This window comes from Rattus norvegicus, chromosome 15, assembly GCF_036323735.1.
Source record: "Rattus norvegicus strain BN/NHsdMcwi chromosome 15, GRCr8, whole genome shotgun sequence".
Lineage (NCBI taxonomy): Eukaryota > Metazoa > Chordata > Mammalia > Rodentia > Muridae > Rattus > Rattus norvegicus.
Genome location: NC_086033.1, coordinates 60,056,857 through 60,128,945, shown reverse-complemented (window position 1 = coordinate 60,128,945; position 72,089 = coordinate 60,056,857). Strand labels below are relative to the sequence as shown.

General features: G+C 44.3%; 1 protein-coding gene across 1 annotated transcript; it reads left to right on the top strand.

Moving 5' to 3' along the window:
• Positions 1–14,466: 14,466 nt before the first annotated feature.
• On the top strand, positions 14,467–45,938 carry Tnfsf11 (TNF superfamily member 11). Its single transcript, NM_057149.2, has 5 exons — positions 14,467–14,842; positions 23,045–23,212; positions 38,765–38,810; positions 38,890–38,988; positions 44,377–45,938. The coding sequence occupies exons 1-5, from the start codon at positions 14,621–14,623 to the stop codon at positions 44,796–44,798; spliced, it is 957 nt and encodes a 318-aa protein (NP_476490.2). The 5' UTR covers positions 14,467–14,620; the 3' UTR covers positions 44,799–45,938.
• The last annotated feature ends 26,151 nt before the right edge of the window (positions 45,939–72,089 follow it).

The following is a 72,089-nucleotide window of genomic DNA, read 5'->3' as shown; positions in this document are numbered from 1 at the left end:
GGGGTGGGGGAGGACTGCCTCTGGATAGAGCGGGGCAGAGAGCAGGCAGCAGCAGCAAGTGGTTTTCTTTCTCCCCAGGAATGGAGTTTCTAAGAAGAAGGGGGTGGGGTTGTGCTAGGGTGAGCTGGCAAGTCCCTATTTGACATGGTAGCCACGGTAGCCAAATAATGGATTTTGGTTTCAGGGCCTGGTGTTTTGAATGCTGGATGTTGGTGACCAGTCTCAGGAATGAGTCAATAGCCAAAAAGGGGAATGGCCCTTGGGGGCTTGTTTTAGTAATACAATCTAAAGGTTAATCAAAGGCGAAAGAAGCAGGGTGGGCACGACCTGATAGTGCTATGTTTGCCATGCTCGGGCCTGTCAGCCCCTCAATAACATGTATGACAAATTGGCCCCAGAGTTAATTCCTAACACTTAGTATCTATCAGGCCAGGGCTCAACAATTTCCCTCCACAGAAGAAAGATGGACAAAGTCATCCAGCAAACATCGCCATGCACACTAGGGCCCAAGTGAGCCTACTCAGTTGCAGCCAGCTCAGACCTGCTCTCCTAAATGGAAGAGAAAGCAAAGTCCTGGGTAAGTCTAGACAGGCTGACACTATGAAGCTGGGCAGTTTGGCTGTGGTGGAGCCATTAATTATAGTGTGTCCTGATCATGTTTATTTGTTTAAACTCTTCTCGGTGTTACACAAACACCCCCGTTGGACACTAAACACCCAAATGTGAGCCTTCTTGCAGCTACACCCATCTTACCATTACTGTGGTTACAGGTCTATGGCGAGGACACTCAGCCAGATAAACAGGAAGATAGGGGGAGGCGTGCCATGTCTCAATGGGAAGGGACCCTGAAAGATGTGGGCTCAGCTAGGTCCCATAGAAAGTGACCTTCCTGACACAGGAATAAGTTATTGGGATAAGTTGACTGGTCCCCAGGACAAGCTGCCATCTCTTGTATGATCAGTCAGACATTTTACAGGTTAAACTGATGAACTGGCAGAGAAAGATGAATGCTAAAGAGGTAGATGCACTCTCAGCTCATTCCTGACGATCTTTAGTCCTGGCCCTGGACTGTGCTGAAGTAGAGGAGAGAGGGCCTTGTTTGTTTAAGACATTGACTAACCTCTGAGCTCATGTGTGAGCTGGTTCATAAAGTTCTTAAACTTGGATTATCCTAGCATTTCTGGCCCAGCAGAAATGAACTACGAAGCCTGCAGTGTTTTTAAAAAGAAGCAAATGGGATTGCTTCCTCTCAACGTTGCCAAGAACTCTACTCTTTTCTGTTTTCCTCCATAGTCACTGGGTCATACTGAGCCTCAGTGAATTTCAACATAGTGTTTTTATAGGCAAAATGCTAGTGAAGGGGAAGAGAGCTGACATTTTTTAAAGATTTATTTTTATTTAAAATTTTGTGTCTATGTGTATATCTCTGTGTGGGTATGTGCATCTGTGAGTGTAGGTAACTGTGGGATCCACAAGAGGGCAGCAGATCCTCTGGACCTGAAGTTAAAGGAAGTTGTGCACTGCCTGATGTGAGTGTTGGGTAGGGATCAAACTCAGGTCCTCAGCAAGAGAGAGCAGTGGAAACTCTTTTTTTTTTTTTTTTTTTTTTTTGAGCTGGGGACCGAACCCAGGGCCTTGTGCTTCCTAGGCAAGCGCTCTACCACTGAGCTAAATCCCCAACCCCTAGTAGAAACTCTTAACAGCTGAGCAATCACTCCTGTCCCATAAGTGAAAGGTTTAGGTCTATGTGATCCATGTGGTAGCCGCAAGCTCAGGGGCTAGTGAGGGAGTGAGGGAATTCAGTTCTTTAGTTTTAATAGGCAAGGGCCCAATATTCTTTAATCACAATGTTTCCAACCAGCTGTGTCTAATGACTCTCATGTTGAGTGGCACTTATTCAGAGCTTCTTGTCATTTTGGAATGTCCCACTAGAAATATAAACAATTCAGTATGAATATTTTCAGAACATTTCCATATCAAGACATTTCACAGGGGCTAAAGAGATGGCTCATTTGGTAAAGTGATTGGTCTGCAACATGAGAACCTGGGTCTGGGTCCAGGTCCCCAGAACTTAAAACCTTAGGTGCAATAGTTGCATTTCTATAACTCCAGTGCTAGAGCGAGGAGAAGACAGACAGGTTTCTGGAGCTCATTGGCTGATCAATCTAGTTGAGTTGACGAGCTCCAGGTTCACTGAGAGAATTTGTCACAAAGAAGTAAGACGGAGAGACAGGAAGATGAGCAATGTTGGCCTCAGTCTTCTACATGCATGTACACATGTGCACATGCACCTCTACTCGCATGCACACCCATGTGAACACAAACATGCAACACACACACATACACACACACACACACACACAAACACACATACTTATTTGTAGTCTAAGTGTCAATGAAGACTCTTAGTTTATATAGCAGACCGGACACAACATGTTAGATTACATAAACTACCATCTGAGCATTAATTTACTCCATAATGCAATCTTCCTAGTCTGTCTGTGGTGAGTTCCACAATTCTAACAATGGAAATTACCTTCTATAACAGGGGCTTTTATCAACCAACTTCCTATGGTCCTAAATGGCTGGAATAATTTGGTATGCAGACTGTAGAAATGCTAATTTTACTTTGCAAATATGAAAGAATTCTATACACACAAATGCCTTTATAGGTGAGTCACACAATTTCCATCAAAATGTTGAAGAGAAAGAATAAATGCCAAATGTGAACCCAAATGTCAGAAGGCAAGGCTCCCCGCTGTCTGCCCACTTGTCCCCCAGTTTCCTTGTGTGTGCCACTGATAATGAAAATGTTTGCATCTAGTAGCATGGCCAAACAGACGGCTTCTTACTAATGACAGTCTTACAGATTTCTCAATGACTTTATTTTTCTCAAAAAATACTTTAACATTGGAGGGACAACAAGATGGTTTTCAGGATAAGGGCACTTGCCACTAACCTGATGACCTGATTTGATCTCTGAAACCCACACGTAGAAGAAGAAAACCAAAATTCAAATTGTTTTCTGACCTCTTGACTTCCACACTCAAGCCACTGCATTTATGTTCCTATCTCTCCCCCACTTCTCCCTCCCCTCCCCCACCTCTTTCTCTCCTCTCTCCTCTCTTTTTGTGTCTCATTCTCTCTGTCTCACACACAATCTCAATTCTTTTTCAGTTTTGCAATTGAAAATGAAATGAATTTTCCAAATAAAAACTTAAGCCTGACTTTTATAACTCTTGTAACAGATGCCAGAAATATTCCCACAGATTGTCTGCTCAAGTAATGTCTGCCATTGACAGCCCCATCAACCGTATCAGAACATGGTGGTGCCAAGCTGTGCTAGATTGTGACCTCAGAAACCCTCCACGTGCTTCACATGTTCCTAATGATCTCCACCTCAGCCAGCCCCTGCCATTTCTTTTGTGGGCCGACCTTTGCTATAGGAGAGCTCTTCCATAGCTCTCCGTCTTATCTCTTCTTGTGCGCCCAAGTTTGCTTTTGAAGACAGAAACTTGAGTAAGTAATCATTCTACTAAGGCTTGAGATCCTGTCACTAGATGAAGCATACTGACTTTTACTCGTAAGGCTTACAGTTTTTGAGTTGAGGGTCTGTCTCACTGGGTGGACCAATCTGGCCTGAAGTGTTTGAACTTGGACCCCCCCTTGCCTTGTTCTACCTACTGCAGGGTTTGGAGCGCCACCGAGGCAGGAGCGAAGTACATAGATCCTGGTGCTCTTTTGTACCTCCAGTGCTGACAATAGTAACGGAAATCCATCTGAAGCTGTGCATAGGGACCAGAAGCAGGATGTCCCGGGAGCTCAGGAATTCCAGGATATACTAAGAAGCCTAAAGAGATTCAATTTCAAAAATAATATCTGAGGGGTTGAGTAAGGACGCTGTGACATGGTCGTAGTGAGTATAGTAACAACATGAAGAGTGGTTGGAACACATATGTTAAGCAATGTTAACTGGGGTGTCACATACGTCCACTCACACTGAACTCAAAAGATCTCATCAATGCTAAACCAGTCCTCTCACCACTCAGATATGCAGGCGCCGTGGCCCTGCAGCCATCCTAGAGTGTATTTTACCTTAGCTCTTCAAAGGATGAAACCCAGACCCAGAAATAGAGGTCACCTCTTCTGTAAGTGGTGCAGCTTGTATTTAATCCCAGGATGTGAGGCCACAGAGTCCCCATTTTTAACTGCTTGGTTTTGGGGCAGACTCCTAACACTTTCACTCTGATACAGAGCATGAATAGATTCATGGTTAGACCAGTCCCTTCTACTTTGAAGTTTCCAAGGGGACCTTTTCTAAAACCCGCATCTTCTTTGATGGTTGAGAGCTGTGACTACAGAAAGAACGAAAGGTCTATAACTAGACAGCACTGATGGGACATTTGCTCAGGCATTTGGTACATTCTGTGTTAAACCAAGTCCCATCTGAATAACTCACTTCTCTCTCTTTCCCAGGCTGGAAGAGCTTTGTTACTATGGTGCAGTGACCCACATGTTTGCTGCGGTGGTGACAGATGCCACACCTGTTACTTCTGAAACACGCCTGCTTAGAAATACCTCATCACAAGCATTTCTCTCTGTGTTGCTATTATAAAGGTTTAAAATTCAGGAGGCCCCGCTCTATCCAAGAAGCGCCAGTCTGCCGTGTTGTCAGGATTTGGCTACGGGATGGTGGGGGGTGGCATATACATAATAAATAAGCAGACTCCACATCTTCGAGCTCTTGAGAAGACGACACATAAATGATTGGAGTCAGTGTATGAAGAAAATGAGAGTAAAGGGAGGGAGGGGCAAAGCAAAAGGGTTCCTCAGTTAAATCTAAGTGTGTTTGGGAAGCGGGAAGGGGTTATGAGTTGAGCAGGGACTGCTGAATAGGCGTCACCTTAGCAATGAAGCAGGGAAGATGTCTCAGTCTCCTCCAACCTGTAGGTGGGACCTGGAGAGCCCATGGATCCTCCTGGGTGCTCTTCTTAGTGATGTCACCTTGGGTGACATCTTGGTTCTTTGGTCTTCCTCATCTTCCCACAACCAAACCCAATGGCCTCTTTACGTAAATGGCTCTGAGGATCCTACTTCCACCATACTTCTGCCATGTGTTGCTGGTCCTTGCCTGGATTTGGCAGCAGCCATACAACTGACTTCTCCTCCAGGCTCACTCTGCCCTTCACCTGTGAGATTCCTCTTCTAACCTGTCCCCTACATTGCAGCCTGAACTCCTTCTGAACCACACAACAAAACATGAAGAGAGAATATTTTGAAGACTTTGCATGGCCTCGGAAGAAAATCCAACTTTTTATCTGAAGAGACAAAGACTTGTTTTTCCAGCATCCGGTTCTATCATTCCATCCTAACTCTGTGACACTAACCTTTCAGTTCCTTGAATACATCCTGTTTTGTTTCTTGGCCCCTATATTTTCCCACTTTGCTTAAATAACTATTACTCATCCCACAAGTCTTGTTTAAATATGGCTTCCTTCAACAAGTCTTTTATGGCCAAGGTTAAAACTTCTCTTATGTGCTCCCAAGACATTTTGCTAATTATACTATATGGTAAGTGGCTGTCTGCTTGTGAGACAGTATGTTAAAGTAGGAAGGAAAGGGGGAGGGGGAGGGAAAGGGAGAAGGAGAGGGAAAGGGAGAGAGAATTTCAAATAATTCAACAGCACAAAAGGGCTGGGTAAGCAAAGCAAACCTGACCTAATGGACAAATTGCTTGAGAAGTGTTTTTGGAAAAACAGCTGAGGAGGGTGATATTTGTTGAAGTGCAGAGAGTGTAATTTTAATCCTTTTCTAAGAAATCTAAAAGTTAGAAGCCAGGGTAGCGGCCGTCTGTCCAGTGGCAGAGCTGAGACAAAGTGGCACACTGTGAAAACATAGTTTGTTTTCACTGACAACAGGACCAAGTGTATCCCACGGACAAGTCTTACCCATGACCAGAGAGGAGACAGTCTGAGGACAAACGTCAAAGGGACCTGATCCAAGAAGCCACCTCATGAGGCAGGCTGGCCAAAAGACAGAGAATGGGATGTACCAGGAGCTGCAGAAGCTGATTGGTGGGGGAAGTGCTTTAAGTACTCACCTGGGGAAAGGCATTTCAGTCATAAGTTTCTGGAGAGAAGCCATCAAGGAGTCATTAAAATACCCCATGAAGTAATTAGCCCTGAACATTTTTTTTTCTTTTCTTTTTTTCGGAGCTGGGGACCGAACCCAGGGTCTTGCGCTTGCTAGGGAAGTGCTCTACCACTGAGCCAAATCCCCAACCCCAGCCCTGAACATTTTTAAGGAACACAGAGACCATCTACCTAGATCTTAACTTCAATAGTAAAATCAGAGCTCTTCCTGTTCTTTATCCTTCCTTACTTACCCATCCTCTACCACTTCCTTTCATGGTTCTCCCCATTATATAACATTTCTGATAGCATTGGGCAAGGAAGGGAAGTCATCTAAGTGAAAAACATTTAAGCAAAGAAAGTAGGTAAAAGACTAGCCCGACATCTCTAGCAATGAAGAAAAGAAAAACTGGATAGTTACTCATTGGTTTTTGGATGTTGGCAACTTAATTGTGGTAAGTATAGTATGGAGTCTTTGAAATTTTCTGACCTTTGAATCTGAGTCAAAGTCTACAATTGGTTTGGAAATTTCTCACGGCAATTTAGATGATTCTTATCCAACCTCCTTTCTTCTAGAGCTCCAATTATACATGTATTAGACCATCTGGTTGCATTCCATACATTCCTTGTGTTCTATTTTTATTTTCTCATGTTCTGGTTCTACTTTCTAATGGCATTTTCTCTGTTTCTCACATTTGAAGGTTTTTTTAAATTGAATTGGCTTTAAGTTAGCAGTATCAGAGATGTAACTGGTGCTCCGGAAATACTTGCTGAGTAAGCAAAGGTCAGAAGAACAAAGACTCAAAGGGTTGACAAAAATAGTACAGAGTATGAAGACATTATAAATTCTTTATGTTGCCAAACTAGAATTTTCAATGCAGGGTATAACGTGATAAAAGACAAGGCTAACGACACATTGAATATTGAAGAAGCAAGGAGCTGAGGCCTCAAATATTACGAAGGTAACACAGCAAGTTGCACATGATCAATAGATGAGCCGGGAGGATGGGTTCAATGGGGGAAAGCAGAGTATCAAGAAAATTATTTTTACACTACAGATACAAAAGGGCAAGAGAATTTAGAGGAAGAGGGGGAACTCGGAGTTCTGCGAAAGTGTCAACACAGGTGATTTCTTTTCATATCTGCTTGCCTCTGTCTCAAATAGGACAGAAAATATACGATTATGGATACTTGCCTATAGCTTCCATAGCTGATGAGACAACATAGACTCAGAAGAGCACAGACTGACTCCTAGACAAAACTTGTTTGCAACCATGGGTGGGCCTACGTGTGAACAGACCATGCAGAACAAAGATGATGACTCAGCATGAAAGTGCGCTTGTCACCAATCCTGTCAATCCCATTTGATGTCCAGAACTTATGTGGTGGAAATAGAGAACCAACTCCTGAGAAGCAGTCCTCTGAGACACATACATGCTCTATGTCATGCAAACACACAGATAAAGAATAAACTCTATAAAGCCTGAAAAGAGAAGCAATCCCATATTTTACTGAGAGTTGCTGCCATATATCTTAAGAGATGTGTGGAATCTATTGGAAGTACCCAGCACTGGCAGAAACTCATTGGCTTGCCTTAAGTTGCTCTCTTGTGGAAGACACACCTTCCTTGTTCATAAGTGCCTATAGTGGCCCAAGATGTGTCCAGTCACCAGACATAATCAGGTACAATAAACATTCACACTAGTGAACATTGGTAAAGCCATCTCCAGCAAGAGTGAGGTGGAGACATGTCTAAATCCCAAAACTCTTATCCTGAAACTGGCAGTGGGTAGGACTGTTTCCTCCCTGCTCTGGGCCTGCATATTCTGGTGCATTTAGCCTTGCAACCCCATGGTGGTCAGGTTACAGGTTAAACTTCCTCTCTTCTTATAAGGATGTGTCCAGCAAGCACCTGGAATTCCTCTCATGCAAATGAAGCAGCCCCAGCCAATGCTGTCCTCTCACTCAGACAACCCCTTCCCCATTCCCCAAGGTTTGTATAGCCCTTGTTCTCCCCAATAAGGAGAGATGTTTCACTGAAAACTTTCTTCAGAGAAGGCTGTTTCTCCCACACTCACAACAACAGAGATCTTACCTAACCCACCCACCTGGATAAGCTTCACTCCCTCCAGTTCAGTGTGGTGTCTAATGTGCCTGGATACTCTAAGGGAAAAGCAGCCCAGGGGTGGCTTTGTGTAAAAAGAAAAGGTTAATGTCGTTTTCATGTCTAGCACCTTGTTTTTGAAAGTTTAAGTCAACACACAAGCTTTCCTTTTCAGTTTTATTTTTTTAGAAAGTTGGTTAGGAGAAGTGGAGTCATGGCTGTGACTAAACTGGACCATGTACAGATCAGAGTCTTCCGAAATAGTTTTTGAGAGGGTTAGGAAATTTTCAAAGAAACTGGCCTGAGAAAGTCGAAAGTGCCATTAGTGGAACTGAATGGGAAACTAGGGTAGGAGTTCAAAAGACTAGAACATCGGCAGAAATATAGATAACAGAGATTGTGATTATTAGGTTTCAGGTAGAAATGAAGATGCTATTGTGGGTTGAATTCATGGATACTCAAGTTATTTTGTGACAAAGTCCTTGTCTATATTTTGTCTCTGCTTTGAGAGTCTGTGGTAAACGATGTAAGTTTCAAGATCTCTGGAAGATAAAGTTCCAAGGCAGCCCAAGATGGAGCATTGTCATTGCTGGCTTCTTTTAGCCATCTTTACAGTAAAAACTGGGGACAAAAGCAGAGCGTAGACACTCGAAACCATTATGTGGGTCAGTAGGAAAAGAAGTGTATGAAAGTTGTAGACAAGGATAACGTAATTATTAAGGAAACACTCTCAATTAAAAGGAAAGGAAAACCATTCTCTTTGGGCAACAAGAAAGAATTTATGAATACAAAAGGCTAACTACACATCACACCAAGTCTTATCAAGAAAAGGCTGGTAAACCTGAGAAACGTAATTGAAGACTTTGAAGGGCTATAGTCAGGTAAGCGGATTAATAATAAATAATTGTGACTCCAGGAGCAAAGATGGATCTTTCCTATACTGCAAGAGACAGATTCATGCTTTCCATGAAATAACCCATATCCTAAATCCTAGATTAACTAGTGAATACCCTATCTTAAAGGGCACAGAGGAACAATAATATAAGTGATATCTATCTATCTATCTATCTATCTATCTATCTATCTATCTATTATCTATCATCTATCTATTAACCTAATCTAATATGTTTTAAAGCTAATGATCTTAAGATCAGGGTATAAAGCCAAATTATCTGAGAGGGTGCAGTGTTAGCAAAAGGTTCTTTATAAGAGGGAGACTGATGGGTGGAAGTCAGAAAGAATATGCAAGGATAGAAACAGAGGTCAGAGGTTGGACTGATGAGTTGTGATGATGATGAGGGGGCCTGTGTGTGGAGGAATGTAGATGGCAGCTGGAAGCTGAAAAACGCAAGGGAAGGTGCTTCTCCTCTAGAGATGCTGGTAAAACAAAACAAGCCTCACAAACCCTATGAAGAAATACTTCAGACAGCTGCAAGATAATATATTTCTCCATTATTTTCACCTACCAAATGCCTTATTTCTGCAATAAGAGATGAATAGGTGCTCCTATTGTGGCCCCAAGGGATAAGGAAAGACAGGGGTGTTGCACAAAATTCTCTGTTGGATGTAGTCAGGAGGGCCACAGAGCCTCCCATCAGCCTCCATGATCATTTCAGTCAGAGCCCCAGAACAGCAGATTTTCCATTCCTCTCTCACCTGTTCCTTACTGCACACCAGATAACCCATCGGCACCAAACATTTCCAAATGGTGCAATGAAAAGATAGATGAAATGCTTATGAATGTGAAGAAGTGTATGAACTCTACATGTAGAATACAATAAGAGAGCATTAGAGATGGTGAGTTGTGTGATTTTTGCATGACTCTGTCCTATGGCATCACCAAACCTTCCCATCATCTTTTCTTTGATTTATGGTCTCAACCAATCTCTGGAGCCAGAAACCTGCCAGTCTCTCCCCTGCTGCTGTTCTCATGCACCCATCACCAAATAATAATAACTGTCATACTAAGCACTGCCTAGATCAATTAAGTTGGGTCTTCCCATAATTCTATGATGCCGATAATCCCAACTCCATGCCTGCCTTGAAAAGGAGTGTTCAGAAAACGAAATTGCTCTTGTTGGACAAATAGGAAGAAAGGTAGCTATCTTTTGAAGCTGGACAAGCTATAACCAGTCAGTATGTTTATCATTGTGTTTGAATGCTTTTTCTTAGGTCACATGGACCTTGTCAAAGTTCTTTGCTCTCTGCTCTTCTGTTGATGGTGGAGGCCAGGTACTGTGTAAAGAGGAGAGAGTCAGCTGAGCATTAGTACTTATCTCTCTCACTGTGCCTTGACTCTATGTATACAGTACACCCAGCCGCCTCAAACTCCACTATGCCTTCCCTGCCCCGACGGACTGCCTCCTCAAACCAAGAGCTACACCTCAGACAGATGCCTGTATATCCTTCTCCCGTGTCATCTGTCTATGGTCTGTCATCTCTCAAGTCCAGCATCAAATCAGCCCGTGTGCCTCACGCTTAGGTTCCTCACCCAACAGAACGTTCATATTTAAGACCAGTGCTTTCTTACTCTAAACATGTTGCTTTGGGTGTTGCTGAAGAGAGTATACACAGTTGAGCACGTACTAACTTTGGTCACAGCAACTTTTCTTCAGCTTAATAGGGAGTGTGTTATATCAAGGATGGAACCGGTTGTCTCAGACTGCAGCAGGAATGTGAAATTAGACTCTATCCTTGTGGTGTTCTGATGGTTCAAGAAGAGGCCCTGGTGAGTTTGGCTGTGTAGACTTGGATGTAGGAAATGTTTACGAAACCTGGGTCCCTATACCAATTAACTGGGAAAAGCAATCGCCAGGGTCTGGAATAATGACTGACATTCCTAGTTGCTAAGATACATGGAGGTGGGCACAGTTCCCAAGAGTGGCCCATTGTTTAGGGTTTCTCGGTTCTAAGATCCTCACTTGTGCCTGACTCATTTCCTTCTCCTGGATGACACGTTTTTCTCTCTTGCCTTAGAATCCCCAAGTGATGCTTCCTACCTTCAAAACTTCTTTTGATCAAGTACTTACCATATGTACTAAAACCAACTATACTGTGCATGGCTTTCCAAAAGAAGTTTTCATCAAAGACAATGGTCCTCAACCTTCCTATGGTGCAATCCTTTAATACAGGTCCTCATGTTATGGGGACTCCCCAACCATAAGATTATTTTGTTGTTACTTCATAACTCTAACTTTCTACTGTTGTGAATCACAAAGTAATTATCTGATATGCAGGATATCTGATATGTGACTCTCAAGGGAGTCACAACCTACAGACTAAGAACAGTTAGTCCAAGAAAGCAATGTTTCTCTAAGGCTACTCCTCACACCAATCTTTATAGTATAGTAGACCCGTGATATGGTCTTATTTATTTATATACTCACTCAGTTTTTACTGTGTAGACATTAGCAGTGACACACAGAATGATCCAGCCATATCGCAGAGCGAGGGGAGCCAGGATAAAACCTGTACAATAAAAACAAGAAACCATTTTTCACTTAAGAACGTCCTTTGACTAAGGCTGCAGAGATGGCCCTCAGTTATGACTGTTAGCATTCTGTCTAAGCTCCACCCCCACAGTTACCTGTCAACAGCCAGGTGTGCCTGCCACTATAAAAGGGGCTGCTTGACCCCCTCCTCAATCTTTTGCTTTCTTGCTTTTACCCTCTTCCCCCTTTGTCCCCTGTCTCCCCATTCCCTTCCCCCTTTCTCTCCATGTGCTCATGGTCAGTCTCTATTCTTCTATTTCTCTCTCTCTCTCTCTCTCTCTCTCTCTCTCTCTCTCTCTCTCTCTCTCTCCTACCCTCTGAACTCCCCTCACCATGTCCTGAATAAACTCTATTCTATACTATATTGTCCTGTGGCTGGTCCCTCAGGGGGAAGGGATGTCTTAGCGTGAGCCCCCTGAGGCACTCCCTTTCCCCATGCCTCCCACACCTCCATAGAACATAATCCCCCCCCCCTTTATCTTTTTATAAACACAACATTGGTGCTGAAACCCAGGGCATATCCTCTCTTTATCTTTTCATAAACACATCAATGACCACTTGTTGCTCTTGTAGAAGACCTAGGTTCCCTTTCCAGGTCCCACATGGTGGTTCACCAGCATCTGTAACCTTATTTCCAGGGTATCTGATGCCCTCTTGTGACCTAGAGGGCAGCAGGCATGCATGTGACACACATACACAAGTAGCTGGTAACTAATGCACACAAAATAAATTAAGTAATCCTAAAAACAAAAGAACGGCCCTGATAGGTCCGTAAAAGTCACTGTGCTTATAGTGTGACACATAGCTACAGAGTTTTTAAAACTGTGTCCTGTGGGAAAGCGGGAAGTATGCATTTGAACCTTTCTGCTACAGAATGAGGTGGTAGTTTTGCAGAAGCGCTGATACCTGGGTTGCAAGCTGATCACAAGACAGGTAAACTTGACTGTTCTGGAAAACAAAAAAAGACACACTTGTCCATTTAAGGAGAACAACTGGCAGCGTTTATAGCTAATGATACAATTCAAGTTCTCGAGGGGAAAAGAATCATAGCCTTGAGGAACTTCTGTCACAATGATGAGCTTTCCCAAACACTAAAGATTCTCATGATTAACAAAAAAGTGGCATAGATGATTTAGACTCTTGCTATTGAGACATGCAATGTGTCAGCACTGGGAGCTCCATGGAGCCCAGTGGATCAATACTTTCCAAATGATTGATGCCTTGTGTTCAAAGTTGTCCCTGGATAAGAGATTTGTTAAAGGAATAAGGCGAGCATTGGATCTCACGGTAACACAGCAAGGAAGTACCACAGAGACAGGTCACCAGTGACACATGACCCCGCGGGAGTGTCTGTCGGAGAACTAGGCTGAGGTAAATGCCCAAGAAAAGGGCTACTGAAAAAGACTAGTTACAGCTCAAGGTTTATAGGTGTTATAAGGGACAGCACCTCACCTTTGAAGATGTATCAGACACTGTGAACATGTATCAGAATTTGTAAGAGCCAATATTTCTCTTCCCAAAGTATAATTCTGATTCAAGACATTAAAAAAAAACTTTAAAACTAATTTTTAAAAACATACATTTATTCTAGTTGTGTGGTATATTGCCAACAGCACTCAGGAGGCAGAGAGGTAGAGAGGCAGAGAGAGGGGGAGGGGCAGGTATAGAGGCAGAGGCAGAGGCAGAGGAAGGGGCAGGGGCAGGGGCAGGGGCAGGGGCAGGGGCAGGGGCAGGGGCAAGGGCAGGGGCAGGGGCAGAAATGAGTGGATCTCCTACCTCTTTGAGGTCAGCCTGGTCCATATAGCAAGTTCCATACCAGCCTAGTGTACATACAGAGAACTTGTCTCAAACAAGCAAACAAAACCAAAAATAGACAACAAAACAAAAATAAAAATATTTATTATTTATTTGTGCACGTGTGTGTGTGTGTGTGTGTGTGTGTGTGTGTGTGTGTGTGTGTGTGTGTGTGCGCGTGTGAGGATGAGGATTCTTTGGGTCAAATTCAGGTCCTTCACTGGCTGAGCTATTTCATTGGCCCTCAACGAAAGGATTTCTTAAGCCGTGAAGCTTAACTCTGCCATTAGCTAGGTTAACACCATTGGCTAGATTAACAGCTCTTTTCTGACCGGCCATCCCCACCCTGGGAAGCCTGCTTGCAGTATTGTACCCCTTTACCCCCTTTACCCATCCCTTTGTGTAGTTCTTCCTGGCTCCCCCACCTCTCTCTTTTCCTACGTTTCCCTTCTCTTACAGGAGTCTATAGTCTCATCGGGGCATCTGCCCTATTTAAAGTCACTTTTAAGATGAAGATAGATGGGAGAGAGTTCTAGAATTTCCCCAAGTCTTCTCGATAGCCCATGAAGTTATATTTGGAGGCATAACTGAGGCCAAACCTCAGGATCCGATCCTTGAAGATGGTCTCAGTTAAAGTTTTGAGAGTTCACTAGAGCTTTTTAAATCTTACAGAGGAAACTGAGGCCCAGAGATGCAAACAAAGAATGGGGGCAAAGCTGAGAGAGCCAGGAACCAACCACTGGACCCAACCCACAGCCCCCACCTCAGTGGGCCCTGATGGGGAGGGAGGAGGCGGGTTGGTGAGAGTGAGGAAGAGGGGGAGGGCGAAGGAAGGGAAGGAGGGCTGAAGTGGGACTGAAAGAGGCACGCTCCTGGAGGCTGATTGGCTCCGGAGGCCAGCCCTCTCCACGAGGTTTATAAGAGTTAGGGCTGCCTGGGGTAGCCTGCCATCTCTCCTGAGTCCCAGAGAGTCACTGTCTGGACCTCGGTGAACCGGTCGGGGCGGGGGCCGCCTGGCCGGGAGTCTGCTCGGCGGCGGGAAGCCGAGGAAGGGAGAGAGCGATCGCGGAGCAGGGCGCCCGAACTCCGGGCGCCGCGCCATGCGCCGGGCCAGCCGAGACTACGGCAAGTACCTGCGCGGCTCGGAGGAGATGGGCAGTTGCCCTGGCGTCCCACACGAGGGTCCGCTGCATCCCGCGCCTTCAGCACCGGCTCCAGCGCCGCCCCCCGCCGCCTCCCGCTTCATGTTCCTGGCGCTCCTGGGGCTGGGACTGGGTCAGGTGGTCTGCAGCATCGCTCTGTTCCTGTACTTTCGAGCGCAGGTGAGTGGCTGACTTCCATGCCCGATTCTCTGCCGGGGAAACTGAGTCTGGCCCTAGGACTGGGCTCCTCCAACCCCTCCGGATCTCGCTTATTCTGGAGGGAAAGAGATCCTTTAAGAAAGGGAACTTGGGGGCCTCCAGCCACGCTCATCTGCGCCTTCTCCCCTCAGTGAAGCGTGCAGAAGCTGAGCTCCTCTGGTTCTGGCTGAGGATGGGTTTGAATTTCCCCCCGAGACGCAGCATTGGCCGCTCCTCTCCTGTGCCTCAAGTGATCTCACGCTTTCTCCCCACCTTGAATTTCTCACTTGGAGTTAAGAACCAGCTTTAGCTCGTTTAGGGAAAGTAGAGAAAGTGAGAACTTCTACTTGGGCATCTAAACTTTCCACAGCCACTGACTAACCTGTGGCTGCCTTACTTTCCTGGCACTCTGGGACCACAATGAGAGGGTGTCAGAAGTCTTTGGAACAACTAAGGATGACACTCGTGCCTCTAGAGTCACAGAGCGACAGCGCTATCAGATGTGCCTAGTCTCAGGGCTGGGGCTCTTTTTTGTCCTCTGGAGCTCAGGTTCTGAAGGGTGAAGGGACAGCCCCACTGTGCCTGCCTTTGAGGTGGGCGGAGGAAGGAAGGTGCCTCTGTGTGTGTGTGTGTGTGTGTGTGTGTGTGTGTGTGTGTGTGTGTGTTAGTAGAGCCTGACTACAGTAGATTGTAATCAGCCAGTAACCAAGCTTTAAAGAGAGGAGGAAGTTCCCTGCTAAAGACTCAGAACCATGGGGAGATAGCAGAGAGAGGAAGGGGTAAATTTGTAATATTATGCTTTCTGGTGGTTTGTGCTCTTGTGTTTTCTTGGAAATTACAGTGCAGTTGGTTGGATTCATTCAAACACTCTTGTCTGTTGCTATGAATTCTTTCTCAGAGGAAGTGGGGGGCTGACTGTGCATATTTTTATGGGAAAAGAAAGTTGGGTTTGGACTTCGTTTGTTTCCAGAATCAAAGGTGATTACTAAACCAAACTGGGTACTTTAAAATGTGTCCTTGCTCGGACTGCATAGGGTTTGATGTGTGCCAAAGTCTTGAACTGTACTTTGGATCACAGGCGTTGCTAAGCCTTCAGATCTACTGGTTTGCACTTTATACCACTGCTGTGGTTACCCACTAATGCAAAAAATAGACAGACCATAACCCGGTGCTTTTGAAAACCAGTGTCTCCGTATTCATAATCACACACAGTACCTGTTGAGATTTTCTTCCTTAGACAAGGTTTGAGTGGTTTGCTTATGATATGAATCACACACATGGACACGAGTAAACATCCCCCCTTCATTGGGGGTACATAAGAACCAACAAAGAATGGCTTATCTGTTGTCTTCTGCCATTTGACATTTAATGCGTGTGTCCGGAAAGCCTGCATAGTCCACTATTAAATGCTATGGGATTGACTTAAGAATCACTCTATATGTAGTCCCCATGTCGTTATGTGTGCGTTGCCAGGGGATAGCATAGCTTCCAAAGAAAGGCTGTTATAATTCTTTGCAAAGAGACTTTAGACCAGAAGATATGTAGTAGTAGTTACCTGTGTCTTTTTGTTTTTGTTTTTTTTTTTTAACTTGTTAGGGTCATAGCATCTTTTGCCAGCAGTAATGGTGGTGTGAGCATTGAGCTTGGGAAGAAGTATGGAGTGAGTGTGCTCTAGGGGCTCTTAGCTTACCAGGAATCCCGGGACTTGGCGTGGCTGTGGAGGAATGAGTCATCAGCTGGGTTCTTGTTCAGTTTTCCTGAAGGAATTCTATGGTGGTAGGGTGGCATGAGATGTCTGTCACCCTAAGAACGTGGTCACCTTCTATCACACTACAGTGTTGATGGCATAAGAATTATGCAAAACAGGGAAGAGAGAGGCAAAGATTAAAACAGAGACTGAAGTAACACCCATTCAGAGCCTGCCCCACATGTGGCCCATACATATACAGCCACCCAATTAGACAAGATGGATGAAGCAAAGAAGTGCAGACCGACAGGAGCCGGATGTAGATTGCTCCTGAGAGACACAGCCAGAATACAGCAAATACAGAGGCGAATGCCAGCAGCAAACCACTGAACTGAGAATAGAACCCCCGTTGAAGGAATCAGAGAAAGAACTGGAAGAGCTTGAAGGGGCTCGAGACCCCATATGTACAACAATGCCAAGCAACCAGAGCTTCCAGGGACTAAGCCACTACCTAAAGACTATACATGGACTGACCCTGGACTCTGACCTCATAGGTAGCAATGAATATCTTAGTAAGAGCACCAGTGGAAGGGGAAGCCCTGGGTCCTGCTAAGACTGAACCCCCAGTGAACTAGACTGTTGGGGGGAGGGCGGCAATGGGGGGAGGGTTGCGAGGGGAATACCCATAAGGAAGGGGAGGGGGGAGGGGGGAGGGGGATTTTTGCCCGGAAACCGGGAAAGGGAATAACACTCGAAATGTATATAAGAAATACTCAAGTTAATAAAAAAAAAAGAATTATGCAAAACAATAATTCTTTGGACAATTTAATGTCATCAGAATTCTGGATCCGAGGTTTCCCCCTCCCTCCGTCCCTTCTCCCCCTCCCCCATCTCTTTCTTCCAAGCTAGGGTCTCATGTAGCCCAGGCTGACCTCAACTTTGTCATATAGCCAAGGATATTACACCTCCAAGACTAGGGTTTCGGACACGCATCACTATGCCCCATTGATGTGGTGTGCTGCTTGGGGTGGAGCGCATGGAGTTCTGTATGTGTTAGGCAAACACGACCAAGTGCACTGATTACTACACCTCCAGTCCCCAGTCAAGGATGGAGTCTCTGCTAGACTTACTGAAATGATGTTACTCATTATTCTCAACCCAGGCTGCTACATTTTAAAAAGGTTGTCTCCATCACTAGAGAAGTACTAGAAAAAATGTTTATTTGGGTGTTCTGACTGCATCTCATGGAGTGTGATATCCACATTTGACACCTAAGGGAATCCTAATCCCTTAGAGATGTCTCCAGAAACCCTTGTCCATAATGTCTGGAAAATGTTCCAAAATGACTGACTGTGTGCAGGCGTTGGGAGTTCATAACTTGTGAATGAGGCGAGGTTTCTTGCCATTGGTGAATAGCTGTTGAGGATAGGTTTTGGGTACACGAGGGTTTGATCTACAATTCTTTTCACTTTTATATATTATGGAAACCTTCTTTTGTACTTTAGGTATTGGTGTTGAATAGTTTTTTTCAAATTGTATTAAGTTTTTAAGTTCTGGATGAAATATTTGGGATTTCTGAGTGCATTTAAGTGAAAATGAAATCCTCCACTATCAGAGAACACGTTTACACTTTAAGATAAAGCAAACCAGATTTATTATAGTTTAAAGGTACGGAACAGGGATATATGAATTATTGAGTATGGGTATTGAGTATGGGTCTCTCTCTCTCTCTCTCTCTCTCTCTCACACACACACACACACACCATACAAACACCATACACACCACATGCATCTTCATATACATACACATCACACACCCCAAAAAGCCACATATACAACAAGCATATGTGGAGCAGAAGGATTGAAAATTCCAGGCCAGCCTGGATCAAAAGAGACAAAACAAACAACAAACAAAAACAAAATTAAAACCAAAACCAATGCAAAATCATCCTGAGTGTTTCAGATTGCCTATGTCTACATTTAAAATTAAAGCCAAGATCCAGTGTAGATTGTTTTTTTTCCCACCAGGCCTGCCAAAGGGTTGCCTTGTGGTTTGTGCTATGTATTTACTACATAGTATTCATACTATGGTTTCCAAAGACAAAAAGAGGAAGGAGAAGGAGGAGAGAGAAGGAGGAGAAGGAGGAGAGAGAAGGAGGAGGAGGAGGAGGAGAAGGAGGAGGAGGAGGAGGGGGAGGGGGAGAAGGAAGAGAAGAAGAAGAAGAAGAAGAAGAAGAAGAAGAAGAAGAAGAAGAAGAAGAAGAAGAAGAAGAAGAAGAAGAAGAAGAAGAAACCGCCTTCCTAAAATGTTGTTTGTAAAGTTGTATGTATGTGTGTGCTTGCATATTTGTGTGTGTGTGTGTGTGTGTGTGTGAGAGAGAGAGAGAGAGAGAGACAGAGAGAGAGAGAGAGAGAGACAGAGACAGAGAGAGACAGAGACAGAGACAGAGACAGAGAGAGACCCATTCTCAAGTTTCAAGTTTCAAGTTTAGGTAAGGGGTAAGGTAAGCCTCAGAGAGCTAGGACTTTTTCTGCCTTTGAACACCTGTCTCACTCTCCCGGCTGTTTTTCACCCAGGACTTCAGTCACTGCTGCAAATCTGATGTTGAGGTGGGCAGGCAGCTTGTTCAAAAAACTGATAAGGAAGCAGCCCAAATGTCAGGCATCCTGTCTCATTTAACCCTATGAATGATCGGTTGCAAGGAAGTTCACACACACACACACACACACACACACACACACACACACACACACACACACACACACACACACACACCCCTCTGTGTATTTGTGTGTGTGGACTGGGGATGGAACCCAGGGTCTCCAGGACGGTGGACAAATGCTTTCCCAGCCCTCACCTTCCTTTTACAATCAGATAACAGAGCACACGTGTTTGCAGGCACACATGTAGGTGCGACTCATTGGAACTCAGTTTGCTATGCTCTTTTGTGGAATACGAGTGGATATGTCTTCCAGGAAGACAGGGACCGCTTGTTTGTTTAGTCTTCCCCTCCACCCCACCCCCCAAACCCTCAGCGTCTAACAGAATACCTGACATACTTAATCGACTGACAGGGCCTTTTGAAGGACTTGCCACCCTACACATCTTTCCATTCTATTTATTATTATGCAAAGTAAGTGTCTGGTAGCTAACGTGGCACAGGCTTTGAACCGTGAAAGTCTATCTAGACCGCCTTGGACCCCAGAGTATGCTGCTGGGCGGGAGCTATGTGCATTTGGTCACTGAACACTCAGTAAGTTTTCCCCACCACCCTTATCCCTTGCCCTGCCTTCCTTCCACAGACTGTCCTCAGTTGTCTGAGCATTTGCTCCTGTATCTCTCAGACCTCCTTCTTTCCTGGGCACTGGAAGGAGAAAACACATCCGGTTACACATGCAAAGTGGATTTCTAACATGTGATACTTAGGAAAACAAATAAGTGGACAAAGTTAGTTTTTACTGAGTAATCGTTATTTCTTTTCTCACAGTAATTGATGAGGTCTTAAGCATTATGGACATATGAATAGTGGCTCTCAAGTATATTTTTTAAGTATTTGAAGAAAGAGTCAACGATTGAATTAACCTAGGCATGTAATAAAATTGACCGAGGGGTCCAAACTAGAGCTGGTCAGTGCCATTTTTATTTTACGTTTTTATTTAAGAGAGAGAAGACAAAAGTGCATTCCACCTTTTTTTTTATTTGTTCCAAGGTGTGAACTGTTATTAGGTGATGCAATATTGCGAATTATTAGTGAATCTCGGTGCCGGGTGGAGGGGATCTGCAGTTATGTTAATAACAGAATAGCTATATGCTTTTGTTGATTTGGCACTTTGAAGCATTATTTCTCAGAGCTTAATACAGAGTACCTGACCTTGGATCTAGTTAAAATGCAGCTCCCCAGGAGCCTATGCTGAGCACCGTGAATACTGACAGTGCGCAGCCGGCTGCTTCTGCTGGACGGCTTCTTCTGTTTGTAGGATGCAAGTCAAAGAACCTTGATTAGGGTCTCTAGATCTCTTCAGCTCAGCTCTTGTCTGGTAGTAAGCTATCATAGAATTCTGCTTTCCTGAGGTCTGAACCCACTGTATACCATGAAGCCTTGACTGAAAAGGTAATAAATGAATGAATGAATGAATGAATGAATGGATAAATAAATAAATAAATAAATATCCATCGCAAGTGATTTCATTTCATGGTGCGACCTCACCTATGCTTACAGAGCATCCTTATATATTTTAGAGGTCTAATATTTGTTTTTTATTTACCTGTGTGTGTGTGTCTATGTGTATATGTGCATGTGTGTGGACACCTTCAGAGAGACCACACTAGAGGTCAGATCTCTTGGAGCCGGAGTTCTGCTCAGCTGTAAGTTGCCTGATTTCAGTGCTGGGAACCAAACTCTGGTTCTCTAGAAGAGCAGCAAGCTCTCCCCACCTTTTCTCTCTCTCTCTCTCTCTCTCTCTCTCTCTCTCTCTCTCTCTCTCTCTGTGTGTGTGTTTGTGTGCGTGCATGTGCATACACATATGTGTGTGTCTGAAAATGTAAAAAATTAAATATATTTATTTTATTTATGTGCAGTGATGTTTGCCTGCATGTATGTGTGAGGATGTCAGACTCCTTGGAACTGGAGGTAAACAGTTTGCACTGCCCTGTGAATGCTAGGAACAGAAAGAATAGTCAGTGCTTTTAACTGCCTAGCCATCTCTCCAGGCTTAGACATGACTAGAATAATAAAACACGTGTCTGTGTGTATAGTTTGTTCCTGAGGATTGGTTAATAATGGCATACATCTTTCTTAGTATTTTAATTAAATTAGGGAAAGTGATAGTTTATTTCTAACCGAGCTTTGGTTATTATAAACTTCGTGTTTGATCAAGATTTATCTACTGATACCTAGGCTCTCATGAAATACTTTGACCTTTGGAAGGAAGAGGACAAGTGAAGCTGTTAAAACAATCAAGTTCAGCTGGGTGGTCGTGGCCCAGACTTTCAGTCCCAGCATTCGGCAGAGGCAGGCAGATCTCTGAGTTCGAGGCCAGTCTGGTTTATATAAAGCCAGTCCCAGAACAGCAAAGGCCATGCAGAGAAACCCTGTCTCGCAAAACAACACAAAAACCAGCAAGAACAATCAAACTCCCTTTTCTATGGTGATCGAAGCCACTGAAAAGTCTTGAGGGAGCTTTGGAAATAGAAGACAAGCTTCTAGAACAGCACGCACGGGAATGCTGGGCTGGGCATCTATTTTAAGCCGGTGTCCAGCTTGTGACACATCCATGGGGATGTGTCGGGCAAGACAATGCTTTTAGTTTAGCATTTCCTAGCACCTAGCCATGTAGTCTGCAGGAATATCCTCTCCACCTCAGTGTGACGACCGATGCCACTCTTACACACGTGTAGGACCCAGTTGAGGAGTGGCGGTACATAGTATTCATCAGAAAGGGAAGATGGATTCCTCACTCCCTTCTTTCACTCATCTAAATACTCATGGATTAAGGTCAGTGGGAGCAGAGCTAAAGATCATGTTCATTGGCTGATGTTTGCAGGCTCCGTCCTCTGGTTCTTCACATGGGCTTCATCTCCATGTGGTTTCGTCTAGCATGCTGCATGCGTCTTATTGTTTATGAGGTGGAGCCTTACACGGTAGCCAAGGCTTGCCTGGAAACCACCATGCAGCCCAGGCTGTCTTCGTACAGAGATCCTTCCTTCTGCTTTAGCTTCTCAAGTAGATGATAACCATGAACCACCACAATGGGTCGTCTCCTGCCTGCTCGGACCACATTTGATACCTGTGCTACCTCTTCCGTCCATGAAGAAGTCCATTCCCTGTAAACTGCACACATGCGTTTTTGTTGATGAGAATCCATGGTATCATGTACCCTGGGTGATTGTCCGATATTCATCAAAATGAATTAGAAGTCAGTGTGTTCAGGGCAGGGGAGACGGATCGGTCAATAAAGTACTTGCTACTCAGATCCTTGTGATGGAGACGGGAGGTTCCTGAGGTCTTGCTGGCCAGACAGTCTGGCCAATAGGAGGTGAGCTCCATGTTCAGTGAAATACCCCGTGTCAAAAAGTTACAGTGGAGTGTGGAAGATGCTTCTGTGTACCACATGTGCATGTACAGGTGATCATACCTGTTCACACATGTATACATACATATTTACACACACCAAAAAGATGGTTTAATATATATTAAAATAAAATTTTATATAATATGTATATATATAATGTTTTTTCAAGACAGTGTTTCTCTATGTGATCACTCTAGCTGCCCTAGAACTCACTTTGTAGACCAGGCTGGCTTCTAACTCACAGAGACCTGCCTGCTTCTGCCTTCTGAATGCTGGGATTAAAGGTGTGTACCACCATGCCTGGCTGGAGGGTAATTTTATTAATTATCAACCACTGGGGGATAGAAAACTCTTAAACATGACCCTTTTATTGTCCAGTCGCACTTCGTTAACTATAACCCCTTTAACATCCTTTCCCCTCTTAGATGGATCCTAACAGAATATCAGAAGACAGCACGCGCTGCTTCTACAGAATTCTGAGACTCCGTGAAAATACAGGTTTGCAGGACTCGACTCTGGAGAGCGAAGACACAGAAGCACTACCTGACTCATGCAGGAGAATGAAACAAGCCTTTCAAGGGGCCGTGCAAAGGGTACGTCCACACTGATGGCATAAAGTCAAGGGTCTTGCTGACTCTTGCTGACTGTACAGTAACTAAATGTTAAGGTTTGTGAAGTGCTGTTAACACTGTGTTTCTTGTAAAAGAGCTGATGAGGCTATCTTAAGGACAGTTCTTTCAAAGTTGGTGGTGGTTGATTTCTTTCCTTGCTTTTAAGAGCAGGGATTTGATAGCATATCTGCAAGGAGAAGGGGAGTGACTACCGTTAGTAGGCGATCACGTAGTTAGTTTGAATCCTTGATCTAAAAACTATGTTCTCGGTTCCCAGAACTTTCTGGTAGCTCTTTTCTCATTTGCTTCTGTAGGACTCCCTGTTGCACACCTGTGGCCTGGGCTCCCACAAGGAGCGGGGTATTATAATTGGTCTTTTGCTGTCAGGTGTGGTGTAGCGGTGAATTTGGCTCCTGGCGGTTCATTCTCAAACTGCACCCGCCCAAAAGGTCTCTGGATTCATGCATGAAAGACACACACACACATGCCAGCTAATTCTGATATGCCTTGACTAGCTCAATGGCTGAGCACTTCTAAACCTCCCTGCTAGCAGACACTCTCCTCCCGCATTCCTGAATCTTTTAGGATCTGTATTTCATCTCTGCCACCACAAACCCAATCTGTCGGGTTTTCCCGAGCCTCCTGGAAATTCTGCTGCCCCAGAAGTAATGTACTTACTGACTCTATGAAAACTCGGTAGGAGTTCAGTGCTCAGTGCCCTGTGTCTGCATGTGAACGCCCATGCGCTCGCCCTCCCAGTATCCAGATGGCTACCCCATGTGTTGCCTCATCCTCTCCAAGTAAACCCTGGCCTTCTCAAAGTCACTGGGCCTTGGACTTGTTCAGACTTACTAACTGACTAGCACAACCTGTTCTAGCTTAGCTCCTCGGAGGGATAGCACAGCTCTAAGTGTCAGCTGAAAGGACAGGTGGAAAGACTAACGTGTCAAACTTTTAAGGTAAATGTAACATTTCGAAGGTGAGGCTTGTTAGAGTTTATTAACTTTAAGATACCACAGCTTTTCAGCTTACTTCTTTGGGTCACATCGCCGAGACAATAAAAAATTCAATGTGATCACCACAGAGTCTACTTGCATTTCAACTTCAGAGATGATTTACTAAGTGTCGTAGAACCGGTAAAATAGATGTTACTATAGCAAGTATAAGAAGCGTGTTGCTTAGGGCAGCTGCTTATCTGCCTGTGTGAATATAAATATATTACATATTTATATATAATATATAAATATTATAAATTTTTATACATATAAATTTAATATAGTATAAAATTATTTTTTTTCGGAGCTGAGGATCGAACCCAGGGCCTTGTACTTGCTAGGCAAGTGCTCTAACACTGAGCTAAATCCCCAACCCCAAAATTATTTTAAATAAGTGAACACAGTTTGGATTAGGAAAAAAAAAAGAATTTTAGCAGATTTTAAAAAGTTATGGCCCTTTTTGGTCCGGGTATAAACATTAGTCATGAAATGTGTGTTTATTGTGGGTGAGGCTCTGGGTTCAAATTCAGAACCTAGCAAACTGGGACCAAGTGTCTATAATCCCAAACTGAGGCAGAGGGATTGTGAGTTTGAGATTAGCATAAGCTACATAATGAAACACTGCCTTTGAGAGGAAGAGAGGAAGAGAGGAAGAGAGGGAGGGAGGAGGGACAGAGGGGGGGGGTCTTTTATAGTAACAGATAATTATGGTTCTCAAGAGGAATTGGACTGTATTGAATTAATTTCATACTTGTTTTTGCTAGGCTGTGGGAGTTTACATTTTTAAAAAATGGGCAACTTATAAAATCCTTTTAAGAGCTCAATGAACAATCGCAACAGTATATATCGGTATAATATGCACATTGTAATATGCCAGTGTGTTCAAAAGGTAGAGGATGCCGTTTCTTCCTAGGCCTGGTCTTTAGGAAGAAGATGAGTGTTACCCAAACCTTATCGTCACAGTTAGCCGACGTCCATAGGGTGCGCATGTGGACAGAGGCACTTTGCCAGACCTTCTTCTTATACCCTAGAATGTTCCCTTTTATCCCAGTCAAATGAACGGTTTACCAAATGTATTATCCTTTGATGGAAACCGTTGGCTAATGTGACGCCGAGTAATTTGCCACAGCAATCAGATTTCTAATTTGTCTTGGCAATGCTAAAAATAGGATGGGTGTGGTAAGCATTCTGGAAGGAGGTTTGCATCTTATCTTTAGTTCTAAGAGATACTGAGTGAACCCAAAGGACAATTCCGTGTAGCTGCAACCAGTATGGAGAGATCAGCCCATGCAGCGGTGACACATGCCAGACTTGAGTGCAATATCACAGTACAGGCAGAAAGTGGTGTTTACCCAGCTCATTGTGGTCAGACAAGCAATCTTGTTTTTCCCTCCCCCTTTTTCTTCTTTTTGTTTGTGGCTGGGTTTTCTTGGCTTTATTTTCCCTTTAGCACAGAACTCTGAAAGCCCTCCTACTGGTCCAGCTCTACCAACCGCAATTTATAAAGTCTATCAAAACAGTCTATGCCAATAAAACAAACACTAGTACGAACGTGGTGTCTGATCTGTAAAGCGATGCCTGGTTTCAATTTTGGCAGCCTTCCTGGGCTCTGCCCAGCCGGCTGGGCTTGGCAGAGCAGTGAGTTCAGGACCGCCTTCCATCGCAGAGAGGACGCTCTCCCTAGACTGTGCGTTTGGACTCAGTGGAGAGACATGTTATTTGTCAAGTAGAGGTGCTGGGCCCTGGGGGCTGTGACTCCACCTGCCTTTAGTGTGCCGGGTTGTTGGTCCCATTCTAGGACCTTTGGGTAGAAAAACTATGGAATTTGCCTGTAAATGTATTTACAGGTTTTATATCAAAGATAGAGATTTCTAAGTGTCATCTTGCTGTCACAAGGAGACACCCTGTGCCTTGAGGGGGAAGAAGCAAAGGGCTTATGGTTGCCTTGTTTGTTTGTTTATTTAATTTATATAAGTGTTTTGCCTTCATGTGTGTCTGTGTACCACGTGTGTGTCTGGAGTCCTCAGAGGCCAGAGGAAGGAGCGAGAGCCCCTGGAACTGGACTTATGAGCAGCCGTGTAGGTGCTGGGAATTGAACTGGCGTCCTCAGAACAGTCAGTGTCCTGAACTGTTGAGCCATCTCTCCAGCCCCTGCACTTGTTTTTCCTATTCGCTCTTAAAAACCAGACTTTAAACTGTGAACTGTGTGCATGTGCGTGCCTGTGAGCACACGCACATGAGCACATGGGTGTGTGTCTATGTACACTTGCCCCTGCTTGTATGTACAGAGGCAGGGGGATGATGTAAGTTATCTTCCTCTTTCTTTTTTTGATTAATCATTTTATTTATTTACATTTCAAATGATATCCCCCTTTCAGGTTTCCCCTCCACCAACCACCCCATTGCTCCCCCCTTTGCCTCTACCCATTCACCCACTCCCGCCTCACCCCTCTAGCATCCCCCTACCCTGGGGATCAAGCCTCCCTCTTTTCCCATTGATCTCACGTAAGGCCATCTCTGCTACATATGTATCTAGAGTCATGGCTCCCTCCATGTATGCTATTTGGTTGGTGGTTTAGTCCCTGGGAGCTCTGGGTGGTCCAGTTAGTTGATATTGTTCTTCCTGTGGGGTTGCAAACCACTTCAACTCCTTCAGTCCTTCCTCTAGCTCTTCCATTGGGCTCCCTGGGCTCAGCCCGATGGTTGGCTGTGAGTATCTATATCTGTATTGGCCAAGGGCTGGCTTCAGTTCACAGCACTTACATTTTGGCTTCCAACCATCTGTAAGAGCCAATGTCCTCTTCTGACCTCTGTGGGCACTGCACACATTCATGTGGCAAAGACTCACATACATCAGATAAATACATTTAAAAGCAACCCGATGATGGTTCTTAGCAGACCTCTGGTCCTCCAGTGCCTCACTGGAGAAATGGAGTAAGAAAGTCATCTTTACTGGAGCAATCCTCATTCTGATCCTGAGACAGTCAGTATATGTATAATATATGTACATGCGCACTACATCCTAACAGTAAACCCAACATTTCTGGTGCTTTGATCTGCAATGAAATTGTCACCCTTCCTTGTTATCATCTTGACTGGAAGAATCTTATCAAGGGCTGTTTTTTTTCTTGTTTTTGTTTTGTTTTGTTTGTTTGCTCCCCCCCACCACCCCAAATTGTACTCCTAAGATGAGCTATCCAGATCTGGCTTCTCCTTTAAGAGGTCCCTATCCTCCCTGTGTCCAGGGTGGCCTCTTGTGCTGTCATGTCTAGATAGGGAAAGGGTAATAGGAAAAGGGAAGGCTGTATGTGGGAGTGATATCTCTGTACTAAGAATCCTGTTGGCTGGTAGGACTTAGAAGACCATACCTGCCAAGAGGGAGGCTAGACATCTGTCTTCCAGCTGAGCTGCCATTTGCCTGTGATGCTTGAGGAGGAGGCTGCCCAAAACCAACAAGGACAGGACATCAGCTCTGGACAAGTGGGAAAGTGGACTCACTATATACAACACCTATGCACCCTCCCACGCCCACCCACACATATGCACACATATACAGATCAACAGTTGACACAAGCCTGAAAGGTTTGAGTGGTCAGGATTTTATTTTCTAAACTTAACATGTAGGTAACTAGAGACAGCATGGGGGGGGGAGGCTGAAAAGTGGGTTTAAGAGGAGGTGTCATGGATGTTGATGGCAGCTTGCTGTTTTCAGCTAGATTTCATAGATTCAGAAACATTTGCTCAAAGCCAGAATATTCGTTGTTTTGAATGGTTATTTTCTTTTTTCCTCATGCAACTTTTCCCTCATAATTCTTTAGAATTCTAATGTTTGATTATTAGAAAAAAGCCCAGTTAGGTTTGTACACACCTTTAATCCTAGTACTCAGGAGGCAGAGGCAGGCGGATCTCTGTAAGTCAGAGGGCAGCCTGGTCTATATAGTGAGTTCCAGGATAGTCAGAGCTATGTCTCAAGTAAAAAGATGGATAGATGGATAGATAGATACATAGATAGATACTTAGATAGATGATAGATAGAATACAGTAAATGAGCCTCTCCCCCAAATTTCAACTGGAGTAAACTAGAAATCACTGGAAATTTAAAACAGGTTATATCTGCCTGGAGACTTTGGAGTTGTTCCGTGGGTGTTACTTCTCATAGGATTCTTAGTTACAAAAGAAGAATCAAGGAGGAGGTTTAAATTCCATTGACTGTCTCTTTCTTTGCCTTTGTGCTCAAGAATATGTATCCTAAGAGAGTTTCTCATAAACCCAGAAGGAAACTTGAGTTTGGGTCACTGGCATTCTCAAATCGAGATGTGTTAGTCATGTAGTGGTTTCCCAGTAGGATTCCATCTCCCTTTGCCATCGTGGTTTTGGGAATTGCAATCAACCCCCAATCATATTTAGTGTGTATAAAAGTGATCTTTATGGGAAATCTGAAGTAAGATCCACAGAGTTCCTCCAGAGCCAAAGCTTTGCAGTTAATTTTCTGTTGCTATGATAAAACATGACCAAGGCAACTTACAGAAGACAGGGTTTGTTTGGGCTTATGGATCCCGAGAGGTAGGCATTCATGATGGGCTGACTTACGGCAGGGAAACTCGGCAGCATGTAGCAGGCGTGGTAGCATGTAGTAGGTGGGGTAGCATGTACCGGATGCTAAGAGCTCACATTGTGAGTCATACACACCACACACACACACACACACACACACACACACACACACACACACACACATACACACACGGAATGGCAGGAATCTTTGAACCCTCAAGGATCATCTCCAGTGAAGTACTTCCTCTGGCTAGGTTGTTCCTTCCAGACCTCTACAAACAGTGCCACCAAGTGTTCAAATACAGGAGACTGTCGGGGGTCATTCTTATTTAAATCACAACGCCCTCACTGTCATTCACTCAAAGGCTGATGGTCAGGGAACCCCAGGGGAGGGGGCAGAGTCTGGGGGATTGCAATCCAGAACTAACCAGTCAGAGATGCCAGAGGAGGGCTTTGATGTGTGCTGTGAGTACCCCCCAGGATGGAAGAAAAGATTCTGGCTGGACATCTTGAAAGAAACAGAGATAGAAGCAGCCACCCAAGAGGAGAGGCGAACGGCAGACATTTAATAGAGCTTGTGTTGCTAAGGTGTGGGTTTGCTTGTGTGTGTGAGGAGAATGGCAGCCTGTGGAGTGGCTGGGAAAATGTGTCTTGTTTTACACACTAGCTGCATCTTCAGCCACCTCTGTCCCTTACTTGTTTGCTTTATTAAGAGCTCCCAGTGCCTTGGCCAGAGGTTCTGACTTGATAGGCAGAAGGAGGAACCCTGTGACTTCTTCAAGCCAGCCTAAGAGCCACTGATGGACAGGACAGCCTTTGTTTTGTTTAGTGAATTAAATGTGATAAAGAGAATGGAGTTGGTTGGTGGAAAAGGTGGCGTTAGAAGCTGGAGAGAATTGTCTATATCAGAGACGAACCGATGTCTAGTGCCTCTCAAACCTGAAGTTCAAGGCCTCGTGGAGGTCCATTCTAGGAAGCATCCTGGTCATCCAGATGCTGCTCTGGTTCTTGGTGTTGGCCTTTTGAGTGTACCAAGTGGGGATCACAGCAATAGCTCTGGTAAAAAACAAAACAAACAAACAAACAAAAAACAAAACAGCGATTTAAAACGCTGAGGCTCAAACTTCCAGAACGCAGACTCCTCTCCTTCTGCCCATTCCGGCCAAGCCTCTGGCTGACTCTCCCGAGTGGACAGCTTAGTCATTACATCAACGAGCTCGGAGCTTGAGGATGGCCTTACCCTTTTACCCACCGGCTCTTCTGATGTGGATTCCGCCTCCTCGAAAAACACTCGAGTAGGACTCTACCTGATGGATGAATGAGTTAGGGTTCTGTGTGTTCTTGTCTTATGTCAGGCCCATTTTGTCTAGCTTTTCTAGTTGTCTCTCAAAACGAAGTGCAGGCATTTCTCAAAACGGGCTCCCACGAAGGCTTGCCCACCTGCCCGTGTAATTAGGAGGCTGTCTCAAATACACATGGAGTTTATTATCTGTACACTAGCTATGTGCATCCAGGGGCTAGCTCACCCTAGGTGAGCCTCTCAAGGACCTGTGACTTTCATTTATGTCCCCAGTGGCAGGCATGCAGTAGTACAACTTAAAGTACAAAGTTAATGCGTGAATATTCCATATCCACCTTGGATTACGTGTCGCGTTGTGTCTTGTCAGGTTTATCATCACTGTTGAGACACCATGATCAAAAGCAAGTTGGGGAGGAGAGAGTTTGCTTGGCTTACACATCAGTGTTCATCATTGAAGGGAGTCAGGGCAGGAAATCAGACAGGACAAGAACCTCAAGCAGGAGCTGGTACAGAGAACACAGCGGAGTGCTGCTTACTGGCATGCTCCCCATGGCTTGCTCAACCTGTCTTCTATAGAACCCAGGACCACCAGCCAGGGGTGGCATCAGCCCAGGGGTGGCACCACCCACACTGGGCTGGGCCTTCCCCCATTTATCACTAATTAAGAAAATGCCCTACAGGTTTGCCCATAGCTCGATCTTAGGAGGCATTTTTCTCAACTGAGGTTCCCATGTCTCAGATGACTCTAGCCTGTGTCAAGTTGACATAAAACTGGTCAGCACGTGTGGCTAGTCACTTGTCAGAAGCAAGCCGTGCTGTTCACATGGCTTTTTCGGATTTGTTAGGGCTGTAGGTCTCAAGTTTCCAGAGGGCAGCTTTCTGTCTGTGGCCAGGAGCCTGTTAGGGGCCTTTCTGTGGTGGCCTGCATCTTCCTCTTGTCATCCTCAATATCGCAGCTGCAGGTCTGACATCTTGGCTGCCCTGCGACTCCTATTCCTAGGGTATCAAGATCAGGGCTGGGAGACTTCGGAGGCCATCTTTTTTTGAGGGGCGGGGTTTAGTGAGGTAAAAGTACTGCTAGCATAAGGCCGGCTGGCATTCTTGTTGCTGTGGGCAGAGCGGGGCAGAGGCACGCCACACTCCTCCATTGAGCACCTACATACCCCCCTCTTAAAAAAATCCAAAAAAACCAAAAAAAAAAAAAAACCCAAAAAACCCTGAGTACCATCGTAGAAGACACTTTAAAGTTGGGCTTTTACGAAGACTAATACTGCTGTCATAAGACATTTTTTAAATCAAAGCCCAAGGAGACCTTTAACCACAACAGAAGCTTCCTCATTTAAACCATGAAGGTTAAACAATAAAAACTAATTTCCTATTCCCAGAATGCTCATTGCCCTTCCAGGAAAAGCATCACTCTTCTTTATGAAAACAAGGACACGTAGCTCCTCGCGCTCTTGGTATGGAAAGTCCATTAGCAGCTGTAGAGCTTCTCTCCCCTCACTCCTGGGAGAAATGGGACCCATGTGGCCATCGTAGCCGAGCTCTTCACCCGGAGCTTTCAAAGACATCCCTGTCAGATGCTCAAGGAGCAGGAGGCGGTCTGATCGGAGGATCAGTGGGGTTAGGAACCCCTTCTGCCTATGCCCTCCCTACTTCTTGCTGAGCTACTGGATCCCCTTTTGTACTTCCACCCCTCATGGGCATGGTGAGGAGTTGCGTCCATTCTGAGAGCTCTCCCATGGTGGAGGGCTCTGCCTGAGGAAGCCGGTCTGAGCCATTATGCACCTGCTCAGACAGAAGATTGCCCTAAAGTTCTTAACTTTGGGGACTCAATGATTCCCCCTGAAGACCTGTGCCATCATAGGACAAATAATCCTACCTCTCTCTGGGTGTGAGCTTTAGGGTCAGGGAAAGCTGAAATAAGGATTCTAAGTCCTGCTCCAGCAGGGTGGTCGTTGCTCTTTCAGTTCTCTGAAGCAACTGTGCGTAGAGATGATCCACTCCAGGAACCACTGTGGGGTTCCAGCTAAGTGCGGGACCCAAACAGGGCTGATGTACCTTGCAGGTTAAGAGTTCTGTTTGCATTTAAGACAGTAAAAGTAAGTTCCTGTTTGTCCTGTGTTAAGCCCTTGCAAACTAAAGTCTCTATTTGTAATTAAGAATAAGTTTCTGTTGGTAAATTATCTCTCCGCTGGTGAAACGAGCCAGCTCGAGTCCCATCAGATTGTATTAAAGGCAGGTCTATTGGGAAGCTGCTCTTGGGCGAGTTCTCTGGCCCCAGGGAAGGAAGCCTAGGAAGTTGCCATTGGAACAGAGAGAGGAGAGGGGGGAGCCAAAGTGAGAAAGTGTGCATGCAGAGAGGAGAGAGAGAGAAGGAGAGAGGGAGGAGACCAAAATGTCTGGAACATATAGGGAAGAGCCTAGCCTCTAGGGGAAGGGCTGGAAACTTCTCCGTTGGGGACAGGTATGCCTGGTAGGGACTGAGGGATGCTGGGAGAACCTGAAGGGCAGGTCTGCTTTGGTATGTGGGATGTGCACTTCAGTCCCTTGATGTACGTATGTGATGTATACTTTACCCTTGTTCCGTCCCTCTCGTTCTATCTCATTCTATCTTTCTAACAGTATATAACAGCCAACCTCACCCCTGTAAACGCCTTATCTCTTCAAAAAGGAACTTCAAGAGGCCAGCAGGGCTGCTCTCTCAAATCCGCCTTAGGGCGAGGCGGCTGGCTGGCCAGTTCAGGTGCATCCCCAGCTACAGCTTTCCCTGGACAATCATGGGCTTGGTCTTTTCTCCTCGAGAGTCTCAGGTTTAGCAGAAGGAGCAGTAGGTACCAAAGGTATCCACGAATGAGAAGCCAGGTTCTGGCACCTGGCACCCTCGGAAGCAGCTCCACAGGGCCTACCCACAGGGCCGCCAGCATCCTTGAGGGAGGAGGTGGCCCACAGGGGAGGAAGAGCTATGAAGCCACTGCTTTCTCTACACCCAAAGACTTCACAGCAAGTGACAGTTTCTAAGTCTTAAGAGGTGGAAGGACAACAGGACACCTTGCAAAACTCCAATCTCCTAATCATGTACTCGGTTGCTCTGGCAACCAGCTCCCATCCCTTGAGTGATCTCATTAGCATAAATAGGCCTGGTTGAAAAAGGTTTATGAATAACAGAAGATGCTTCCTTTGTGTGTGTGTGTGTGTGTGTGAGTGTGTGTGTGTATGTGTAAGTGTGTGTGTGAGTGTGAGTGTATGTGTGTGTATGTGTAAGTGTGTGTGAGTGTGTGTGTATGTGTAAGTGTGTGTGTGTGTGTGTGTGTGTGTGTGTGTGTGTGTGTATTGCAATATCACAGGGCCTCATAAACCTTAGGACTGTACTTGTTCCTGAAGTCACCAGGTGATGTCAAGAAGAGGAGGGACAAGCTCCCCTTGCACTTAAGATGCTCTCTCCAGCCACCGTGCATGTGTCCTTTGAGGCACCAAGACTAAGGTGGGGAGGGAAGAGGCAATTGTCTTCCTGAGGATTGATGGGAGCTTGAAGGCTGTGGCCCGGGCCTGGGAGGAGGAGATGGGATTTCTGAGGTATTTACCAAGTAGAAGTCCGCAGGACTTCCCTGCAGGAACGGGAAATGGGCTATTCGTTTTCAGAAACAGCTGGGAGTGTGGCATTCATGTGCTAACCGGCTGATGAATGCACTATTCTTGTAACTAGGTTGGAGAAGAATTACACGAAGGGTATCATTAAGATGTTAAAATGAATGCATTACATATGTTAACAAGTGTATGAACCCTGTATTATATCTGGCAAGCGGGGTGTTAAATCCTTGTTCAACCAGCCAGATGTCCCTGCAGCTGCTGTGGTATTGCAGAGGGAGGCAGCCACCTGAGACCCTTGCTGCTGGCTGGCGCCATAGTGTCTGGAGCATCTGGCTGGACAAATTGCTTCTCCGGTGACTTGATTGACAGGTGCCACTGGATCACATGATTCATATCAGGAAGCACAAGTTGGGATTTCAGACTAATAAACCCAGACTCCAGGAAGTTGACCCTTTTGGTTATTTAGAAGGATAGCAGCCAGGTTGCTGTCAAACAAACCTAAGACTAATTTAATGGAATCTTGTTCCTCACACTATTTAGCAGTTTGTAGAGGTGGCTTAGAAGTTGGGTGGAAGTGTGTAAGTCCCCCTATCTAGCCAAGGACTTTAAAGTACGACTCAGAGTTTGTCTTTATTCTTACCAGTGTGGCCTCCCATAAGTGGGCCCAACTTCTCAAGACGAGCAGTTGTTTTTTGAGTTTGGGAAAGAAAAAAACAAAAAACAAAACAAAACAAACAAACAAACAAAAACCAAAAAACCTCCTAAATCATTTAAAGGATCTGAAGGGAACTGGATCCTAGTAGACTGGATGTTTTCCCTATCACACTCCTGGGAACCACACTTTTTGGATGTCCTGTTTAACAAAAGTCGCAGAAAGGCCACAATGAAGACCACAGTTACACAACTGATCTTTTGTATGCTGTGCTCCCTGGAGGAGAGATTGAGAAATTCCAGCATTTTTTCCCTGTGAGTTAAACTACAGTTGAAATAAGGAAAAAAAAATCAAACCAGTCGTCTTCATGTCTCTGCAGATGTACTCTGACAGCAAAGATGAAAAATTAATGCAATCTAATTTGACAGATAGAGCACTCAGTATTGAAACTTCCCCATTGCCTATTGGAAAATCTGTGGCAGTCCAAGGGGCGTCAATTTGAGGCAATGTCCACTAGGTGGCACTGTGTCCGAACATTTCTTTTATCCTTGACTTGGCTGCAATTTTTGGGGGGTGTCTACCTAATTCATTTTTTCTCTTTTCCTTCTGTTTTGTTCCCTTTCCTTGTTCTGTTAAAGGAAGCTATTATAGCTTAGGCCTAAATTATGCTTGTCTAAAAATGAATATATCTTTTTGAAAAGACTACTTGCTACAGTTTGGCCATAAATTAGTTCATTTATTCATGGTGTTTCTTATTAGCTCTCATAAGATTAAAGATTCTGTTGTCCTGAGTAGTTTATACAAATCAAGGGGTGTGTGTGTGTGTGTGTGTGTGTGTGTGTGTGTGCGTGTGCACGTGCTTGAGCATGTGGATGTGTCACAGGTAGCTGATGGTTGACCTTCTAAGTTAGGGAGGTCAGGTAGAAAATTGGGTTCTCCTGAACAAAACTTGATCATGGGTCTTAAGCAAGGGAGGGTGTTAGGGAGGGCTCTCTGCTCCGTTCCACACTGTACAGACTGTCTAGGTTTCTGGGGCTTTTGTTATATGCTTCTCATATAATTCTAAATGATACTACAAGAGAAAACTTGGTTGGCTGAAGACATAAGGAGTTATTATGTTTCAATCTGTGCGATAGAAATGTTAACAGTGAGATTAGTCCTTTGAGTGAACACAGGTGCTTCCAAACAAAGACCCAGGGAGTCACTCACTTAGCAATCCTGTTTCTCAATGCCTGATGCACGTTAGAATCCACCTTGCAGCATCTTTGGGAAATACCAAGGCGATTTGAGACCAGTGGCTGAGACTTGGACCAGGTCAACCCCGAGGTTTCCTCCAAATTGCAGCTGTGTTCCCCACTGGGATGCATCAAATTCTATTTATAAGAAATTTATGTGTGTGTGTGTGTGCAAGTGCATGTGAAAGGGTGCACTGGTGTATCACTGCATGTGCACGTGTGGAAGCCAGAGGTTATTGGGGTATTCCTCAGAAGCCACCCACATTAGTTTATTAGGACAGGGTCCCTCACTGGCTCAAAGAGTGATGATTAGCTTAGGTTGGCTGTCCAGAGAGCTCCAAATATGAGCTTGAGAGTGCTGTGGTTACTTATGTATTGAGTGTTGAGATGACCTACTGAGTGCTGGGATTACCCACTGAGTGCTAGGGCTACCTACAGAGTGCTGAGGTTATCTACTGTGTGCTGGGATGACCCACAGAGTGCTGGGATGACCTACTGAGTACTGGGGTCACCCACTGAATGCTGGGGTTACCCACTGAGAGCTGGGGTGACCTAATGAGAATGAGGATTACCAGGGCACACCAATGTCTAATATTCCTGTTTTGTTTTGTTTTTAAATCAAACAAGCAAATCCCCACTGGTTCTGAGATCTAACGCAGACCTTCTTGGTTATACTTTGCCAATTGAGCTATCTTTCAGCTAAGTTTATTTTTTAATCGTCTCAAAGCCCAAAGACAGTTTAAAATTATAGAGTTAGTAGAATGATACGTTTATGATTGCAATTACTTTGGGGCTCAAAAGATTGGGGTGGAAACACACACACACATAATATGTGACGTGAAGTCACAGAATCATCATAAGATCCCTTTTTGGTATTGAAACTTACTTTCTGAATGTCTGAGAAGAATTGCAATTCTTGGCTACTCTAGAGAAATAACACAAAGGCATTACCTCCTGGGTCTCTAACGAGAGCTCTAATTCATCCTGGGACATGAACCCTTTCTTCCCCTGACAGCAGGCATTGAAAGTGCTTCTGAGAGGTGCTATTTATTGAATTTTCTTGTAACTAAATGGGTCTGTGGCAGTGCTGACCTAGAAGCCACTGATTAAATGGATAAGGAAAGTGCATTCCCAGTAGAGAAGGAGAAAAGCGTCCCCGCCCATTAGTCAGGGGCTTCAGCCTGCCGCTTCGGCCTGGGTCTCAAGCTTTAAGATAATTTCCTCATTTGCCCAGGTAGAAATCCTTGCAAAGGGGATTTGTCCATCTCAGCTCAGTCTGCTGCAGCAGCTACTAGTGTGTTAGAAATTCAAGTCAGAGACCCCAGCCTGGGCCTCCTGGATCTCAGACTGCCTGATCTTGCAGTTGGCACCGGCCTGCCCTCCTGGAGGTCGGCGTGCACCACCCTCAGTTTTGAGCATCGCTGCACTGGCCACAGGGACATTTTTCTTGATTGTGAGGCTGAGTGTGTAGAAAATCAAGGAACAAATTTGTAGGAATGTACCATGCTTCTCTCCTGACAATGGAGCAGTCAGAGCTAGGGGGAAATGAGGCAGGAGCTTCCAGCCTCAAAAAAGCTCTGTCTCCAAGATGGCTTCTAATCAGGTAAATATACAGTATGTACATGTGTTATCTATGTGTAGATATGCATGAAAGATATAAGAAACTGTACATATAAATATGTAAAGTTATATACAACGTAAAAGGATGTACTCTACATGTATAAATGCATAAGAATATATAGTTATAAAATAATCCATGTATATATGTACATCTCTCTGTCTCTCTCTGTCTCTCGCTGTCTCTGTCTGTCTCTGTCTCTCTCTCTCTACACACACACACACACACACACACACACACACACACACACACACACACATATATATATATGCAAGGGTCCACCATCTACTTAAAATTCCCTACAGTGGGCTTCAGGCTATACAGGGACCCAGGTGTAGGCCAGGGCAGAGGTTGATGGTATGTGACCTCTATGGTGTCTCTAAGAATTATGGAGAACAGAATAGAATCTTATCTCCTTTGGGGGTGTCTGAAGGCAGAGAGAAGAATGAAGAAGAATAAATGTTATCTCTCACTGACAAGAATTGAATTTGTGTCGTTTTATCTACCCATTTATTGGTCCCACTATAAGGCCGAAAGCCTTTCTGTCTACATAGGGAAAGCTCTTGCTACCTGGTCCATTCTTCAGACAGTGTGGGGTGGTGTTTGTCCTATTAAGTGGGAACTGGGACCCTATCTCGTCTCATGTTGGTAGCTGCAGGTACCTGGATTTACTGGGCCCTCAGCTGGGTGCTCCCCTATCTCACCTCATCCAACCATCCTGGCTGATCTGCTCTTTAAGCCGTGATCTGAACCAAGGCAAAAGTTAAAGCTTCAACCCACTCTGCCTTGGGGGACATTTTACGTTAGCTAACGTCTGAACTGGGTGGGCACGTAGAGACTTCCTTTCGGGAGCTCAGGTTAAATATGCCATCATGCACTCATACCTTCTTATGTTTACTCTTTGCCTGGCCAGTGCATCTAGGTTTGTTTCCAGCAGTAATTTAATTATTGGCATTCCAAACACTTTTAGAACTTCGTATAGTACTTTAAACTCACTGACTTTAAAAAAAATTAACTACTGGGAGCCAGGTATCGTTCTCTTACTTGTGGGCCAAGCCTCTGCGTTATAACAGAATTCACTCCTGAATTCCATAGAAAGAGGCCCAGTGAAGACTGAAGAGAATTATACATTTTGTATACACGTCTTTCCCATTTGCATACCTGTTACATATTAATTATGCCCAATAGTCTTGTCTTTTACTGCCTTGAAGGTTTTATTTGGTGGTGGTGATGGTGGTGGTGATGGTGGTGGTGGTGGTGGTGGTGGTGGTGGTGGTGGTGGTGGTGGTGGTGTGTGTGTGTGTGTGTGTGTGTGCTGGACTTTTTAAGCATTCTGGGAGCTGAGCTGCTAGGAATATGAGATCCAGGAATTTTGCTGCCTCTGAGCTTCTGGTTTTATTTTAAAGCATTTTAGCTGATTTCACATCTGATAGTCATATATATGTATAATTTATATAGAAATATATAATATATAAATATATAATATACAAATTGCATCATTATAATATATAATAATTATATTATTTATTATATATAGTAATGCTTTATAGAAAGAATGAATTTATGAATAAAATTCTCCTTCATTTCAGGAATTACAACACATTGTGGGGCCACAGCGCTTCTCAGGAGTTCCAGGTAATTATGAGTTTGAACGAGTGTTTGAAGTCCTGTAGGGGTGGTGGTCTCTAAGCTCACCTGGTTCTGTCTTTTTCAGCTATGATGGAAGGTTCGTGGCTCGATGTGGCCCGGCGGGGCAAGCCTGAGGCTCAGCCGTTTGCTCACCTCACCATCAATGCTGCCAACATCCCATCGGGTGCGTTATATTTGCATTCAGTCTGAAAACATTTTTCGATTTTTCATTCATCAGCACATGGACATCCTCAAACCTTCTAAACCGAGAGGAGAAGGCAAACCCTTCCGTGGAGCCCTACCTTGCCAATCATGTCACATAGTTTGATGTTAAATGGATCCCCACTGCCTACTTCCTTGGTGGATGATGGCATTCAAGAAGCCAGAGATTTTCCCTTCTAGGAAGGCTGTGTGGGGCTAGCAGGTGACAGCAGTACTCTAGAAGCTGAGACATTATCACTCTTTCTTTCTCTTTCTTTCTTTCTTTCTTTCTTTTTTTCTTTCTTTCTTCCTTCCTTCCTTCCTTCCTTCCTTCCTTTCTTCTTCCCTCCCTCCCTCCCTCCCTCCCTCCTTCCCTCTCTCCCTTTCTCTCTCTCTCTCTCTTTCTTTCTTTCTTTCAGGTTTATTTATTATATATACAGCATTCTGCCTGCATGTCCACCTATACACCAGAAGAGGGCGCAAGATCTCATACTGATGGTTATGAGCCACCATGTAGTTGCTGGGAATTGAACTCAGGACCTCTAGGAGAGCAGACAGTGCTTTTAATGTCTGGGCCATCTCTCTAGCCCATCACTTTTTCTTATGCTTATCTTCCCACTCTCTGGTAAATATTTAGCTTATTAGACCAGAGACCTGAATACTTTTGAGGTTGAGGACCCAGAGCTGTGTGCCTGTAGCTACCTCAGCGGGCTTAGTCATCACAGAGCCCCTCTGGCTACTCACCACGAGCTAAGCAAAGACAAGGACGGCAGGGAGCATTGTGGGAGAGTGATACCTGAGCATCCGTGTCAGTAGGACTGTGGCCTGCATGCCACACACGTCTAGTGGCTGAGGTGTTTTGCTGTGCGTTCACTACCTCTCACCCTCACTGCAAGGTAGCAGTTAATCGTTCAGACTGTTCAGACAATACCACAGTGCTTCATATGGTGTGCCCTTTGCTTGAGGTCCCTGTGGCAACAGGAGTAGAAATTGACACTCCTGCGCTCTACTTAATTCCTAGATTCATTCTGTGCGTTCTCCTAGAAGCAGGCTGCAGGGTACTTATGCTAGGTTGGCTTTGGCAGAAGGGGGTACTCCAAGGGTCATGGTATTTTTGCATGCAGTAGATTAGTTTGGAATCCAGTGACAGGGCTCTAATGTGTGCCTGGGCCCATGACCTTGTATGAAGTACGCGCAATCTCAGCTGCACTAACCATGAAAACACTGTCCGCCTTATAGGTGGCCACACATACTATGCTTGGGGTGGGGAGGGGCATATCTCATTCAGTAGGTGTGATTTAAAATTACTGTTTGTACATAATTAAGTCGTTGTGTAAATTCCACTTAGTTTTACAAATGGCTTAAGGCAGGATTTTTCTCCCTTTTTTTTGAGGTTAAACTTTCTGAGTCTTTTAAATAACAAAATCTATCTTTTAATGCATAGCTTCGAGCCATTGCTATAGCACAGGGCATAGGGAATTTTTATTTTTTCTGATTGAAGTTACAGAAGGGGAGAAATCAACTCTTGAGCTGTCAGGAGATTCTCTAGGCTGGCTCTTCTGATCCTATACATAGTCACTTCCATAAACAGGTTTTCTGTCTGGGTGTGCCTGGTGGTGGAGCCACACTAATTTTCTCTGAGAGGGGAAACTAGTTTGCATGTTCACAAAGGCAATCAAATTAATACCGATGTGCGGGCTGTGTGTGCTGCGACTGTACCCCGCATTTATCTTTTCAGCTCACTTTAAATGGCACAGGATAAATATTGCCTGTAAGCCTGTGCCAAAGTCGACTTGGCAACAGCAAGCACGTTTTAGTTATAAAGCTCCCTCTGCAGGCACCTAGAATCTAATCAGTGCCAAACTCTAGGCAAAACTCCTGGTTCTGCTCCGACAGCTATTTGGTTTAGGGTACAGGGAAACGAGCTACTCTATGCTTCTGTTTAAGAAAATAGAGTTAGTTGTTCTGGTTGGCCCAACAGCCCCTCTAACCCGTTTTCTCTCAATGCCACCAGTCCTGAATGATTCAGGGGAAGCTGGCTTTGACTAGCTATTTTTATTTTGGAGCGCTGTTATATATTTATTTACACACGAGGAGACAGAATCCACCGTGTGTGGACTGTTACCTTAGGTGGCTTCAAAGTTTTTAGAGTAAAATGCACTAGGAAATACTTGGGGGGGGGGTAGGGTCAGAAGATATAATTTTTCTTAGGAAGCTGTGTGGGCTAAATGTTTGCTGAGGTCTCCTTTCCAACATGGAGCAGCTGGGAGCCCAGCAGAGAGCTGGGGAGGTCAGCCAGACTGGGCGAAGAGGTCCTCAGCATGTCTCATTAGCAATAGAAATCCTGGCGGCCAGAGCAGCCCTCCGCCCTTCTGTGTTCTCATCTTTCCGTCCACTGTTATCTTTGGAGAGCCCTTTTATTCCCACTGTCTAACTTTCTAGCCTTTCTCCTGTGGGCTTCGTGACGCCCCACTGTTCTAATAGTGTTTCTCTCGCCAACAACATGCTCCCTCGTGTTGACCCATTCTGGACCCCAAGCTTCCTAGTTTTCTAGCTTTTCTGTCTCCTCCCCAAGCTCTGCTCTGCTGGGCATCAGGAGTCTCTTCAGCTTTTGTTGGGCAGTTCTTTGTCACTGATGTCAACCCTGTTCTTGACAGCACACAGCACCGGACAGGCCATATTTCGTATGCTCCCTCTCCTTCCTGTCAGTGGGAAGCCTCCTGAGGTCCACTACTTGGAAAAAGTCTTCATTAGCGACAGAGAGAGTTCTTTTGCATTGCAGGTGGAGTGGGTGTCCAGAGAAAGTGCCACATTAGGTGTCCTCCTGTCAGATGAATTAAGGCTGGTACCAGGTATGGAGAAAGCCGAGAGGCATATCATGGCATAGCAGTTTCCACTGGAATCGTTGATCTTTGGTTGGACTCATTGACCTCTGGGAGTGGCACTCAATCAGGATTCCTACTGTGAATTCCTTTTTTGCCTTCCTTAGCCAGCTCACTCCACCATGAGTTAGCCAATCCCATAGAAGGAAGGCACATCTTGTCTCCATTAAGAGACACATAAAGAGTAATTGAATGGAATATAGTACAGAAAGAAGCTACACAGTATGGGATAACGAGATGGGAATATCTTGAATCTCATGAGATTTGCCCATGGGTTAGGTGGCTATCTACCAGGTTGGAGGAGTTACAATGCCAGCGCTTATGATGATATAGTGCGTATGTAGGGAGCAAGCCTTTATAGTCTCGTGTTGACTCACTTGGGAGCCTAGAGTGATGTTTGCATTTGGAACATTCGACTACAGGGAGAGCTGGGATAAGACTTAACAATGGGAAGGATGGTTGCTGTCCGTGTCTGGAGGCTGCTGACCAATGCAGTCCTGCTGTAAAGTCTGAGGACACTCCTGTCCTCTTTGAGAACTAGAACTGTTGTTTTCTTGGCCATTTGATGATGGGTTGTCCCAAGCAGATAGAGTTCTGCCTCTTCTCCCCCTCCCACTTTTTCTGTTACCTGCTCAGTTTCTGCTTGCTGTAGCTTAATTTGTAGGTCCTCAGACCACATCCAAGAGACCATAGACCATTCTCTGGTTCATCCTCTGACTCTCTAGGGAAGGATACGAGTGTTCAAGTCTTCCCAGGACCAGGCTATGGTGGGAAGGCAGTATTCCTTTCCATAAACTGTAGTGTAGGTGATATGATTGCTGCTGCTGCTGTGGTCATTATTGTCATTGTTATTGTTGTTATTTTTTTTACAAGGATCTCCTCAGATCCGCCGAACCAGAGACTTGTCAACTTTTATGACCTGGAATCTAGTTCCTGGGGTGTGGTTTCAATATCAGTCTCTGGACTCATTTCTTTTTTCTTATGAAATTATTTATGTATGTTGTTGTATAAAGCAATAGGTTTCATAGTGACATGTTTGTTTATGTGTTTCGTGTCTTTTGATCTTATTTCCTTCTACTCACACTCCATCACAAATACTGCCCCTTCTGTTTGTATGGTTGGGGTGTGAGTGTGTCCTAGTTTCCATACATGAGCAAGAACTTGTAATCCTTGTCTTCTCTTGGTCTCCCTGACTGACTTCTGTCATTTACCATCATCTCAAGTCTAACAAGTTGAAGATAACATGACACCTAGCAATGTTTTTATGCTGCAGAAACAAATTACCCCCTGCTCCCGTGGTCTGAGACCTGACTGTGTTTTGTCTTGGTGGCATCAGAGGGATGGCAATGTCAGCTTGGTGTAACACTTCATAAGAATCCTGGAGAAAAGATGTGGCTTTGAGCCTTTCCACAGTTCTGTAAACTCTCACCCTACCAGTTATCACTCTTGCCAGTAGAATGATAAATGTTCACATTAGTATACACATGGGATAGTTTGATTTATTATAGTGGTATCACCACTTTTTAAAGACCCAGTAACACACATCAAAGACCTGGACTATGAAAACCATTGGGCACATAGCTGATTTAGAATGTTCTGTAGAACGTCGAGTTCTCCAAAATCAGTAGCGTGAAAGTCCCTCATCATTTCATTTCATGATGACCAGAAGGGGTTGTCAGAGAACTTGAACTGTGAGAGTGACTTTACAATGTGTGAATTCAATTGCATGAAGTTGAGAAGCTTGGAGCTTCTCTGGGGATAACCACTCAGTTGTGTGACTCAGGCTAAGGTGTGGATACTAAGCTACGGTGGGGATACCAGATAGTGACACAGATGGACATTGACCTCCCCAGAGCTTCTGTGACCCATATTCTCACATCCCTTTACACACCCCTCTCCACAGACTAAATAATATCTAAGCTATACGAAGGATGGAAATTCTCTTCCTATTACAAGTTGCTTTCTTTCCTAGCTGAACTCTAAACTGACTGGCTAATTTCCCTTTTTCAACTCAGACTGAGCTGCTCCTGGCCATGGGCTCAATCTTCTCCTCTTTAGGTTTGGTAGCACTTCCACGGGGTGCTTTGATCCTTTTCTGTGGGAAGAGTTTGCGCGCTCTCTCTCTCTCTCTCTCTCTCTCTCTCTCTCTCTCTCTCTCTCTCTCTCTCTCTCTCTCATTCTCCCAGCAATTGTGTGTACTTCCTCTCAGCCATTCTTCCTCTCTGGACCATGTTGCCTCATCACTTGTATGCTATAGCTTCCTTAAGGGCAGGATAAAGGATGTTTGCTTTTGTGCCTTTAGAGTGCCTGACAGAAAGCACTAAGTACATCTGATCACACCCAGGTCCATAGAGAAAATAAGTATCCAGGTAAGTGACTGTGTTGGAATACATTAGTGTATTTTGCCACCCCATCAGCTGTGGAAATAATGAGGAAATCTTCTCATCCAAGGAGTGGATTCTAAATCCTGTGCCTTTTTTTCTCTCTAGGTTCCCATAAAGTCAGTCTGTCCTCTTGGTACCATGATCGAGGCTGGGCCAAGATCTCTAACATGACGTTAAGCAACGGAAAACTAAGGGTTAACCAAGATGGCTTCTATTACCTGTACGCCAACATTTGCTTCAGGCATCATGAAACCTCAGGGAGCGTACCTGCGGACTATCTTCAGCTGATGGTATATGTCGTTAAAACCAGCATCAAAATCCCAAGTTCGCATAACCTGATGAAAGGGGGGAGCACTAAGAACTGGTCAGGGAATTCTGAATTCCACTTTTATTCCATAAACGTTGGAGGATTTTTCAAGCTCCGGGCTGGTGAGGAAATTAGCGTCCAGGTGTCCAACCCTTCCCTGTTGGATCCGGATCAAGATGCGACGTACTTTGGGGCTTTCAAAGTTCAAGACATAGACTGAGACTTGTTTTGTGGAGCCTTAGCATGGATATGCTAGATGTTTGGAAGGTTCTTAAAACATGGATGATGTAGATACATGTGTAAGACTACTAAGAGACGTGGCCCACGTTGTACAAAACTCACGGTCCTCTCTCGACCCTGTACAGGTCATGTATATACAAAGTCCATAGGGGATATTAGACTCATGGTGATCACACAATGGTTTTTACAATTTTGAAATGAATTCCTAGAATTAAACCAAATTGGAAGAGGTATACCCATGCTTATAAAAAAAATCGCATGTGAGCTATGGAAGGGTCATACATAGTCTCTGGGTCTAACTCCTGGGCCTGTGCCACTGAGAACCTCGAAATTAAGAGGGTACCGTTACATTGCAGAGAAATGATGGTTTGAAAGGTTAAGTTCTTTTGAATTGTTACATTGCGCTGGAACCTGCAAATAAGTTCTTTTTTCTAATGAGGAGAGAAAAATATATGTATTTTTATATAATATCTAAAGTTATATTTCAGGTGTAATGTTTTCTGTGCAAAATATTGTAAATTATATTTGTGCTATAGTATTTGATTCAAAATATTTAAAAATGTCTCACTGTTGACATATTTAATGTTTTAAATGTACAGATGTATTTAACTGGTGCACTTTGTAATTCCCCCCCCCCCCGAGGGTACTTGTAGTTAAGGGGGAAGAATTCTGGTTCTGGTGACCACATGTAGTTTGTTTCTTTATTCTTTTTAACTTAATAGAGTTTTCAGACTTGTCAAGCCTATGCAAACAAAAAAAATTAAAATGAATATCTTGAATAACAAGTAGGATGTTGGTCACCAGGTGCCTTTCAAATTTAGAAGCTAATTGACTTTAGGAGCTGACATAGTCAAAAAGGATTCACAATAGGCTACTGAGATCTGTCAGGAGTATTTATGTAATTATCGAACAGGTGTCTTTTTCTACAAGAGCTACAAATTGTAAATTTTGTTTCTTTCTTTCTTTTTTTTTTTAATAGAAAAGGTACTGTGGTTTATCAGCCAAAACACAATCTACTTTTTAAATTTTAGTGAAAGTTATTTTATTATACCTGTACAATAAAAGCATTGTCTCTGAATGTTAATTTTTTTGGTACAAAAATAAATTTGTACAAAACCTGCTTAGTGCTTTCTGTTCTTGTTCACTTTCGTGTGGGTCTTGCTCTGTGATCCTGTTCTTCCCAATATGATAATGCAGCTTCTATCTTTCTCCAAAGGTTACTGGGAGAAGCACAGATTTAATTAAAAGCTAGGAACAGATTCAATTAAATTAATGAACCTTGGAATCTGAGAAATGATTTGCAGGGGATTTGTATGCAAGGATGTGACCAGAGAGGAAACAGACTCTTCACTCAAAACAGAGAAAAGTTTGCTCTCCTCGTATCATGAGAGACATAGGGTGCTTTGAGCTGGGGGAAATTAGGGCGTGCATGCTATCCCTTACACATTTCCTAATGGAAATCTGTGTGGATGAGCTGTCTAAACCACAGCGGTTACTCATGACAGGCAGAGTCCAGAAAACAGTCAGCTTGGGAAGGTGCAGGAAGCCATTATTTGAGATACTCGTCATTTGAAGATAAATGTTTTAGGATGATGACCAGAGCTTAGAATGGAGGCAGGAATAGCAGATGTTACAGAGAAGGAATTCTAAGTTTTAAACAGCAGAGCTCTCATGGTGAGACTGGATGGCACTGGTCAAATCCACGCCCTATCCTACGTCTGTCAGTAAGTCCGAGTCTGGACAGTGTGAAACGTGACTTGGGTGCTGTGTGTCCTGGTGGCTGCTGCTTGTTTTCGGGAAGAATTTCGATGAGCAGCCGAGTTTCTGTAGCTTCCTCAGGCACAGAATCTAGTCACAGCCTCATTAGCTAAGCCCAGCTTGCAGCCTGCTCCCGCTCCTGCAGTTTCCGCTTGCTCATTTTGTATTAACTTGCTGAGTGTCAGTGATGTGCTAAGCACAGTACCGGGCCCCAAACCTCAGAGTCTAGCATGAATATCAAATAGGAAGTGGAACAAAAGTCTACAAGGTACACACAGAATGCACACTATCAGTTTTTACGTGGGGGCAGTGTATTAGTTAGGTCTTTCTTTCTTTCTTTCTTTCTTTCTTTCTTTCTTTCTTTCTTTCTTTCTTTCTTTCTTTCTTTCTTCCTTTCTTTCTTTCTTTCTTTTTTTTTTTTTTTGATGCAAACCTAAAGCGAACACCTTAGGGGAAGAAAGGCTTACGCAGGCTCAAGAGTTTAGAGGTTTCCATCCATCATGATGGATGGATGTGCAGTATACAGCGGGCAGTCAGGAAGCAGAAAGCTGCAGGTGGCTCTTTCCCTCAGTCCTCTCAGGAAACATCCATGCTGGCATGGTGTACCTTCCTGATCTAGGTGCTTCTCCATCCAGACTGGCTGACCCTCAAAATCAGCTCTCCATCAAGAATAACCAACTCGCACTCTCTCAAAGATGGGGGGGAGGGTGTCAGGATCGCCTGAGGTGATTCTTGGGGACCGTCCAAATTCTGAAAACAACATGGCTTCATGTGATGCCATGTGAGCCTCCTTGGAAGACCTGGGAGGGTCAGCCACAGAGTGATGGGGTTTTATGAACACTACGGTACCTGCAGGTTCCAGGTTGCTCCCCACCCCAGGACAATAATGACTTAGTGATGTGCTTAGAAATCAGTCAGTGTTTTCAAGAGGATAACAGCAGGGACGGGACATAGCAGGAAGCCACCTCTTTTCCAGTCATGCCTCCGTTTGCCAGGCTGTGAGCGACATGCTCTAAGTGGGTTTTAAATGCAGGAGGGACACACAGTGCTTCCCTGCTTTCCTCCCTTCCTTCTGCCCGGCTTCCCCGTGCATCTCTTTCTTGATTCTGCTCTCCATGATTTAAGCCTCCTATCCTCACCTGCCCAGACTCCTATGCCTCCCCTTGTCCTAGTGTGCTTTCTGTGTCTGTGACAAAAGCCACAACAAAAGCAACCGGGGAGGAAAGGGTTTATTTGGCTTACATGTTTCAATTGCAATCTATGAGAGAAGGAAGTCAGGGCAGGACCAGAGGCAGAATCTGGAGGCAGAAACTGAGGCAGAGACCATAGTAGAGCACTGCTTACTGGCTAGCCTGCTTTCTTATAACACCTACACCCTCCATCTATGCCACCACTGCCCACAGTGACCTGGACCTTCCTGCATCAGTCAAGAGAATATCCCACAGACTTACCCAGAGGATGATCTGATGCAGGTAATCCCCCAGTGGCCGTTCCTTCTTCCCAGATATGTCTAAGTCTGTGTCAAGTTGACAAAAATTGACCAGCATACTCATGGTCCTTAGGGAATAAAGAGGTTGTTGGGCCTCCTTGAGATGAGACTCGAGTATGTCCCCCCCCTGCTACAACTGAATCGGAGGGAGGCATGAGGAGACCATGTCAGGAAACCCGTGTCTAATGGATGTAGTGGGTCTGAGCTGCTGGCTCATTCTACCTGCTGCATTTCAGCTCTCTTAACCTGCCAAGCCTGAGGGAGGAGAGCATGCCAAGTCCCAGGTTATCTGTCTTCCTGAATCAATTTTTACAGCCACACCAGGCCCATGCATCCAAAAGAGGACATGAAGCGATTCTTACTTAGTGTGTTTGCTTTCTCCAATGTCTCTCACTTTTTTCATTCATTTTCAAAAACACAGTTTGTTTTCTATGTGTTGGTGTTTTGTCTGCAGCATCGTCTGTGTATCCTGAATGTGCCTGGTGCTTTCAGAGGCCAGACAAGAGTATCAGATGTTCTGGAGTTGGAGTCAACAGACTGTCGTGAGCCACCACGAGGGTGGTAAGAACTGAACTTGAATCCTCTGGAAGAGCAGTCAGTGGTCTTACCTGTAGAACCATGCCACCTCTCCAACTCCTATCTCATTCATTTTTATTAGACTATCTTGAAATTTTCCCTGGAGAGATAACATATTTCCTTGGTGACTTTGGTGGGCAGTTGCACACTCAGGATCCATCCTTTCTGTCTGTGTGCTCTTACTGGATTGGTTTGACATAGCAATACCGCTCTGCTCTGTGCTTCGGAGACAAAGAACTTTTTTTTTTTTTGGAGCTGGGGACCGAACCCAGGGCCTTGCGCTTCCTAGGTAAGCGCTCTACCACTGAGCTAAATCCCCAGCCCCGGAGACAAAGAACTTTGACTCACTTTGTGATCTTACCTTTGGACTCTGAGTCCACGATGGGTGCGTCACACACACGTCCCCTTCTCTTTGACTTGTTAATGGAAGCGTGTTCTCAATAACTGCAGTTATAAATGCTAATTAGTTATGGGCTTGCATTGTTATGATTCAGCTGTGTGTCACATTTATAGTAACACATGTACATATGTTATATTTCAGCAATAAACAAATATCCTTTTAATTAATAATATGCTAATTCTCTTTTGTTCTTTTTTAACCTTTAAAGATTTAGTGTGTGTGAGAGAGAGAAGGAGAGAGAGAGAGAGAGAGAGAGAGAGAGAGAGAGAAGGAGAGAGAGTGAAGAGAGAGGGAGAGAGGGAGAGGGAGAGGGAGAGGGAGAATGAATATCTGTCACACTAGTTTAGGGGCCAAAGGAGGCCTTCTGATCCCCTGGAACTAGAGTTATAGGCCATTGCGAGCAGCTTGACGTGGGTGCTGGGAAACGAATTCAGATCTTGGTGTGAACTCTTAACTGCTAAGTCACCTCTCCAGCCCTGTTTTCATTTTGGTAGCTTGGAATTCTATTGGGAGCTTGGCACTGTGGCATCTCGATCCGCATCCCGGCTGTTCTGTTTTAATTAGACATGGCCTAAACCAGGAGCTTTGTCGTTGGAGCACAGAAGATGGATGTCCCAGATCAGGCAAAGAGCACAAATGGCTTCTCTTCTAGCTTTACTCAGACCTTCTGTGTATCAGATGCTGTCCACCCCCACTGGGGAAGACAACTGTGACTCAGCTAATCAGTTCCAGAAAAACCCGCACAGACATGCCCAGAACTAGTGCTTTCCTGTCTGTCTGGGAATCCTATAGTAGTTCAGCGGATTTGCCTCATAAAATTAACTATCATGCTACATTGAGGACACTGAGTCACCTATAACATAGCTTAGAAGAAGTTTTTATGTTAGAAGCTCAAATGTACTTGGACGAAGACAATATCACTTCTCGACTTGGTGGGGTTACCATAGAAACAAATCTCTGATCATTCCCACGAATGAGTATCTAGATTAGGTTTGCTGAAGTTAGACCTTGAATGTGGGCAGTACCATTCCCTAGGCTGAGTTCATGCCCAGGTTGGTTAGTACAGGAGTCTTTGGGAGCGTGGCCTGTGGGGATGAGAGAACAGTCTTGGGGATGAGATTCCACGTTAACCTAGGGGTCACGGCCATTAGTACCAGCATCTGTTTAGCTCAGAGCATGTAGCTCAGGAAGAAGACTGGCAGGATCAGCAGAAATCATCCAGATGCTGAGTGGCTACCCAGACACCAGGAGGTGCCACGTGCCTATTGGCCCTAGGCAGAGACAAAGAAGACCCTTTGCAGGGTTTCGCCCTTGAAACTATGATGACTGTTGACCTCTTAATCGGTACAGCCGCTCAAACAAATGTAACAAACAAACCTGGTGGCTTAGGGCTGCAGAAATGCGTTTGCTTTACTTCTGGACTAGAAGGCTGAAACGAAGGGGCTGGCCGGGCTATGACCTTCTGAGATTCTGAAGGTCACTTCTTCACCTCTCTGTCTTCCAAGGATTCAAGGAGTACCTAGTACCTTCCTTGTTCCAAACTCTGCCTCTGCCCCATCGCCACACTTCTCTGTACCTTTGGTTTCTAGTCCTCCATCTGGGCTCTTTATTTTGTGTGTGGGCACCAGCACATCGTAGCTGGAGAATGGAGGCCCGAGGACAACTTCTTCATGGAGTTGATTTTCAGCTCAGTCCTGGGTCTTCACATCAGGGCACCGCTACCTACTGAACCACCTTACCAGCTTCACCTTTTCTTTTCTTTTTTTTTTTTTATTAACTTGAGTATTTCTTATATACATTTCAAGTGTTATTCCCTTTCCCGGTATCCGGGCAAACATCCCCCTCCCCCCTCCCCTTCCTTATGGGTGTTCCCCTCCCCACCCTCCCCCCATTGCCGCCCTCCCCCCACCAGTCTAGTTCACTGGGGGTTCAGTCTTAGCATCACCTTTTCTTTCTTATAAAGGCACAGGCGTGAGAGTCAGGGTCTACCCTGACCTCATCATCACATACTGCCTTACATATGCAATGGCTGCTTGACTAAGGAAAGCCACATTCATGAGTTCCAGAACTTACAGGCCATCGACATGTCTTTCAGTGGTGGCTGACCATTCCACCTACGAGACTCTCCCAAGTATCATGTCTAAAGTCCTAGCTGCTCTGTAACCACTCACCCTCCTCCTCCCTTTTGGGGCATTGCTTGAGGGAGGGATTGGGCCTGAAGAGACTGAATTATGAAAACAACAAACACAATACAGAGCGACACACATTCCTATGTCTGCGGATTTCTAACACCGTGGAGGCAAACCCCAGGGGAGGTACACGGACACCAACATGGAACTCTGTTGGAGAGGTGGGATTATGGCTGTTTTCTTGCTGCTAGCATTGAAACATCTTTTCAGTAGAGGAAAGAGACTGTGGCTTTTGGAACAATCTAGGTTCTGAGCACTGGGCCTTTGTGCCTTTGAAGTGGAACACCCAGGGGCTTGGGCAGAGCACCGGAGAGCTGGAATAGGAAGGAGGCAGCTTTTAGATTCGACTTGGATTATATTTTGTTTCATTTTTTTCTAATTGGATTTTTTAATTTACATTTACAAATGTTATTCCCTTTCCCTATTTCCTATCCATAAGCCCCCTCCCCCTCCCCCTCCCCCTTCTTCTATGACGGTATTTCTCCCCAACTACCCCCACTCCTCACTCCCCGCCCTGACATTCACCTACACTGGAGCATTGAGCCTTGGCAGGACCAAGGGCCTCTCCTCCCATTGGTGTCCAACAAGACCATTCTCTGCTATATACGCCGTTGGAGCCATGGGTCTGTCCGTGTGTATTCTATGGGTGATTAAAGGGTAAAAATACCTGTGGGAGTCAGGCTCAGTCACCACTACTGACTGCATCACTTTCTCCTAGAACTTGTCTTCCCTCCATCTTCCTGATTCTAACGATGAGATCAGGAAGCAGGATTCTGTGAAGAAGGGAGAACGCAGTTCCACATGCCTCGGGTGTCCATTTAAGGGACTCGGAGTTAATTTTTCAAAGATTACTTGACGACTCGTTTTCTGCCATCAACAAGGGAGTAGCAAGACAAACAGAGATAAATTAATTGAAATGTTTCCTTAGCATGTAACTGCTCAAACAGAGATGGTATCCCTGTGGCATGGATATTTAATCAGGTTTGCCTCTTTGTGATGGATTGTTACAAGAGGCTCCGAGTTAAATTGTATCTTTTTCAATGATATAACAGAGCTTATGGAGAAAGGATTCCTCTTTAATAGAAATTGTTTTGTCACACCCAAAGTCCTATAGGCCCAGGGGGTGTCAGCCAAAAGAAGTCTAATCTGGAAGACTAAGGGCATCTACTGCTCTTGGAACACAGGTAGGCCTATGGCCTGTCAGCACTGTGAGAATTCAGATGTTCAATCAGTAAAATCTGATGAAAGGAAGTAAACTCTTCAGGATCCTCTGAAGAAACAAGTAGAGACATATGATCAATTGGCAGTAGCTGTATTTCTCATGACAAAGATCCACCATTTGCCTTGTCACACCTGCAAGGGTGACTGTTTCTGCCAGAGTTCCTCACAGGTGGCTGACCCTATGGATGTCAAGTGAATTCCCAGTATGTAGAGAAGTGCGTATATTCTCTCTGTTCCCATTCTCTGTACATTTCTGTGTCAGGCCCACACCCCTCACTTTAGCAAAAGAAAGTTCTCTCTTTATCCCCGAGAAGCACTGTGTTAGATTCACTTGTCAAAGATACCAGTAAGCCAGGGAGAAGTGTTGTCTTACACCTAGGAGACTCATGCCACCTTGTGTCCACGACTAAAGATTGTGAGCCCAGCAGCTGTGCTATGTGCCTGTGATCCCAGCACTTGGGAGGCAGAAGCAGAACTCTGTGAGTTTGAGGCCAGCCTGGTTTGGAGAGCCAGGGGTGCACAGAGAAATGCTGACTTGAAAATCCAAACCAAACCAAACCAAACCAAACCAAACCAAACCAAACCAAACCAAACCAAACCTAACCCAACCAAACCAAAAATGGATGGAGAAGTTTCAGGTAGATGAAAGTGTTGAGACTCTTGTATACTGAACATTATTTTAGGGCTGTTTTCCTACAATCTGTTTTAACTCCTATCACTGTTCTATGTAGCAACTGTCAGAATTCCTCTTTGCAGACTTAAAAAACAAAAATGGAATCTGCTGTGTATGTGTGTGTGTGTGTGTGTGCGTGTGTGTGTGTGCGCGTGTGTGTGTATGGTGTGTATGTATGTGGGGAGTATATATGTTTATGTTGTGGTGTGTGTGTTTGTGGTGCATGTGTGTGTGGTATGTTTGTATAGTATGCCTGTGTGGTGTGTGTGGTGTGTTTGTGTATGGTGTGTGCATATGTGGTGTGTGTGTGTATGTGTGTGTGATGTGTGTGTGTGTGGGTGGGTGTGTATGTGGGTGTGTGTGTTTGTATTTGTGGTGTATGTGTGTGTATGTTGTGTATGTGGTGTGTGGGTGTGTGTTGTGTGTGGTATGTGTGTATGGTGTGCATGTGTGGTCTATGTGTGAAATGAACATAAATGCAGAGCTTTCTCAGGCTTGCTGGCTGCTGCAAGAGAGCTGACTGACATAGGTCCTTCTACCTTAAACACCCTCTTACTCCCCCCTGGCTTTTCCCATCCTTCAGTTCCTCACATTAGTCCCTCCTCCTCCTGATCTTTCCTTTGTGGGTTTCTTCTGCTGCTTACATTTTAATCATATTCATCTAAGGTGCCACTGATTACGTGTTTCCCATTGCCTTCTGACTGTTTTCTGTTGTTGTTGTTGTTGTTGTTGTTGTTGTTGTTGTTTTCTTTAATCCTCTTTTACAGCCCTGTCGTTATCCCCCTCCTGGTCCACACTCTGACCGTTCCTCATCCCATACCTCTTCCCCCTGTCTCCAAGAGGATGTCCCCACCCTCTTCCCCATCAGACCTCCTCACTCCCTGGGGCCTCAAATCTCTTGAGGGTTAGGTGCATCTTCTCTCACTCAGGACAGACCCGGCAGTTCTTTGCTGTGTATGTGTCGGGGCCTCATCTCAGCTGGTGTATGCTGCCTGGTTGGTGGCTCAGTGTCTGAGAGATTGCAGGGGTCCAGGTTAGTTGAGACTGATGGCTCTCCTATGGAGTTGGCCTCCTCCTCAGCTTCTTGTCACCTTTCTTTAGATGAAGAACAAGGAGGTCCGTTCTTCATGCTTCTCTTACATTCTCACAGACACTGAGTGTGTAACAGAACAGAGAGGACGCCATTAGAGGATGCTTGATGTGGGCTGTGTGAGTCTACCCGGGTCCTCTGTCAGTCATAAGTATCCCCAGCACTTATGGGTCCTTGGAATTCTCATCCCTACATTTTTCTGGGCTACATAACATGGAATGAGTGAAATGTGGTATGTTTACATTGAGAATTCTTTTAGGTTCAGGGCCAGTACCTGGGCCCCCACGGCAGTGGGTTGAGGACGGCTTGGGCAAAGAATACAGTGGTGTGAGATCAGGATCCTAGACCCAGTTTTCAATGACATTTTAAACTTGGGATAAAAACTTAACTTTCCCCTAACGCTACTTCTTTATTCATAAAATTGAAATAACAACGACCATGCAGTCTACCTTTCTAATAACCAAGTAACTTATCTTCTGAGTTTTCGAGAGTTCATGTAAACAGCACATGCAACGTTGGGCCCTGGTTTGTGAGCTCAGTTAGCACTCACAGCTTTCCTGAGCTTTCTCCAGGTCTGCTCACTCTTGACCCTGGTTTGGTGGCACCTCCTCACCAATGAGCATTTTCTAGGGGAGACCAAGGGACCAATCAGTTCCTGCCCAGGTTTCTGGAGTGAACTTTGTGTTCAGATTACAACATCGTTGGAGAGATATAGAAAGCAGGCAGGAGGAGCAAGATAGGGATTTACAGACAGCATAATAGCAGTGAGTGACAACAGAGTGTGTTCATGGGAAATACTTGGAAAAGTGAGATGCTATGTGTTCTCACTACAAAAGGCTAACAGTACAAAATAACGCACTTAACAAAGGATGTGTGTTTCAAAGCCTCATGACGTCTAGGACAAATGCATGTAATTTTGTGTGTCAATTTTTAAACTGTGAAATAAAGAAATATTCTGTTTAGATTTGGCATTTCAAATGTTTTTCTCTTGTTGAGCTCCTGTGTGTGAGTTTATTTCTTTCACATTTCCCCTTTCTAAAGTGGAAGGGAGGATGGAGGGCAGAAAGGAGGGACAACAGAGTCCACAGAGTGCTCTAAGCGGCCTTGAATCAGAGTCTCGGGGCCAAGGCTTCTCCCTCTCTCTGAGCATATCTGTATCTCCATGTGGTGGAGAGGATCCAAGCCTCATGGGGGGCCTCCTGGTGAAAATAAGGGAGTCCAAGAAGATAACAGCCTAATTAATTATTCCTCATTAAAATAGATAACTATTTAAGGACCACCCAGATCTATTGATCTTTCTATCCTATAGCCTCCCAGCCCCAAGTGACTAACGATTAATAAAAGAGTGAATAAATTACTGAACAAAATCTAAGTAACCCTTTTATCCTCTTCTCTTCTCTCCCCCTCTTTCTCCTCCTCTTCTTCTTTTTGGCTTCTTTTGTTTCTCCTGCTCCAGAGACACATGAGTTTCAGCAGAAAGAAAAGTCTACAAAGAACAGAAATGTGTGTCAGATCACAAGGACTGGTCAGATAAGGTAGATTTGGGACATTTGCTTTTATATCTGTGTAGGTTGGGGTGGCACAAATTAGGGTGGTTTTATCTGTAGATAGCAGATATTCCTAAGTCAAAGTGGCTTCAATAATGAGAAGATTGTTTTCCAACAGAGTTAGAAACCCAGCAGTAGGTCAGGCTCTGCGGAACCCAGCTTATGTTCTGCTTCCTGTGTTACCTTCACCCCCAAGATCACAGCGGATCCAGTCTCAAGCCCAGACAGAACAATGTTCATAAGAAGAAAGGAAGCTCAGGGATTCCCCAAGACTTCATTTCTAAATGCTAAGTATTGACAGCTATCGAAGTTCAGATCTTCAAAATGCAGAACAAAAGGTGATAATTCTCCTCCTCTTCTTCCAGATGATGACGGTGGTGGTGGTGGTGGTCGTCGTCGTCATCATCATCATCATCATCACCTCTGTTTTTCAGTATGAAGCTTTGACCCTGGGATCTGGTACATGCTGGACAAGGGCTCTATTTATGAACTGAGATTATACCTAGAATCCCCCTTTTTATTTTGAGACAGGGTCATATAAACTTGCCAAGGTGTATCTTAACTTTATGATCCTTCTAGAAAAGTTGGATTGCAGGCATGTTCTACCAGCCTGAGCTTACATTCCTCATTCTTAGCAAAGAGTCCAATACAGGACTTCGTTAGGAGATCCTTGAATTCTATTATCAAGTTACTTGGAAGATGACTTTTAAGTGAGGGCTGAACTCTATGTTTTCCTTCAGAACCAGTGGGTACTTCTTCTCTGTCATGCTTTAGACATGAAGGGAGATAAGTTGAAGGCTTGGTTCCCTAAGCATCAGAGGACAGGTGTATGGATTTTAGGAAGGAATGAGACCCTGAGAACTTCCCTCATGGGAGTGTGAGGACACTCTTAGCAAATGGAATCTAAGTGGATGAAGGTCACTAGGGGGGGTGACCAGAACATATAATCTTACCCACTAACCCTTCCTCCCCCAACCCTTTGTCTCAGTTTCCTGACTGTCAGGAGGTGAACAGCTTAGTTCCACTAGACCCTCCTGCCACCATCTTCTCCAGCCGGGGATCCTGATTGAAAACCAAAACTGTGAGCCAAAATGTCTTCTCCTTTTAAATGGTTTCCCTCTGGAAATTACCACAGTGGTGAATGGTCTAACAACTTATTCCTGGGGTTGTTGGTGTAAGGTGTGTGTGTTTAATCGAAGATAATCCATCTGACAAGGACTCATGTCCTGAGTTCTCCCCTTTGGGCTGATTAGCTAACCATATTATAGAAGTCAATCTTCCCCCAATGGAATGAAACAAAATCATTGCCTGTGCACATCAAATGGGAAACAGCAGCCACATTGGCTGGCCGCTCTGTGGCCCCTGCTCCAGCAGCTGGGTTTTGGCTCATCCACACCCTCCACTCTTTCCCTCAGAAGAAGCTCCTCGCTGAGCTACTTTCATTTTGTTTGCTCCTTTGTGAGACTCTGAGATTAGTCATGTTTTTCTTCTAACACTAGTTTCTGTCCTAGAGACTGTATTTTCTAGTATGCATGTCATGGAGTTGTGTGACAACTTCTCACCAGTACAATGTGAGTAGAAATGAAATGTCACTTATATGCCCTAAGAGGGTTCAGAAGTGGTTGGCTTTTTGCTTGTTTGTTTGTTTGTTTTTGTGTGTTGGATGGAAGAAGAGAATTCTGATGTCTAAGAAACCCAGAATAACAGGTTGCAAGAAGTCAGAACCCCTGACCTTCTGATGGAGAAAAGCCATGCCCACGGTGCCACTGGTATGTTAATGCGATGTAGATTTCTGTTTTGTTACCCAACAGATACTTTGAGATTTATTTATTATTGGAGCTAGTACTGCTCTATTTCAAAACACAGAGCTATTAAGCCTGTCTTAGTGATCTTATCATGAAGATCACACATTCCCAATGTGACTTCTCTGCCATTCCACTCAGCAGGGTTCCTAATTCCAGTCTTTATCCATGAAATACTTACCTATCAGAAAGCTACAGCCTTCTACTTTAGCCTCATGCTCACAAGTGCAATGACTCCTGTACTTGGATGCCCAGCACGGGCCAGAGTCCCTGATACTGCCAATCTTTCAACTAATTCCGTGGCTATTGGTGGAGACAGCAGTATGCGTAGGGAGACCCATGGAAGAGTTCAGAGATAGAATTCCAAGTCCAGTCCCCTACAAGGTCTTGTTACAGAAGGAGTTGAGAATAGCCTTTGCATTCAATTACTTTTTAGTGACTAACCACTACCTGGAAAACACACACACACACACACACACACACACAAAACACAAACACACACAGACACACACAAACACACAAACACACACAAAACACAAACACACACAGACACACACACACAAACACACAAACACACACAAAACACAGACACACACACAAACACACACAAACACACACAGACACACACACATACACACACAGACACACACACACACACACATACGTACATATGTACACTCAGCAATTGGACCATAAAAATTAAAGTTCATTATCAAGAAGAGAACACATTGTTAGATGTCTGGATAATGAAAGACTTTTATTCCATAGATTTGGAAAGATTCTGGCCTTCAGAGAAGTTAATATATGTCCTATTTTGAAGAACCTCGTTTTCTTCATATCCCGCTTATTTGTAATAGGATCATTTTGGGGATACCAAGAAGAGTAAACTGGCCTATCGCTGACCTATGACTTAGCTAATAAAAGAAGCTATGGAAGCTTTGATAAGTAGAGACTGGTGAGTCTGCACTGGGGATACAACCTTAAACAAATTGGATTGTGTGCTGTGGGAATTGGAGTGGGCAGGGCCTCTGACTGGTGTCAGTCTTCCAACAAGAGCTGTATGCCTTAAACTGGGACAGACTAACTCTCCTGATGGCTGGCACTTTCCTCACACTCCACACACAGACAGAGCTGATATGAAACCAAAGTAGCACCAATTCCTCTTGGCAGTGGCCCCAGCAACCCAGACTCCACTCTACTTCCTGTCTCCTGTCCCATATTATGACTGATACCAGAAAGGGTCTGGGTGGAGTGATAAATGTGGATAAGGCTTAGTAATCTTTCAACTTCCATGAAGGAAACTGTCTTGAGTTCAAGAGAATAATAGTGGAAAGGGTCTCCGCAGACGTCTGTGAGCACCATCTTGGGTCAAGAGACTTAGTGGCAATTTAGTGCTCCATTTATTGAAACTCTATCAATGCTAGATAGGTAGTAAGAATGAAGGAATTAATGACAGACTTCCCAACTTCCACGACAGTGTGAAGGGGACTATAATGTCCACATAAGATGAGAAGAGTCGGAACAGAAATGTACCTCAGGTTAGGGGAGCACAGAAGGAGGGTACAGTGTCCCACAGAGGAATCCAGAGAGAACGTCCAGAAGACAGTAACTGAGACAGGTTCAGAATGTAGTTAGAAGGCAAACAGGTAAAGGACCAGAGAAGGAAGAGGTGGTTAGGTTGACCTTAAAGGGCCAAGAAGAAAGTTGACAGTCTACAAAATCATGAAGAGCTGAAGTAAGGAAAGAGGCTCCAACAGAGGTGGGTCCTAGGTGGAACAGGTGCATGTGTGACAGCCAACAGTAGACCTACAGGACTTCCCGACCCTGTCACACCAAGGACCACACCTCCATCGTACTTAAAGCCAGAGTGGAGTCCATAGAAATATTTCCATAGAAAATGTCTTTGCACTCAAGTAGGGCAACTTGGTTCATTGTTTTGGTGAGGGCAGGGACTGTGAGATATGAAGAGGCTAGGTCACTAAGTGGGTGTGACACACTAAAAGGCTCTGAAAACAGACCCTCCTGGCCTATTTTCTCACCCAAGACACAGTGAGATGTTTCAGGGGCTCAGCCTAGCAGATGTTTGCTTCTGCTTGAATAGTTCTGGTATCTGCTGTTGATATTCATGTATGTTCATTTCTGTTCTCCATTCCCATAGTGGGAAGACCAAATGGCCCCACTGTCTTCTAACCGGATGTCCTTATGTGGTGATATGTGGACAGGGGAATGGAATTCATAGGTGAGGAGTCTTTGTGGTCTCTTTACTTTGGTATCACTACGAGGAGCTTCCATAAGCATAGCTTCCAATGCCTCAGGAGCCTGGAGTAAGTGGAACCAGAGAAGCTTGGACAGCCTCCTCGTTTAGCTTGTTGTTGGTTACTTGCTTTTTATCATGGATGTTGAGAGCCGTGCCACTTGGCAGTATACTCCCCATTAGCTTTGCTATCTGTAACAGTTCTGACGTGTGGTAACCATGGTGACAGCTGTTAAACTGTTTTAGAAACTTGGAGGCTGCTGCGGCCTATCTCAAACTGGTTGAAATCACCGACCTTCCAGCTAGACCTGCACAGTTGTCTGCCTTCAACAGGATATCCTATCTTTACATATGTCACTAGGTTTTGAGCGTGTGTCCTGTGAAGGGCCGTGGCTTGTTTACACACTCACAGAGCAGCGGCTGCCTAGCTTTCTCCACACCCCAGAAAATCTTGTTTTCTAGTTCCCAAAACTTCTCTAAACTTTATCTCCAGGAAGGTTTGGGGTGCTCCCTCCTCAGGTTAGGTTGTGTCATAAGTAAAGCTCTTCCCTGCCAAACCTCACGGATTGAGTTGCAGTAGGCAAAATGAGCCTGGTTTGCTGGGCTCTGTGTCATTGGTATATTATGAGGCAGATACTCTCAGTGGTGCTCAATAGACAGGTAGGGTAAGCAGGAATCAACTGCATTTGTGTTTGGAGTGGCTACTTGTGGACCAAACATTTCCTGGGGAGATGCATCATACCCATATTCCAGATAAGGAGCCCATATACAGATACCACCAGAGTTCAGTTTGGTAAGCCAATGAGTTTTATTGGGGTTACTTACAGGAATATGGGTGGGGGTTACTTAAAGGAGCAGAAATAACTCAGTGACAGCTGCACCACCAAAGTTCACCCCAGCATGGCGATGATCACAAAGCTTGGAAGTTAGAGCACACTGCACAGCCCACAGGCAGCTCAACAGGCTACAGAGTATCTTTTCCAGCTGTTTAAGTGGTTCTAAACCTCTTTCAGGCAGCTTAACTAGTTTCTGATTCTTCCAGGCAGCGGTTCTGGTCTCAAAGACTTCTTTCTGTCTAAGGAGGACTCTCAGCTTTTATTGCTTACTAGGGGAGGGAGGGGCCTAGTGAGTCTGATCAGTTTCAGGGACTTCCTGAAGCTATTTTGAATTGTTTACACTCCTGCTTGAGGAACTCTTTGCAGATTGGAATGTTTTTATCAGGATGGAGGAATTGCTAAGCAATGCCACTGCAGTGTACCCGAGAGTATACAGAAATCTACCTTTCCAGTGGGGCTGCCTCTTCCCTGGACTTGGAAAGTTGCTGCCATACATGACTGTTCAGCATCAGGAAGTTCAACTGGACCCAGCATGTGCCCTTGATATGCTTCGTGCCCTTGAGATGCTTCCAGCCCTTGAAGTGCTCCCAGAGGTCAAGGGCTATACTGCAATCCCCACGGAGCACCTCTAACCAGAAGTTGGGGTAGAGCACAGGGAGCTCTATTCCCAGCACACAGACAGACCCATATTGATGAGAGTTTTTTTTATGGAACTTTGTGTACAGAGCACAGATTGGAAGGTTTCTCAAGAGAAATTACATCCCCACCCCCACTCCAAGTACCCAAAGCTTTGTGACTTTCGCCTGAACTCCTTTCCCCTGCCACATCCTCCATCCATGCAACACTCAGGGGCTTAATTTCTAGCACAGGAACATTTTTCTAAAATAAAAAATTCTCTTTAAAATTTCTGCTCTAGTTGGTGCACTGGGGACTGGGAAGAGAACTTTCCTTTCTCTTAAGCATTCTTGGGTTTGACTGAGCGTACTCGAGGTTTGCTTTTTCCACAGTTGTTGGACTGCTCTCAAGGAGATCAATAATCATTTCAGGTTCCTCGATGACTTAACAACTGCTTTGGGCCAACTGTACAACCAGTTCGAATGACTGTAGAGATTGGCCATTAAGATGAGGGAAAAACTTATTTCCACAACAATAGTCCATTCCATGTCAGCAAGGTGTGGTGGTCAAGCCCCAGCCACTTTTCTCGAACAGTTGCACTCCTTTGAGACTGAGGTCGGCCTCATGTTCAGCAGGACAATTTTCTGAAACAGGGTTGTGGTCCTGTCACTCAATTTCCAGAAAACCTCATATCATTTCCAGATGCTGACAGATTGCGTGCAAAGCATCTACTAGCGTCCACCTCCTTCTGCAAGCCTTTGTCCTAAAGTCTCTGTTCCTTGGAAGAACTTTAGTTCATAAGCCCCAGTCATATACAGAACTACCTGCTGCTTCCAGGAACACACACAAACACATACACACACACACACACACACACAGATACACACACACACACAGAGACAGACACACACAGACACACAGACACACACACAGACAGACACACAGACAGACACACAGACAGACACACAGACACACACACAGACACACACACACACAGACACACACACACACAGACACACAGACATACATACATACACTCACACACACGCACAGAGACACACAGACACACACACACAGACACACACACACAGACACACACACAGATAGAAACACACACACACAGACACACACACACACACACACACACACACACACTCGAGTGCGTGCGCACACACACAGACACTCACCCCTTTCTTTTTTTCTGCCTCACTGCTTGAGATAATCTCACCTAGTACCTCCCTTTCTTTACCCTGCAGACCACCAGGCAGGCAGTCCCTGCTCTGGGCTCCTGTGACAGTTTGGTTTATCATCACACATTGCATGATAATTATTTATATTCATTAATCTTTTCTCCCCCCCCCGCCTTCCTTAAAGCATAAGATTATATCCTTAAAGCCAGTCACCAAGGTCTATTCCCTTATTTCGTCATCGCCTCCTCCTGAGGTCCAACTCTCAAACTATTGACGTCCAGCAATCAGAAGCCTCCTTTTGGCTGCCTTAAGTAACATGCCCAGGTAATTAAATACCTCATCCTAACATGGGTTTCCCTTCTTGCCTTTACAAACTGAATTAGCCTATGGGCCATGTCTGTCTCCTCTCTATCCTGAGGCAGCCCTTTGTTCTTCTGTCTGACCCCCTCACTATCCCCTCTCTTGCCTCCTATTCCATGCCTTTTGTCCCTCTAGGACAAAGAAATCTTATTTGTGCTGAGAACTCGGTTTTGGGATGTCCTGTGCCTATACTGAGTCCCTTCAGTAATGACAATAGTGGGCACTAGAGTCAACCAGATCTGAGTTAAAAACCTACCTTCTATAAGACCCGAAACAAATTGGTCTTCTCATCTAATATGTGAGTTAGCAATTATTAAATAAAAAATTACTCTGAAACTCAGTGGCTTGAAATGATAATTGATGGTCATATATTACACATGCGCAGATCGGCTGTGAGTTGGCCAGGTTTGTTTCCCTCTGCAGACACTGTGTGTGTACAGGGGTGACCCAGTTCCCCCTCCTCCTGGAGCAGGCAGAACATCCTGCTGACAGGAGAACCACAGAGTGAATGGTGACGGTATGGAAGAGTGTCATGTAGACATTTCATTTCAACGATCAATTAGTAAGATAGAGGGGAAAGACCACACACACACACACACACACACACACACACACACACACACACACACGAGGTGGTGGGGGGAGAAACACAGAAGAAATAAACACATGTATATGTACACACAGAGAGGGGAAACACAATTCACACATTCATACAAAGGGAGGGAGGAGGGGGAAGGAGAGGGGAAGGGAGGGGAGAGAGAAGCTAAACAAAGAAATCTAAACCACAGTAAGTGGAGGGCTTTCTCACCTTTAGCAAAATTCCATTGCACAGGGCCATCCTGGGCATGTCAGATGGTCAGTAAGGTCCTGAGCTCTCCTACATACTAGAGGCCAGTAGCATCCCTGCAGCCCGAGAACTAAAAGTAATTTTAGACAAGGTGTCTTGAGGTTCACAGACCTGGCCTCTGCTACACAGTGTGGTTATAATGACGAAATTATCAATGGTTGGTGTCAAATTGTTATTGACCTTATATCATGTTTTAAATGGCTATATTCTATTGCTGCAACTAAGCAGTCAATAGAAGCTAGTGTCTATATATATATATATATATATATATATATATATATATATACATATATATATATACACACACATACACACATATGCTATGACAGTGCAATGTGATTAAAACAGATGTTTAGCCGGTTGTGGTGGCGCACACTGGTAGGATTTGCTGAAGGAAGCAGAGGCAGGAGGATCACGAGTTCGAGGCCAGCCTGGGCTACACATTTTAAAAAAACCAAGATCGCAGCCCGCAGCAGCTCTCTGCTCCCAGACCCTGTGAGAGAGAGACCCAACCGCCTGGTCAGGTGGGCACTCCTGAGGCTGCAGAGCAGAAGAGACCACCAACACTGCTCACCCCTGCCCACATCCCTGGCCCAAGAGGAAACTGTATAAGGCCTCTGGGCTCCCGTGGGGAGGGCCCAGGAGCGGCAGGACCCCTGCGCCTGAGACACCGCCGGACCCTGAAGGAAACAGACCGGATAAACAGTTCTCTGCACCCAAATCCCGTGGGAGGGAGAGCTAAACCTTCAGAGAGGCAGACAAGCCTGGGAAACCAGAAGAGACTGCTCTCTGCACACACATCTCTGACGCCAGAGGAAAAAGCCAAAGACCATCTGGAACCCTGGTGCACTGAAGCTCCCGGAAGAGGCGGCACAGGTATTCCTGGTTGCTGCCGCCGCAGAGAGCCCGTGGGCAGCACCCCACGAGCGAACTTGAGCCTCGGGACCACAGGTAAGACCAACTTTTCTGCTGCAAGAAAGCTGCCTGGTGAACTCAAGACACAGGCCCACAGGAACAGCTGAAGACCTGTAGAGAGGAAAAACTACACGCCCGAAAGCAGAACACTCTGTCCCCATAACTGGCTGAAAGAAAACAGGAAAACAGGTCTACAGCACTCCTGACACACAGGCTTATAGGACAGTCTAGCCACGGTCAGAAATAGCAGAACAAAGTAACACTAGAGATAATCTGATGGCGAGAGGCAAGCGCAGGAACCCAAGCAACAGAAACCAAGACTACATGGCATCATCGGAGCCCAATTCTCCCACCAAAGCAAACACTGAATATCCAAACACACCAGAAAAGCAAGAACTAGTTTCAAAATCATATTTGATCATGATGCTGGAGGACTTCAAGAAAGACATAAAGAACTCCCTTAGAGAACAAGTAGAAGCCTACAGAGAGGAATCGCAAAAATCCCTGAAAGAATTCCAGGAAAACACAATCAAACAGTTGAAGGAATTAAAAATGGAAATAGAAGCAATCAAGAAAGAACACATGGAAACAACCCTGGATATAGAAAACCAAAAGAAGAGACAAGGAGCTGTAGATACAAGCTTCACCAACAGAATACAAGAGATGGAAGAGAGAATATCAGGAGCAGAAGATTCCATAGAAATCATTGACTCAACTGTCAAGGATAATGTAAAGCGGAAAAAGCTACTGGTCCAAAACATACAGGAAATCCAGGACTCAATGAGAAGATCAAACCTAAGGATAATAGGTATAGAAGAGAGTGAAGACTCCCAGCTCAAAGGACCAGTAAATATCTTCAACAAAATCATAGAAGAAAACTTCCCTAATCTAAAAAAAGAGATACCCATAGGCATACAAGAAGCCTACAGAACTCCAAATAGATTGGACCAGAAAAGAAACACCTCCCGTCACATAATAGTCAAAACACCAAATGCACAAAATAAAGAAAGAATATTAAAAGCAGTAAGGGAAAAAGGTCAAGGAACATATAAAGGCAGACCTATCAGAATCACACCAGACTTTTCGACAGAAACTATGAAGGCCAGAAGATCCTGGACTGATGTCATACAGACCCTAAGAGAACACAAATGCCAGCCCAGGTTACTGTATCCTGCAAAACTCTCAATTAACATAGATGGAGAAACCAAGATATTCCATGACAAAACCAAATTTACACAATATCTTTCTACAAATCCAGCACTACAAAGGATAATAAATGGTAAAGCCCAACATAAGGAGGCAAGCTATAACCTAGAAGAAGCAAGAACCTAATCGTCTTGGCAACAAAACAAAGAGAATGAAAGCACACAAACATAACCTCACATCCAAATATGAATATAACGGGAAGCAATAATCACTATTCCTTAATATCTCTCAACATCAATGGCCTCAACTCCCCAATAAAAAGACACAGATTAACAAACTGGATACGCAACGAGGACCCTGCATTCTGCTGCCTACAGGAAACACACCTCAGAGACAAAGACAGACATTACCTCAGAGTGAAAGGCTGGAAAACAATTTTCCAAGCAAATGGTCAGAAGAAGCAAGCTGGAGTAGCCATTCTAATATCAAATAAAATCAATTTTCAATTAAAAGTCATCAAAAAAGATAAAGAAGGACACTTCATATTCATCAAAGGAAAAATCCACCAAGATGAACTCTCAATCCTAAATATCTATGCCCCAAATACAAGGGCACCTACATACATAAAAGAAACCTTACTAAAGCTCAAAACACACATTGCACCTCACACAATAATAGTGGGAGATTTCAACACCCCACTTTCATCAATGGACAGATCATGGAAACAGAAATTGAACAGAGATGTAGACAGACTAAGAGAAGTCATGAGCCAAATGGACTTAACGGATATTTATAGAACATTCTATCCTAAAGCAAAAGGATATACCTTCTTCTCAGCTCCTCATGGTACTTTCTCCAAAATTGACCATATAATTGGTCAAAAAACGGGCCTCAACAGGTACAGAAAGATAGAAATAATCCCATGCGTGCTATCGGACCACCACGGCCTAAAACTGGTCTTCAATAACAATCAAGGAAGAATGCCCACATACACTTGGAAATTGAACAATGCTCTACTCAATGATAACCTGGTCAAGGAAGAAATAAAGAAAGAAATTAAAAACTTTTTAGAATTTAATGAAAATGAAGGTACAACATACCCAAACTTATGGGACACAATGAAAGCTGTGCTGAGGAAAACTCATAGCGCTGAGTGCCTGCAGAAAGAAACAGGAAAGAGCATATGTCAGCAGCTTGACAGCACACCTAAAAGCTCTAGAACAAAAAGAAGCACATACACCCAGGAGGAGTAGAAGGCAGGAAATAATCAAACTCAGAGCTGAAATCAACCAAGTAGAAACAAAAAGGACCATAGAAAGAATCAACAGAACCAAAAGTTGGTTCTTTGAGAAAATCAACAAGATAGATAAACCCTTAGCCAGACTAACGAGAGGACACAGAGAGTGTGTCCAAATTAACAAAATCAGAAATGAAAAGGGAGACATAACAACAGATTCAGAGGAAATTCAAAAAATCATCAGATCTTACTATAAAAACCTATATTCAACAAAACTTGAAAATCTTCAGGAAATGGATAATTTCCTAGACAGATACCAGGTACCGAAGTTAAATCAGGAACAGATAAACCAGTTAAACAACCCCATAACTCCTAAGGAAATAGAAGCAGTCATTAAAGGTCTCCCAACCAAAAAGAGCCCAGGTCCAGACGGGTTTAGTGCAGAATTCTACCAAACCTTCATAGAAGACCTCATACCAATATTATCCAAACTATTCCACAAAATTGAAACAGATGGATCACTACCGAATACCTTCTACGAAGCCACAATTACTCTTATACCTAAACCACACAAAGACACAACAAAGAAAGAGAACTTCAGACCAATTTCCCTTATGAATATCGATGCAAAAATACTCAACAAAATTCTGGCAAACCGAATCCAAGAGCACATCAAAACAATCATCCACCATGACCAAGTAGGCTTCATCCCAGGCATGCAGGGATGGTTTAATATACGGAAAACCATCAACGTGATCCATTATATAAACAAACTGAAAGAACAAAACCACATGATCATTTCATTAGACGCTGAGAAAGCATTTGACAAAATTCAACACCCCTTCATGATAAAAGTCCTGGAGAGAATAGGAATTCAAGGCCCATACCTGAACATAGTAAAAGCCATATACAGCAAACCAGTTGCTAACATTAAACTAAATGGAGAGAAACTCGAAGCAATCCCACTAAAATCAGGGACTAGACAAGGCTGCCCACTCTCTCCCTACTTATTCAATATAGTTCTTGAAGTTCTAGCCAGAGCAATCAGACAACAAAAGGAGGTCAAGGGGATACAGATCGGAAAAGAAGAAGTCAAAATATCACTGTTTGCAGATGATATGATAGTGTATTTAAGTGATCCCAAAAGTTCCACCAGAGAACTACTAAAGCTGATAAACAACTTCAGCAAAGTGGCTGGGTATAAAATTAACTCAAATAAATCAGTAGCCTTCCTCTACACAAAAGAGAAACAAGCCGAGAAAGAAATTAGGGAAACGACACCCTTCATAATAGACCCAAATAATATAAAGTACCTCGGTGTGACTTTAACCAAGCAAGTAAAAGATCTGTACAATAAGAACTTCAAGACACTGAAGAAAGAAATTGAAGAAGACCTCAGAAGATGGAAAGATCTCCCATGCTCATGGATTGGCAGGATTAATATAGTAAAAATGGCCATTTTACCAAAAGCAATCTACAGATTCAATGCAATCCCCATCAAAATACCAATCCAATTCTTCAAAGAGTTAGACAGAACAATTTGCAAATTCATCTGGAATAACAAAAAACCCAGGATAGCTAAAGCTATCCTCAACAATAAAAGGACTTCAGGGGGAATCACTATCCCTGAACTCAAGCAGTATTACAGAGCAATAGTGATAAAAACTGCATGGTATTGGTACAGAGACAGACAGATAGACCAATGGAATAGAATTGAAGACCCAGAAATGAACCCACACACCTATGGTCACTTGATTTTTGACAAAGGAGCCAAAACCATCCAATGGAAAAAAGATAGCATTTTCAGCAAATGGTGCTGGTTCAACTGGAGGTCAACATGTAGAAGAATGCAGATCGATCCATGCTTATCACCCTGTACAAAGCTTAAGTCCAAGTGGATCAAGGACCTCCACATCAAACCAGACACACTCAAACTAATAGAAGAAAAACTAGGGAAGCATCTGGAACACATGGGCACTGGAAAAAATTTCCTAAACAAAACACCAATGGCTTACGCTCTGAGATCAAGAATCGACAAATGGGATCTCATAAAACTACAAAGCTTCTGTAAGGCAAAGGACACGGTGGTTAGGACAAAACGGCAACCAACAGATTGGGAAAAGATCTTTACCAATCCTACAACAGATAGAGGCCTTATATCCAAAATATACAAAGAACTCAAGAAGTTAGACCGCAGGGAAACAAATAACCCTATTAAAAAATGGGGTTCAGAGCTAAACAAAGAATTCATAGCTGAGGAATGCCGAATGGCTGAGAAACACCTAAAGAAATGTTCAACATCTTTAGTCATAAGGGAAATGCAAATCAAAACAACCCTGAGATTTCACCTCACACCAGTGAGAATGGCTAAGATCAAAAACTCAGGGGACAACAGATGCTGGCGAGGATGTGGAGGAAGAGGAACACTCCTCCATTTTTGGTGGGATTGCAAACTGGTACAACCATTCTGGAAATCAGTCTGGAGGTTCCTCAGAAAATTGGACATTGAACTGCCTGAGGATCCAGCTATACCTCTCTTGGGCATATACCCAAAAGATGCCCCAACATATAAAAAAGACACGTGCTCCACTATGTTCATTGCAGCCTCATTTATAATAGCCAGAAGCTGGAAAGAACCCAGATGCCCTTAAACAGAGGAATGGATACAGAAAATGTGGTACATCTACACAATGGAATATTACTCAGCTATCAAAAACAACGACTTTATGAAATTCGTAGGCAAATGGTTGGAACTGGAAAACATCATCCTGAGTGAGCTAACCCAATCACAGAAAGACATACATGGTATGCACTCATTGATAAGTGGCTATTAGCCGAAATGCTTGAATTACCCTAGATGCCTAGAGCAAATGAAACTCAAGACGGATGATCAAAATGTGAATGCTTCACTCCTTCTTTAAAAGGGGAACAAGAATACCCTTGGCAGGGAAGAGAGAGGCAAAGATTAAAACAGAGACTGAAGGAACACCCATTCAGAGTCTGCCCCACATGTGGCCCATACATATATAGCCACCCAATTAGACAAGATGGATAAAGCAAAGAAGTGCAGACCGACAGGAGCCGGATGTAGATCGCTCCTAAGAGACACAGCCAGAATACAGCAAATACAGAGGCGAATGCCAGCAGCAAACCACTGAACTGAGAATAGGACCCCCGTTGAAGGAATCAGAGAAAGAACTGGAAGAGCTTGAAGGGGCTCGAGACCCCATATGTACAACAGTGCCAAGCAACCAGAGCTTCCAGGGACTAAGCCACTACCTAAAGACTATACATGGACTGACCCTGGACTCTGACCTCATAGGTAGCAATGCATATCCTAGTAAGAGCACCAGTGGAAGGGGAAGCCCTGGGTCCTGCTAAGACTGAACCCCCAGTGAACTAGACTGGTGGGGGGAGGGCGGCAATGGGGGGAGGGTTGGGAGGGGAACACCCATAAGGAAGGGGAGGGGGGAGGGGGATGTTTGCCCGGATACCGGGAAAGGGAATAACACTTGAAATGTATATAAGAAATACTCAAGTTAATAAAAAAAAATATATATATATATATTAAAAAAAAGAAGGAAGCCAAGGAGTTAAGAGCGCCCTTACGGGCTGGAGAGTCGGCTCAGTGGTTAAGAGCACTGACTGCTCTTCCAGAGGTCCTGAGTTCAAATCCCAGCAACCACATGGTGGCTCACAACCATCTGTAATGAGATCTGATGCCCTCCTCTGGTGTGTCTGCAGACAGCTACAGTGTACTCATATATAATAAATAAATAAATCTTTAAAAAAAAACCAAACGAACAGATGTTTAGAAGGAATTCTAATATTTTTGGAAAACAGAATATTTTTAATTGAAGAAGGATTTGAAATTCTATATGCATGGAGAAAACAAGTTTTTTTTTTATATATATGGCTGGGTAACTGTATTTGGAAATGTTAAATGACTCTGGTATGATTTGGAGTTACAACCTGAATAGACTAGCCTTTCATTGTGGGTGCTGGGTATTGAACTAAGATACTCTAGGAGAGCGGCAAGTGATCTTAATGGCTGAGCTGACTCTCTAGCTCCCTGAACATTTTAAGGACTGATTTTCCTTAGGTTATTCTGTATTTTTAAAAATTCTTATCAGTGTTAATGTTTTATACCAACATAGCAGTTTTAAAATTTTTACTAGTTGAAAGTTTTGCCAGTTTAAAACATGTCTTAAACTAGTAAAACCAGTTTACCCTCATGCAGTCTAAAGTTAATTAGCAAGCTCAAGCCTGATTTTCCTCCCAACGTTTACCCTTCAAACATTTTCTTAAAACAAAACAAAAAGCTCCTTAAAGTCACTCTGTTTGCCTCAGTCTTTTAGAGAAAGTATTATTGTTGGCGGTCGATAAATATTTGTGGTTGATGACTTCATTTCATAGAGTAAAGAAAGGGCATCTCCAGAAGCAAATGTGTATAAAGTCAAATTTTAAAGTTAAGAATGCTAGAGTATTAGAGATTATTTGGGAAGGAAGCATATTTATATACTGTAGTTGGAATTTTCAACTGTTATGGTCATTCTAAAAGGCAATCAGGCCATCTTTAAAGTGGTCAGGGAGCTAGAGAGTCAGCTTGGCCATTAGGAGCTCTCCTAGAATACCTGAGTCCGGTATCCAGCCCCTGTATTGGTGGCTCACAACCCGTAACTCCAACTCTCAGGCATCTAAAGCCTCTGGCCTTGGAAAACACCTGCATCCATGTGCACACACTCAGTTTCAGACATGCAAACCTATACATTAAACTGAAAAATAAATCTTTACGAATATTTGTATACATAGTATTTTCATGTCTAAGAATTTCTTTTAAATGAATGATCAAAACATGTGTATAAAAAAACTACTGATGGGCCAGTGAGATGCTTCAGTGGCTAAGAGCATGGACTGCCCTTCCAGAGGAGCCTAGTTCAATTCATAGTGCCCATGTTGGACCTCTCTCCAATATCAGCTTCCTCGGGCAAGTGACCGCATATGCACATACGTCACATGTGTATATATACACAATTAAAAATAAAACAAGTCCTAAAAAAGACTGCTAAAGATGCTTGATAAAGCATCTGTATTAGAGCTCAAATTGGGAAAGGATATTCATCGAA

Excerpts from the sequence above, each read along its gene's own strand:
- Tnfsf11 (NM_057149.2), top strand. The coding sequence starts at position 14,621 with ATGCGCCGGGCCAGCCGAGACTACGGCAAGTACCTGCGCGGCTCGGAG. Across the intron at positions 23,213-38,764 it reads TTCAAGGGGCCGTGCAAAGG|GAATTACAACACATTGTGGG; the intron begins GTACGTCCACAC and ends CCTTCATTTCAG. Across the intron at positions 38,989-44,376 it reads TGCTGCCAACATCCCATCGG|GTTCCCATAAAGTCAGTCTG; the intron begins GTGCGTTATATT and ends TTTTCTCTCTAG.